We start from the raw sequence: 72,089 nt of genomic DNA on the forward strand, positions 1-72,089 counted from the left end.
TTTCTATGAACAACAACAACAAAAAAATACATATTCTGACACAAAATGTTTTGCTTTATTTAGGTTCCAGACATCTTTAATAAAACAAAACACAACAAATGCAAGAGTATTCTCTCTGTGCACTAACTCAGTGATGAGGACATCAGCTTGCATATGAGAGAGACAGGCTCAAATTTCCTTTCTCAAAAATCAGAACAGAGATTTGCAACAGTTCTCTCTTATCCTTGGAAAAAGCAGCAAGCTTCACATGATAACTTATCCTTTCAATCCCTCCAACAGAAGTTACTCTAATTTAGATAATTTTGTGGTTTTAGAGTTTTTTATACAAGCAGAAAAAAATCATCACTGATACAGAAAGATTGCAAACAATTGTAATTTAATGATTAGGATAACCGCCTGGATTCCAGTTAGTTCTTTAAGAAATCGTAAAAGGCAACAGTTTAACTAATAGTGAAATAACTTAGCTTAATAGCTTAGCTATTGTGAAATAGCTTTTCACTGAAATTATAGCAGAAAACCCCCCAACACATCAGGAGTGGTTTTGCAAAAGAGTGTTTAAAAAAAGCAGTATGACTGATGCATATGAAAGTGAACATAATATGCAGTGTGTTCACATTTGAAATTTGTAAATATTTGGCTGGCTATTAGGCAGTCATGAAAATATATGTGAATCCTAAATATTTAATTCATTTTTCATAAAAAAGCACATATCTGAAAATGTGTATTGCTATACCAAATTTCTTTTTCTTAATATTTGTCCTTTGACTATGAAAAACTTCTACTCATCGAAAAATGAAGTGTTCCCAAAGAAATCATTTAGTTAAATATAAAATAATGCAGCCATAAAAACATAATGAAGTTTAAATCAACCTGTAAAATAGGAATGATAGTGGGCTAATCATCCATTTGAGACCTACTCACAAATATATGCCCATACTAAAGTCCAGAGAACATTGGTACTTAGCAATAATCTTTTACCTGCAGATCTGATCTTGATGGGACTTTTCAGGTAGCAATATGGCAGTCCTAGCCTTATAAACAGAAAATTAGCAAAGCTGTTCACAGTTCCCAAGAATAAATTGATGAAAATCCCCTCAAATACCTCTGGTTCAATCACCTGCCTAAAATATTTTGGTAAATGAAAGCTTGTGACAAATAAAAGAAAACAAATAAGCATCAGTAAGTGGCTGCACCTGTGGGTTCAAAGAAACTTAATTAAGAGTTTAAAATAATAAAAGCCTGAATCAGAAGCTGAACACTTTCTGTATGGATATGAGTCACTGACTCTCAAGTACTCTTGCTTAGATCCTGGAAGCTGCTTTGGTGCCCATCTGTCTCTGCAGGATCATGGTATAGATTGCTGGCCCCAATGCAGTCTCCTGGATACCCGTGTTTCTGCCTATTAGTATGTGCGCAGCCATCCCTTTGCTGCTGCCAGCTCACAGCTAACAGGCTGGTTGGTGCTCTCACTCAAGCCTAAGTCCTGTGTGCCTAAAGTAAGAATCTTTAATAAGGTAGAAAATCATAGCATACTAGTTCTCTAGGTGTACTTAGTCTATTCTTATTCCTGTTGCCTTCCAAGCCCTGCTTCAAATGAGCTGGAAGCAAGTAGCCCAGGTGACAGGGCAACTGCACTAAGGAAAGGCCAGGAAACACAATGGAAGTGTGAGGCTGAACCCAAGCAGGGAAAAGTCATATGGTTCAGTCTAAAGATTTGCCTGTCAGTTTGTCACTTATCCAAATGATCGATGCAGCCATCGCTGACCTCTAGAAGAGCTGAGGTTCCTGGATAGAAACAGTTCCCATCTCTGCCTGACTACTAGGTGCACAAAGCTAAGACTGATCGTCCCTTAGTCCCAGTTTGGGTTGCTTTACCCCTGTACCTCCATCTCTTTCCTTAACACTTCACTCATTGCTCACTCAAGCAGTCCTCTCCACATTAGTTAAGTATCTTATTTGTACATCCAAAAGTCCCCTGAAACATATAGAGAAGCTGATATGCCTGATGCAGAGCTAAAAATTCTGCAAAACAACAATTTTAAGATTTAGGCACTTTAAAAACTTAGGCTACTCACTTTCTTCAAAGACCTTGGCTTTAGCCTTTACTGTACAAGTATCTACACAATAACAGTTTAGAGAGAATTTTTTATTTTTAATTTGTAGGGTAGTTGCTACTTACAATAGTACTGGTTACATTTACCTTTTATAATACTTTAAAAATTACTTTCTGTACTGTGGACTTGCATTATGATAGACTGACATATGCTGAGCATTGACAAAGTCAAGTGGTGTGCCTGCTAAAGCACAGCTTTAAAGGCTAAGCTTTAAATTGCCTATTATGCCAGTAGGACTGGGCTAGAACTGGGCATCTCTATCACAGAAAGAACACTTGTAAATTCACTGATGAAAATCTACAGCATTATTAATATACTCAGGAACAATATAGAAGTCTCAGTAATCAAGCATCCAAGGAATCCTTTCAGGAAAAAAACACAATATGACAGCCTAACAGGAGATAAGAGAAGAATCAGAATATATGTGAATTCTGATTAAAGTGTTTTGGTGCAAGTGTCATCTAGTGGGTTGTTGGGGTAACTACACTGTTAAAGAAACATTTGACCTACTCAACTATGCACATATCAATCAATAGGCAGCCCTAAAGTTCACTTTTTGCACTTAGTCGTATAATTATATTCCTTTGATTATTAGACATGCAGTTCACCTTTCTAGTGAACTTAAAATTTTACAAAAAATATGACAATTGATGGAGTAAGAAGTTACCTGTAAAGCAAGGATATTGGAAGTAATGATTATCTGGCATCACTATCTGCTCCCAGGAGTTCAGGAATTCATAAATCAGTTGCAGTGAGGGTGCCTTTCATTAAAGAACCTGAAAGCTCTGGCAACTACTCTGGTGAGTGTAAGCAAGTATTACAATACCCAATTTACAGGTGAATTAGGACAAAGAAACTCTTCATTTGAAGCCTTAAATGAGAAAGCTATATGTTTTAAGGAGTATATGGCAGGTTTGTCTTTCTAGCAGCTGGAGGAAATTAGCAGAATTAAGTAACTATAGGTGGTTTCTGTAACAACAGAACCACCAGTTTTCATACAAAGAAACCAAGAACTCCTCCACAGCAGCTCCTATCCAGGCGGTTCAGGGGACCCACCTTGCATCCTGTCTTTGTATTTAGAACAGAACCTGGCTAAAATAGTCTGAATTGCACCGTAGGCCTTACTTCTATACCTCTACTTGATAGCTTTCCCCCATCCCCCTTTTTTTTTTAAAAATAGGTGCATTTTCATGTACTTTATTACCAGTACCAAATGAGGAAAAGAGAGAGACAGGGTTAGCTTAATAAATATAACCATAAATATTGCATAAATTGCCTGATTTCTGCAGTGAAATTTAATGATTTACCATTTTTCATACAGAAAGAAACATCCAGTTTGGCTACAAAGAAAGGCACAAACTGAAATGCAAATTTATAGTTCAATAATTCACCAGCTAAACTGCTCTGAACACTAAGCTCACTTTCAAATGAGTCCATTCACAACTGTTTAATAAACAGAAGTAGAACAAGCTACTCACACTTACCATACACTAATAGACTTTGTCTACTCAGAGAACTAATGCAAGTAGCTAGTACTACTGTAAACTCAAACCTTAGCTCACTAAACAGTAACTTTCCCACATATGAAAACCTATAAATCACCCTGCCTGCAATTACAGCCCAGTGGTCTAATGGCCCAAGCAGTGGAGTAGATACTATGGATCTTTTACCTGGACAGGCAGCACTAATTAGAAATAGATTCAGTTTGAGCAGTGCAAGTTGAAAGAATGCAACAGAGAAGTGGATTCACTGGGTTGGATCACGCAAGGTTCTGGACTGTCTTGAAAAATGCAAGTTGGCTCCTAGTCTGTTCCTTAAATTAAGACTTCAACTTCTGATGAAGTCTACTTGTTGTTCAAAAATCCATTTTCTTGTCTAATATTTTCTCCTTGATGTCCATTTAAAATTTCTTTTTAAAACATCCCTAGGTGCAAGTTTAAAACATAGATCTCCATCACAACAGAAAAGTAATAGCCTCAAGTACTGATATTTACAATAAAAATAGCTCTTGTTTTTACCTGGGAACTATCTAATGTTAAAAACAGAGACAAGAAGGTATTTTGATTCTATTGCAATTGAGTTCAATACCTGGCTGACATGACTTTTTTCAAAATTTCTAGAATTTCCCATGCATTACTTCAAAATTTAAAAATATGCAGTTCTTTTTTGTTTTTATTTTTAAGCACTTTGGAGTAAAAGAATCATAAGTTAAAATTACCAGGAACAGATTCTTAAAATTCTTAGCCTGGTTTCACATCTCTGTTGTATGTACCATAATGTTCCGTATATGTGGTATAGAAAGCAGTATTGTTTACAAAGAGTAAGGAAAACCTTATGGATCAAAAATACAAAACAGAGATTCATTTTTAGTCTATACAGACATACTCCTTCTTGAATGAAACATACCTTACTTGTCTCCAAGGTAACAAAGATTTTTGGGGGAAGAAAGAAATACATTCAAACTCATTTGCAAGCTTATTTTGTTTTATTTTTAAATATCAGCCTGACAGCTGCTGATTTCTCTGCTCATTCAGGAACAATTAGGCAGCAGGTTTGAGCAGGAAGACTAGCACGTTTGCTGGAAATGTCAGGCAATGATATTGCTCTAATGACATTTGCCTCAGCTTTCCTTCCTTTCTTTCCTTACTACCTTCCAAGTAGTAGCAGATTAGCAAAAGATTTTTGTGAATCACATAACTGTTTTCAACAGCATAAGCACAGCACAATATGTAGAATGAAAGAAGTTAAAGAGGGATAGGGAGCTGGACTTGCTGGTTGAGATGGGGGCAGGCACTAGTGCAAGGCAAAGAGATGGCTACTGCTTGCTGATGTTGGAAGTATCTGCATCTTTCTGGACAGGTTTCAAGCGTAACGGGCTCCAGTGCCCTTTTGACTAGTCTTCCAGCTCAAACTCTGTTCCTCCCATGGCTTTTTGCCTTGTGCTTGTTGCTGTGTCACAAGGAATGGTGGGACTGGAAGCTCAACTCAACCACTGATGGCATCATTTAAAGGAGGTCAAAATACAGGGCAGGCCCAACAGGCAGACAGCTGGAGAGGCTCAGTCTGAAGCAGTCGATGTTTCCAGCTCCTGTACAAGCACGGCATGCAAACACCACCTCAGAATGAGGCAGCAAAGGCTTCCAGCTCTTCTACAAACACGGCTGTACAAATCCAGGTGTAAACACGGGCACCTTGCTTTGAGGGTCCTTGTCTCCCTTTCCAACTTGCTACAAGTTCCTTAGTCAGCTGGCTTTCTTCACTTGAAAAAACATTCCTGTCTTTCTTTGAAATCTCTACCTTTTGCCAAGATGATCCTTCATGTGTCATTTAGCACCTTAATTTATAATGGCCACAATTAGATTTAACAAGACCATTTCACAGCATTTTAACTCTTCTCAAATAGTTTCTGGTAAACATTTCAGTTTGTATTTATGAGGTTTTACTAAGCAAAACACTCATTAACCTTTTCCGTAAAAGTTATATAGGTGTTACTATCTTTGTAATAAAAAGATATCAGAACAAAAGGAACTACCTTAGCTTATCTTAAGTTCAAAATATAGCTTTTATTCAGCAACTGTTGCACAAAAGCTGTAGTACAAATAGTGTAAGAGTTTTGGCCAAATGTTTTGTCAAGGCATTGGGAAATTATTCTTAATTCAACATCAATTTATACTATCAAAATATAGCAGGTGGTTCAAAAGCAGATAGCCATTTTTAGAAGGATGCAGTAGATAATGACATTATGTACACTGAACAGAATTTCAGATATGTTAATAACCTGCGTTAAGACAAGAGTAAAGTGCTAGTCTTGTTAAGGAACAAAATCTTAATTTAACAATACTTTTTTTTTTGTCCTGAAAATTGGCATTGACAATCTGGTTTCGCAACTCTTAATGAAATTCCCTGATACATCACGGAAAAAATTAGCATAGGACTGATACATCCTGAATACTTTTCTTTATAAACCAGATATGATTGGCTAAATACTGTTCCCCATTGTACATCACCTAATGCATCTGAGCAAGAATTCATGAATGCTGAATTGTCTGTGTGTCTAGTTATTTTAAATAAATAAAATAACAAAAACAACAACAAAAATCTGTGAGGACACTTATTCCAAGATAAGTTTCTGCTTTGAGTTACTCTTTTTATGTTGGTTTTAATAAATTTTGAAGTGCACAAACCTCCCAAAGTTCAGTGGATATGCAGAAAGAAAGAGCATCCAGCTCACACCTTTTCTGGCACTTCAGTATCAGAACAGTGGAGAATAGTTCATTAACTCAGTAAAAAAAAGTGGAACAACAACTTAATTGCATCATGAAAATAAGCATGGAGACATCAACACACCCAGGGATCACATATTTCAAGCAGCACCTTCCAGTTTTTCTAGTCAGCTTTAAATAGGACTGCATTTTAAGGACAAAGTGCTTTGAGCTAGTTTTCTACATACAAGTATGGATTCTCTACACATTGAAGTTACAGTAGCCATAACCTTGGTCTGCTGTCCTTTAAGATAATCCAGCTGTCTTCAGTAATATCTTTGTCTAATCCTGCTTTCAGTCATATTTTAAAACATAGCTTTGTTTCTTCTGAAATTCTTTTGAATTTGGTAGTATCAAGCTTCTTATTTTCCCTGCACAGAAACTAAATATTCAAAGGACTTACTACAAATAATTTTGCTATGCTTAAGAAATCAACAAAAGTATCAAGTCTATTCTTTGCTGGTTTGAAACACCATGCATTAGAGAATGCCGTCCTAACATCCTATACAATAATCTGAAATGAGCTCTTTTTTCATAAGCACACATCTAGCTGAGCAATAATTACACTGTGAAATGTGCTGTCATCTTTCCAAAGCATAGCAATTAGGGATATGAGCCTGAAGGTCTTGTATGCTTATGGAAACATTTTTTCTTTCCAGCTAGTGATCATCTAAATAGTAAATCATTAAAAGGAAAACTGCAAAGGGTATGGGTAGGACTGTCATCAGCGTTGTGAACTAGTTACAAATTCTTTCAGCTTTCTTTGGAAGAGAAAGCATGATGAGGCAAAAGTTCAAATTTCTTCATGCTTCTTCAGAGAAGAAAGCAAGTACAGCTAAGACATCTTGTTCTTTATCATTGGTAATATTTAAAGACAAATCTCTAATTTCTATTCTCTCCTTTTTGTCTGGGAAAACATCTTAATACTAAACTAACCCTATGTGGGGCAAAGAAGTGAAAGATCAGTTTATACAAAGAGTAGCCATATCTCTACATTGTTTCAGAGCTCTTGATATTATTTTTATTATTTTTTGATTAAGTTTGGGGACTTAGGAGAGCCAGCTTCCAGGGGTATAGGAGAGGCCTCTTCAAACCAAGCAGTGTAGATGTAACTTTAATTCTTATCTTCCAAATCCTAGGGATGTAATCTAACCCTAAGGACTTTATGGCAAAGTTTTCTCCTCTCCACCATTTCGATGAAAATCATAACATTAATTTAAATAAGCTTCTATCTTTTTTTAAATCAAGTACAGTGTGCTTCTGTGAACAGTTTTATTTCAATGAGTCAGCAGACTCCAAAGAAAAAACATTTTCTTCCTCTACAGCTAATTTAGAACTTGCTTAGAAAATATTTTTTTAGAACATAGGACACATTGGCACAGAAACAAAGATTGATAAAAATTGTGAGGGAGGAGAAAGCAGAGCAGGATTGAGAGAATACTGTTTAATTAAAACTCCCTTTTCTAAATATTTTGCCTTTTTTTTTTTTTTTTAAGGCAAATACTTGATGTTAAATCTATTCAAAATGATTCCCCATTCCAAGCATTTGTTTTCCCTCCTGCAAGCAATTATATACTTCAGGTTTTGCATTTGTTAACCAGTTTACTACATACAAACCATGGACATGTCAGGACACAAAGTAACACTTATATTTCATCATCCTCACAGTGATGAAGCAGGTTAGTACTTCTTTCTGAAGCATGTTATTGCTTGCTTTGAAGAAATTCCAACACTATGATAGCTGCTACTCCGAGTCATGATACAAAAACTGATAACACTCCACAGCAATATAATTTAAACAAACAAACAAAAAAACAGCTTTGCAACAAAAAAGTTACAAAAGATAGGAAACGATTAGAGTTATAATGTGTCAAGGCATTATGCAAGCTGTACAAACACCTTGGTTAAAACCAGCATCAAGTGCAAGAAGCAGGCTAATAGGCACAGCTCATGGTTTAATCCCAACACAATAACCAGAGACACATATATATATTTTTTTTAATATGTTTGATGTTTGACGTACAAAACTGTAATTATACGGATATTCCTGTTTAGCTGTAGGTAATAGTGAAGACTTTAAAAGCCTCGTGCACAGAAAGGCAAGCCTAGCATCACCTCAGGAGCATATCTACCTAACATTTGTCATTTGCTGTGGTCAACAAATTATTCTTGCAGAACAGGTTACACATTTATACTGAAATGCCATTGCCTTCATGATGACATCAAAGAGCTTCAAATCTAGGAAAACATTAGAGCAAATCTGGATCTGAAAACTGGTTTGTCATCATGACTCTGTGTGTGTGTGTGTGTGTGTGTGTGTGTGTGTGTGTGTGTGTGTAAACCATTTTTATTCCTATGGATAAACACATATCATATATTATGTTTTAGATGTTTTATCATTACCACTAACTTCAAAAAAGTAGCTGAAAATGTGTAGTAATGATAATAACAGCAAATTATCAAACCTTTGAGGTTTTTTTTTCCCATTAGTGGAACCAAGCACAGAGAATAAGCATCAAGAATAGAAAGTTTGATTAAAACAAAAGGACTACTCTAAATGTTTTTATTACCTTTTCAGCAATTCCTAGAGGAAAATCATACACACCTCATGGTCAGACTACTAAAGTATCTAACCTTTATGTATCATAAGCATGATACAGACAAATAAAAGATAAGCAGTAAAACATGATATATGAATAGCATTCAGTGACCTGAGCAGCTGAGATTGTTAGCATCCTTTACATGTGGCCTTCCTCTTTCTTGTGAAGAACCTTGTCTCAAAACCCTTATATACTGCTGTACTGAGTTCTCAGAAAAGAAAATGAAAAGTACAATTGGGAAAGTGGGTACAAAATAAGCAACACTCCATTTTCTTGAAGAATAAAAATACTGTTAGTAGGCAGCTCTAATATTGTTTCATTTTAGTTGTGATATGATTTAAGAGTCCCAGAAATTCAGTTATGTGACAATTACATGATGGATCACATTAGAAATGCTTCTAGAACAGTACAGACTATCTTTACATTAGAAATGTAAGTATTCACAAACTACAGCTGATTTGAGAGCCATAAGGAGAAAGATATTGAAACTAATAGATATCTAAACATAATCCTCTCTATTTTCCTGCCTCATTTGTGCCTATCCTAAAGAGAAACAATTAAAGTGTATACCAGATTGGAGAAAAATAGCATATGAATGGATTAATTAAGAGTAAATACAAATGCATTAATTTACAGTAGTCATACTGACTAAAAAAATTAGGATTGGTTTGCTTTTTTAATTTTTTTTTTTGAAGTGCTATCATCATCATCTTGTAAGCCCACCCAGAACAGCTGAGAAATTTACCTGCAAATTCACCATTTTAGGTATGTTTTAGATATATGTAATCATTACCTGTCTACTGTTAGGTATTTTTTTGGATTACTCAAAAGTCAGTGCAAGAGAATAATCAGAGCGTTTTAAAAAACTTGCCTATAAAAAAAAAAAAAAATTTGCATAACCTGGATCTACAACTAGTATTACAACTTTAACTTAAACCTCTGACAGTTAAACACAGCATACATCAAACTATTTTAGAGGGAAACCAAACCCATGATTCATTGTAGAAATGTATTCTCTCTTTTGATTACTAGATTTTTTTTATTATTTTTTATTTTTTTACTGCCAAACATCTTTCTCTCAAATGTATATGTTAGAATTTTAAACTGCACAGACCAATTATTTTCAAATATAAGGCATTCAAATCCACTTTAGGGTTTTATTAATCGGTTGTAATTTATGAGTTACAAAGCACTTACCATCCAGTGACTGGCTGGGATCATGAGGAATACATGTCAGAACATTAATAGAAAGAATATATTAAAGGAATAAAAGCAAAAATGATTATGTATTCGGAAAAAATCTTTTGGAAAAAAAAATTATGCATTTTTTCCATTGAATTATTTCTAAACATGTAATTATATTTCAAACATTTTCAGTGGTATTGCTCTAAAAGGATTGGATTAGGCTGTTAATTACCATTCCACATTTAACACATTGAGTTAGATTAAGAGACTTGGCATTTACTACTATTACCATATTAAAGGAGAGGCAGTGCTGGAAGATTAAGACTTGAAATCTCAATTAAATTCCATAGTCTGTTTCCACAAGGAACGGTCCAAAATTATCTCAATTTTTATTTTAAATGCATATAGTTACTTTAGAGATGCTTTTTTAATTTTCTGTGGAACTGTAGAGTTTTATATTTCAACAAAGAACTTCACTGTACGGAAACAATAGACCACCCATGGTACTTTAATTCTGTTTGTCAGGGAAGACAATCTATATTTTCCCTGCTAACCTTCCTAGTAATCTAGTAGCATGCTATTAAAAAAATAATTATGCAAACAACTGACAATTGACAGTTATAATTTTTTCCCTTTTATACATCAGTGTTTTTTTCTGATCTCAGGCAACGTAAAGAATGGATAATTAAACAATCCTTTAATCCTTCTTTATGTGTGAATACATGGAACTGAAAAGATATAAATATTAATTCAAAGAAGCATACTTAGTATGGATGTCTAATAATAACAACATGTGACCTATTATTATTAATGGTCATATTATTAATGATAAGAAATTTATATAGAAGTTTTAGATCTTGTCTCTCACTGGGATTCCTAGTTGTAGGAACAGTTTGGTTTCTATATTTACACAGTCTTTACAAAGAAGTTTGAAGGTGACTGTGCAAATACACACTGTCTATAAAATTATAAATGTAGATTATTTACCATTCCAGTAAGTTACTATAGAGCCGCATAAAGGTGCTGAACAACCTGTTAATCAGTGGAACCCAAAAGCATTGACGCATATGTAAGATTACCTTAAAATTTTGTTTCTTATAGCTCATAAGCTATGTTTCAGAGAGTTGACAGTGAGAGTTTATATTGCTTTGAATAATCTGTTCATTGGCATCTATTAAAGAAAATTTTACTTTAGTTTTTCACCTCCAGAGACCGTGGTTCAAATATTCAAATGAACCACAGTTCAAACCTCCGCTATGGTGCTGCTAATACAGGTTAACCCAATTTTGGGGGGGGGGGGGGGGGGGAGGGGAGGGGAGAACTGAGCTATGGCGTAGCCTAAAAAGCACACATTATTTTGGTCACATAAAATCAACTGTTTCAGCTGATTGCAGCAGACACAGATATCAGAAATGGCACTAACTAGCAGTGTTAATGACAAAGCTTTAACAGACACAGGCAAATTAACTTTCAATTCTTATTGTTTTGGGGTTGCATTGTATAATAGAGGCAGTTTGCAGAATCATCATTTTTGCTGTTCCTTTTCTGTAGGCAACACAGAAATTTAGAACTTGCACAACTAGAAGTGTGCTAACAATACCATTGACAAACAATTCACAAAAAAAATCCTGCGAAAAGGTAACACACTAGAGTGGTAGAAAGCTTTGAAGAAACCACAGAGATCTTATAGTTCTGCTCAAGCATGAGCTATTTAGATTAATCTGAAATTATTCTTGTGAATATTACCAAACCACTGTTGAGGTCTAAAACAGGAAAATTTAGATATTTTCATTAGAAGAGTTATCCACATGGATTATCAGTTGTACGGGTCCCACTGGTTTGTTCCTGTGTTGATATTTACATTAATAATAAAAGGGAAGGAGTAAGATGTTTCAATGAATATACCTTGGCTGGATAAGAATCAGAAAGCATAATGACATTCTGAGAAAAGTAAGAATATTAATTATGCTGTTAAAACAGTTTTGCCAAGAGTACAAACATATAAACTGTTCTTTGCCAGTAACCATTGTGTTTTCCACAGACTTTGTGCCATTACATTAAGATGACCCACTTTTGGATCACATTAACATCTGCCACCTCCAGATTTAATTCAGAACTATAAAAACAGAATGAAGGAAGGGAGAAAAGCCCTCTGGAAGAAAAAATAAATTAAAAAAAAACACAAAAGAATGGTTTTTCAATCTGAGAAATATATGCTTTGCATCCATGTTCTAATTAACTTAGACAGCAATGGCTGATCCCAAGATTGTCTATACGATCAACACGAGTAGCAGATAAGTTTGTATCTACAGTATTTTAATCACAGAAATTAATAATTGGTTAGCAGGAAAGAAGTAATTCACTAGAATGTGTTTATGATCTGAGGTCAAGACAAAGTTAATCAGCAATTGCTTATCTTCATGACTTGTATTGAAAGGAGATCTTAAGTTCTTCATTAGCTATAGTAAATATTCTAAAAAGGCCAATCGATAATTCTTTTGTAAATTCTGGTTTTCTAAATCTGGGAGTGAAATGTGACAGCTTCTCAGAGCAAGGTAAAAAAACAAGCCATTTTATGTACTGCATAGAAATATGATAAATCCTGAATCCATAAGGTATAAATTACCTGGAATAAGCTTTACCCACGTTTTAGTGAGAAAATATCCTATTAATTTCATTTCAGCCACTCCAAACTAATAATAATAATAATAGTAATTAATAATAATAAAAAAAAAACACAAAAACAAACAAAACCCCCCACCCTATATAAGATACTGGATTATTCAGCACATTAGATCACTAAGGAAACAACATCATTATCAAATGCAGCCTGAGGCCTGAGTCAAGATTTTTTAACTACAGACTGTTTTGTTATCATCTGTTGTTTTCTGTACGTTTCTGAATGCCAACATAGATGAGGAAATAAAAAGTGAGCAAAGGAGAGGGAAAGAAAGGGGAATCAAAAAGCTTGGAACAGGGAAGGGGAATCTGAGACAACAACAAAAGAGCGAAACAATACAAAAGGAAAAGAGATAATGGAAATTAAAGAAAGGGGAAAAGAAGAGAAATGAAACAAAACCAATAAATGGCCATAGTAGGCAAGTGAATGACTGGTTGAGGCAAGCAGTTTTTTCAGTCAAGAGGAGTGGTCAAGGCTGTCCCTTGAGTCAGCATACATCTCTGACCACTGCTGGTCAAAGGTGTCATTTGCTTTTCTCTCTGGGAACGTGATATATATAGTATTTGGTACTATATCTTAAGAAGTGTTTCTTCAAGGTCATAAACACAATGTTCTCATCTAACTTGGGAAAACTGCTTCCAAAATAAAGCATTGTAGAAGATTTGGGGATTTTTCTTTGACCTTTTCTTACACCAGTTCTTAAATCTATCCATCTTACAAAGCTCTGATTCTGATACAGAAAATTCCACCAAAAAATTTGCAATTGCTACATGCCAGAGTAGTTAGTCTAAACTTCATGCAGTTATCTCTCTTTATATATGAGACATTGATTTCCCTCCTAAAACTCAAGTTTGAAAACTATGTTCCTTTTTGTAATGCAACGCCTGTCTTAGTCATTTGCATAGGTAGTCATGCAAATGCAAAGGATTGCTGAGTTTGGATGCAGACATGAAGCATTCTGAGGTTTTAAATGTACTTGCAGAACTGTAAAGCAGAACTTATCTACAAATGTATAACCCAGTGAGTCATCCTATCACTCTGACAGCGATTGCTCACAGTTACATTTTGAGACGTGCATCCCTCCCACTCTTATCTAGCTACATTCTGTGCAAGGTGCATTTTGCCTAACATGTCAAGACTCAGATTTTTCGACTTCCATTTTAACTGTCTCTTAGCAAGCAGAGGTTAAGATACATTACAACATATCACTGCATTACTGAAAAAGGGACCATGGAATAGCAATCCAGTTTCTTTACTCTTGAGTTTCAGCCAAGTCACCTTTGTTTTCCGAATGAAGCAAGAAAAGAATCAAATGCAGCCAGCATACCATGAAACTAACCCTAAAGTTTTCCCACTCTTCTGCTGCTTCCAAATCCTTGCTCCCATCTCATATTCAAGCATGCTGTACTAGTCAAAAAGTTATTTTCACCTGGATCAGTTTGTTTACCTATTTATGGCACTGCTTTACCAACAGCTTGTGTGGTCACAATTTGAAGGGCAGTGTACAAAGGCATGAGCATAGAAAATCCTTAAGCCAGCACTGTCATTAAAGCTGGAGTATAATGAAACTATGGCCTAAGTAATTTGCCTAAAACTGCACATCACGTCAAAGGAAGATGGCCAGAAACTGAACTTAATACTCCATGGTATGTCTACACTACTAATTTAAACCTGACACGGCAAGTTGTCTGCCCAAAGACAGATCAGCCTACGTCTATGTTTATGAACTCACTGTCCCTAAGACAGAGTGCCCTTGTCCCAGCTTCAGGTCAGCTTGCATGGGTCTGCGCAGAGAAACCCCCACAGGCTTATATGTCTGCTCACCTCCATGGCTCATATATTCTTCCTCTCCTTATGATACACCATCACACCTGCCGTGCTTAAAAAAGTTCCTTTTTCCTATGTCCTCAGCCTGGCAGTCTCATTGAAACTACCCCGAGTAACACACTGCCAAAGCTGAGGCTCCTGAAATCTCTGCTACTGCCACTTTTCATGCTCATATTCATTCCGGCCAATTTCCAATATTTCCTAAAACAATTGTGGCTACCCACTCTTTTGCAATCAAGGCTGATAAAGCCACTACTCACCAGAGGCACCATGCTGTGCATTTAGGCTCCTGGTTCTGGCAAATGACTTGGAGAAAGAAACTGGTGGTGGAGTCCAACCACAGTAGTTCACACCAAGGATCTGCACTGTGACAATTCTTCTAAAAAGAAGATATGAACAGAACTGACACTGTTACGGAAACTTTTCACTTTTTATTACTAACATGGTACATAATACCCCAATATAACTTCAGGCTTATAAGCGCTTTTAAGAAGACTGGCACAACAGATTAATGTATTATTTGCATGTGAATGTTACAGGTTTCATTATTTTATCACACGCTTCTGTTATAACTCTTTCCAGTCCCACTGTGTTTTAATACAAGAAATATTGTTTCTTTAGATCATCATGCAGTTATTCCTCATTGTGAACTTCATGTCTGAGACTTGCTACATATTTCTAGCTAAGATCACACCTTCTGCATGTGACAGCTATGGATGTCACTAAGAAAAATTTCCTCCTGTCTCAACCACTAGTTAGAATATTGGAAGAAGGTCTGCCACTTGTTTATTAGGATTAAGCTACACATAATCATTCTCCATTAGCTAACAAACAACACTTACATTTGATTAGCTTTCTATATGTGGTCAGAACCTTTGCAAAGCTAGGTGAGCAGCTGGAGGTCTTACGTCTAGTATGTCTTAGCATTTACATTTCTGACAACTGTCATGCCACCAAGCTCTCCACTGACAAGCTGACAGACAATTATGGCCCACTGAAAGAATACCGTGCTCCTGCCTAAGACTTGAATTCCAGCTGCTCAGAGAAAACTAAAACAGTAAATGGTTTCACTTGAATGCACTGACAGCTCTCCTCTTGACAACCACTTAAATTATAACAAAAAGCATGATGCAAAGTGTAAAAATATAAATATACTATGCTCAGGTCAAGATTCATATCTGCATTTAAAATCTTCTCTAAAATTCAAGTATTACTTGCTCTCACTCTCCTAGAAATTCTCTTATTTTAAATCATGACAATACTGTATGAGAAGCTCCCAGCTTCATAAAGATCCATTCCACAGTGTATTTTTCAAGTTGTGGTACCTCAGAGGCACAGAACAATGCTTTTGTTTACCTTGGAGAAAATACTTCTTCAATCCACTTTGAAAGCTTCTTGATACTTCCTACTTCACAAAACATCTCCCAGGATCAGAGAAAAGTTCAAAAGGTTAACACTGCGATATACTGCATTATCTCTTGTAACTTGTGCCATTTGGAATGTAACTGAAGTATTTTGGAATTTCATAAGTAAGCCATGAAAAATAAAAGTATGCATTCCTTCTGCACAGGTTTTAAAAAAATATGTATTGTTAAAGAGTAAAAAAGTGGGAAGATAGGCACCATAGTATTGCCATCTCAAGATTTAATTCATTTCTCAGGTGTTTTTCCTTGCATGAAGTGTAATTTTGCATGAAGGCACAGCACAATTTGTAACCATTTTCTCCACTGAAACTCAGATATAGCTCTTTAGTGATTATCTGATGAAGGTGATCAGTCTTTCTCCAGCTCAGGAACAACTAATGCATTGCCAGGAACTGTCTGGGCCAATAAATATTTCTCCCATCATCTTCTGTAATCTGAAAGTATCCAAAAACATAGATTTTGTAGTAACTGAGGAGGAGGAAGCGCTAGCTTTCTCCCACCATAGATAAAAAGAAATCTCTTACTCCAGCAAGGATTTCTTTTCCTGAAAACTCTAGGTTTCTATACAGATCATCTACATATCTTCCCCTACCTGAGATGGAGTCTAACACAGAACCACCTTTTTTCTACAGTCTGCCCCTCTACCAAATGATCTGTTTTGCAACAATGTTTGGTACTTTGAGGGACAGACAAGGTACTCTGAGACTGTAAGATAAGTGCTGTTGACAAAAAAAAAAAAAAAAAAAAAACTTCAAAAATGTCTCATACACACACTGATATTTCGACAGATTCTAAATAATATCTTCTATTTAGTGCAGAGTCTGCTTTTAGAAAATCTTCTCTCAGTATTTTTAACACTGACCAGAGAAAAACAGCCTATAAGGGAGCAAAGTCAGTGATCCTACAAGAACTGGCAGGTAAAGGCTGAAGTGGTTGGATGTGTAAAGGCAAGAAGATTGAAAGAGACAGATATTTTAAGAAAACAGTGAGGAAATAATGAAACTGAATTAGCCAGTGGCCATGTAAAACACTGTAATTTGCATTTCAATTTTTTCTTCTACTGTACTATCAACATGTTCAGAAAAGTCCTTTTAGAGAAATGTACTGTTTAAAGAAAGAAAGAAGAAAAAAAAAACTATCCAAAAATTAAAGTTGGTTCTAGGCCAAAAATGACTAATTGTTAAAAGGGGGGAAAAAATGGGAGTGGATTACACAAATAATTTGACTTTAGTATCTAAAGTTTTAATCCACTTGCAAAGCATTTGTTTCATTTAAAATTGAGTCACTTAAAGTTATTATAATCTATCAAGAGTACATTTTCTGCTTTGGATTGACAGTTAACATTTACTGCTTAGATAATAAGAATGAAATTGCAGTGACTGTTGCAACTATGGTTGGTTTTTGTTTGTTTGTTAAAAAAAAAAAGAAATTATTCAAGGTGCAAATACAAATTCCACACTACTGATTAGATTCCTAATTCCTGAAAAGCATTAGGACTTCAAGTTGCCACCTTTACCAGACATGATATTTAAACATACTCTAGAGTTATCATTCCCTTAAATTGGTGCAGCAAGCAAGGATGAAACAGAGGAGTTGATTTCCCCCCCCCCCCCCCAGTGAAGTGTAGAACACTAAGATATGTTCTTGTGAGTGATCTGTAGTAATTTTCTTTGCTGAGAAACTGCCTATATTAAAATAAAAAAATAAATATAATCTGTAAGTATGAATCTGTAAGTATGAAATTGGGTAGTAATGCTACTCATCCTACACCAGGTGAACTTACTCAGCCAAAGGCTTTCTGTCAGGTAAATGGAGATAGAGGATTTCTTCCAAAGGGCAATGCAAATGACTTAAGCTCCTACTGGCTTTGCAGATAATCAATCTGTTAAGCATAACTCTGTTGTATCAAAGCATAAAACACAAGTAGGAGAACAGGTAGCTCTACTCCATTCCCTTCCTTCCCATTTCTTCTGCCTACACATTTTCATTCCCTTTGTGTGTCAGCCTTACTGCTTACAGAGCTTTCAATGAACTCTTAACTCGAGACAGCAGAAAACAACACACCATTCTGGTCTGGTCAGTCATTAACACAGCCAAAGCCCATGTCAGCCTAGCAACAGGGGCTGCTGAGTACCTGAACTGATGCAAAAAAAGTGAAGCGACAGAAGGACACACCAGAGAAGTAACACTCAGTTTTCATCACAAATGAGCTGTCAAATCATACACTTAAGTCAGTGATGTAAATAATTTTCTATCTCCTCCAATCTAAACTTGAAGGAAATTCAGTCAGAAGGCAAGACCATGCTGTCATTAGTAATCTCCTTAAAGGTTTCTTTGCTACCTGTTAAAAAGTTCTTCCAGATTTTTTTTAGGTTTTATTAAAAGCAACAGTATTCTATTCAAAAATGCCCCTCACATGTAAAATAGTTTTAGACAATTTATCCTTGCTAAACAACTAGAAATATTCCTGCGCTCTTTGGTGTATTAGCAGAATGAAATTTGCCAGCAACAGGACTGTTCACATCACCCGCTAAAGTGGTGCCGTATCTCAGTAAATCAAAATATAGGAAAGTAGCAATAAAGCAAGAAAAGGTTCTAATTTCAGAAAGCAGATAATGAACATTGTTTTGGGAATGCCTACACTGAATTGGGAGACTACAAAAACCTTGCGATTTTAAGAATTCAACAAAGCGTTCCAGCAGAAGATCGTCAGAAATGTCTCCATTGGTTACGCTGATATAACGTGACAGTTTGAAACATTTCAATCTGCTGGTAATGCATTCAGTGATTAGAACAGAAAAGCAGAAAGCTGCTACGCTCTTTCAAAACATTTAAGAGATGAAACCAGTCTGTCGCAGTATCAGACAGCCTAAAATGTCTGTAGTCTCATGAGATTTTAATAAAGTTTTGGGGAAGCACTTTCTGGTTTTGCACTCTGTGCACTGACTCGAGCTGTTGATTGTCATCGAAAGAACTCTGAACTCTCCAACCCCTCCAAGTAAAACTACTTTTCTTCAAACACATTGGCAGAAGAGGAACCGGTTAAATTGGTTTTGGACCAAAAGAGAGCAAGCAAATCATTTTATCTAAGCATTTCATGAAAATTAAGCACTTCTTTGATGTCTTCAATACATCAGATCTATCATAATGTAAGCATTCCATACTTTAAGCAGCGAGCACCACTGTGTGGACAGTATCTGTTAAAACATCCTAGACAAATACTGAAGCAATAAGAGATTATATATGTGCAACAGTCAAGACCACCCCAAATTAAGTTCTTTCAAAAGGAAGTATACTTACCCTCAGGTTCTCTTAGCTATAGAAACCCCTGCAGAAATCTAAGGGAATGTTAAGGGAAAGAACTGGTATTTTAAATTTCTTTTTCAGAAACATATTCTTTTTAATACTGTTAGGACACTTGCTAAATAATTTAATTATTAACTCTAACATCTAGAGAGTATTTTCAATATATCGAAGACGAGTATCAGATGGGATGAACTCTTTTTAGAGGTTACCAGCTACCTAACTGTAATGAGTTATTGTGGGTCTAAAGTATGTTTATAAGGAAAGTGCCAGGAAATATTGCCTCCTACAAAATAGGTTATATCCAAACTCGACACAGAATAAACTGAACAATGGAAACAAGTGCTTTTCAATTTTTTTATTATAGAAAAAAAATGGCTTACACTTGACTCCAAAAAGCAGCATTATTTCATGAACTCAAAGAATTTATTACAGTGAAGTTGCTTTAAGAAACCTTTAGAGATTCAAGAAAAAATAAAATGCCACATCCCCCTCAGATAGCATTCTAAATTATTTGCATAATCAAAGTAAATCCCTTAAGTTCTTACCACTTTTCTGACCCAGCATAAGACTTGCATGATTTTCTTCTCCCCTATTCCTTGATAAACATAGCTGGGAGAAAGATTTGGTGAAAATGACAGTACATTTCAAGCTTGATTTTCAATCATTGTATGCATCTAATTGATACTAAAATTCAGAAGTGACAAGACATACTTTTCTCATAAGATTATCAGTTAAAGATTACAGTTGTAGCAGATCCCAGTGTGATCTGTGTCTCACAGAGCATTTATCATTTTCAGGTCCATACCTCAGATGATTTCTCAGCAACGTATTTGGCGCTTTTGACTTTATAGTCAAAAGACAAACAAAAATAACCACAAAAATGGAGGCTTGCAGTTGAAACAGTTCTTTGCAGTGCAGCAGAATTCAGAATTTAAGTCTTTTTTTATTAAAACATGATAGAATGAATAGCAGCGTTCCAGAGACCACTTCAGTTTTATAGAAAGTCAAAAGCTGCAGGTTTAGACTGACCCAAAATTAAATGTGAAACTGATCTGTACTTGAGACCTCATTAAAAGAGACAAATCACAGCTAAAATAACATCTTACTTCCTTAATAGCTCTACATGTTGACTATTCACACTGAATTGCGCTGAAGTCCAAAGAAATTTACAGGCTTGTCATTAAGTGATTTTTTCTTACAACATAACTCAAGAGCACCTAGGCAATGTTAAAAGAAGTTTCTAAGCACATTTAAGCTTCTCACTTTTCAAAGGTATGCTAAAACTACACCTCAAAGTATTCTGCAGATTTAAAAGTTTTAAAAAGCAAGAAAACTCAAGTTCCTATTTACAACCAACTAAGAAAATTTACTATGACAAAAAATGAAAAAAGGTATATCATAGAAGGAAGAAAGGAGAAAACAAAGAAGAAGAAAAGCCACATCAGACACCTGATATTTGACATTCTGTTAACTCATTCTTTCCTCTCCTCCTCCAAGGAAAAAAGTTGGACTCTAACTCAGACATGGAGTTTTTCTGAAAATAATTTCCTAATCTCCTCAGACTTAGTTTACACTATTTCATAACAAATATCTTTGAAGTGAGGCATCTACTAATTGTACTATGCATTGCAACATGAAGCCAGCTCTTACCAAACTACTTAAACAAAATAAAATTTTCTAATCTTTCCTAAAAAGAAAAGGTACCTTTTCCCCGGTTAGGACTTATATCATCATAAGGTTTACACCAACATAAAAGCTATTTAAGCTTACCCATAGTCATATTTAACATTCTTTAATTTTGTGCTACAGCATGTAATTTCTTATGTGATCAAGCTGCCATATACAGATGACAGAAAAATCTGTATATTATAACCAAAAAAAAAAAAAAATCCCCATGGATACAAAGAAGAGAAGCAACATAAGCTTTTTTTCTTCTCTCCCCTCCTATGGTACTCTCCATGGCATCAACACTAAAGGCTGCCTTATAGCTTATCCTTGAAGATTTTAACCCTGGAGAGAAGTCAGTCCTTTTCACAGTCACAGGGTTGTATTAAAAATGACTTTTATGACTAAATAGGTAGTGAAAATGCATTACACTGACAAATACCCCCCTTTCTATGAATGTTAAGGTTACGCTCCATTAACTCTCTTCTTCAGAATAGGTAGCAGTCTCAAAAGTATCAACATCAACAACCTCAAAGATATGTAACAATCTGACTTTAACATTGTAAACAAGTTTACACCATTCAAAACAGTTTGTCATTAGAGAGTTATGCAAAACAGTCAAAGGGTACTTATATTTAAGTCTTCATTCATCAAATTACACTGTGGACTCAGAAAATTTTAAGATAAGATGATCTGCATTAAAAATGTGTGTAATTACTCATACAAAACAATTTAACAGGAAATCCTGTTCTAAAGAGAGGCATATGACATAGCTCTCCAATAACTTTTAGCTGCATAAAGCTCTAATAAAGACTTATTTTAACATAAAACTCCCACATCCTCTCTCAAGCAGACATTCTTAACTCCCAGTAAATATATTATTACGTGATAAAACAGTCCTCTAATTCATAATTTACTTTTAACTTTATATAATTTTTTTTTAAAAAAAGTATTTCTTCCAAAATAATGTGCAACCAGTAAAATAAGTGACTTTTTGGAAAACTTCTAAGCTGTCTTTAGCTATCAGTCTCTGAAAGACTTCGCAGATCTCTTAATCTTTCTTGGTTTTGAGCCTTAATTTTATATAAATGAGTGTTTAGCAAGGCTATATTATTAGTAGTTCATCACATACACTAAAGTCAAGTAATATCATCTTCATTTCACTGTTCTAATGTACAGTTCAAAAAATTCTTAAAAAAATAGCATAGAGTCATACCTGCAAATTCCCTCTGTTTACACTGCTCTTTGATAATCTATTAAGGACATTAAGAGAACTTCTGATTTTTTTTTTTCCCTGTCAGTATCTGAAAAGAGTTGAATACATGCTAGTCAAAACTACCATAATGCAGATAAAAAGGTCCTCTTTCATGAAGATCATCAATAAATGACTACCTTCAATAAATAAGTCTATGTGGAAATTCTAGAGAATTCTTTTGCTAAACAATTTAGTCTTTTTTCTTTTCCAATATGCTCTTCTGTTTAAGCTCTCCATCTGAAAGTTCTGCATATTTTTCTTTCTTTTCCTCTTCTCGTTCTTCCTCGCTGCCTTCATCTGTGAGCTCCCGATTGCCATTCTCCTTTTTAGTGGCCTCATTTTCATCTATCCCTCCATCTGTATCAGCTGTGTAGATTCCATAGCACATAATGCTGATGACCCCCAGGGGCAACCCAAAGAGAAAGCATCCCAGAAGCGGTGAACTCTTGAACACAGACTGTTGGAAGAAAAATTTGAAGTCAAAAGCCCTTCTAGTGAATACACAAAGTTGCTGCATAAAATCTCTCATGACTATTTTTTCAGAAGGAGGGAGTAGGAATCATCATATCATTCCCATGTTAAGTTTATAAAAAGTTTCAAAACTTCTAATATTAAAGTGTTCCACTGGGATGGTGAACGTGCTGTAAGTTTGAGAAACAATTGTTCTAACAGCATTAAAGTAATAATAATTTCAGTTCTTATTTGTGTAGATCAAAATTTTATTAGTTTGAGTCATCATAATGCATGAAAACCATTCTGTTATAGAGCTCTGTATTAAATTGTAATGTATAGCTTTTATAGCAGATATGGAGGGACTTTTGGTTTTTAGAAATTGATGGCTGAATGTAGCACATCCACAAAAGTTTGGAAGTCATGTATACAGAAACATGAAAGTTTCAACTTAAACTCACTGCGGAAGTTTTTTGTTTGTCTAGAACAAGTGAAGAAATGGATTTATTTAAGTCTTCCAAATAAAATTCTGTTAAGCATAGTTAAACTATAAGGATGACGATAAAAATCTATTTAAAACTGCACTAAGTAATTCGCATATGCCCCAACTGGACTGAAACCATAACATTTCTCAGAATGCAGAAGTGTTATCAGTTTCAGTTAAAAGACACCAAAAGTGTCAAGGAAAAGATCTTGAATTCTCCCTGTTCTATCACTTAAAAGACATGCCAAGTTTTAAAACAGGAAAGGAGTAAAAATGAGGAAGAGATTGACTGTGGTTTTGACTATATGTATATTGAACAGTTAGCACACTGGAAAATATTATTTAAAGCTTTAATCAAGATAGGTTTACTAGGCTTAAACCTACTATATTTATGTATACATACATGCGTATGTATAAAAACAGAAAACAGAAGTCAAAACCTTGTATAAAAGTGCTTCTAAATCCTCTGAAAAGGTTTGCAATTTGACTGGCAAGGCTACTATCTTATTTAAAAAAAGAAAAAAAAAAGGAAAAGAAAACTTACAACAACAGTGGACTTGGCATCATAGATTATTCTCTTGATTCGTTGCAGAACTCCATCACCACCCTGTGCCTGAAATTTCAAATGGAACTATGTCAAAACTGTTGACACTTTTCAGTTATGATGCCAAAAGTTCATTCTTCAGACCTTGCAATCTTAAGTCCCTTTAGAAGGAAATGAAAAGTAATTATTCTTGCATCTCATGATGCCCAGACACTCCAACTTCTCAAGAATGGACAAGCATTTCAATAGCAGACTGAAAAAACCTCTCACAACTGTTTAAAACAATCAATGCCAACTTTAACAGTGAACTGGCACTCTTTACGATCTCTTACCATAGAGAAACACTAACAGAGTACCACATGTCCGGCTGCAAAAATTCTAAAATTGTGAAGAGGTCTCCTGAATTTTCCTTTAGCTGATGGATATCTATTTAAAAACTATGACTGCAGCTGTTAGGAAAATTTAAGAACTGAATAACAAGAGGATACATAGGTATAATAAACAAAGCTTGTGTTGAACAACTACAATCTATACCTATGCTACCACCTAATTTAGAAAAACCTTCGAAATATTATGGGAATCCAAAGGCAATTTTTCTGTTGAATAGGCCCAGTCTTCACTGGTCTGAGTTGCCAGAGGAACAAATGGACTGAAAAGCTACACTTTGGAGGAAGTCAACTTATGAAAGCTTGACCCTGACCAAAATCCCCCAAATTGCCAAAAAAGTTCATAAAGATGAGACAGACTTGAAGAAAGCTACCTTGAATCACAAAGAAAACAAGAAAGTCAAGATGAATAATCCAAAATGTATCAAGGAAGAATGGGGGAGGAAAAAAAAAAAGTTAAACTCCACAGAAATTTCATTATGATTCAGAAAGTCTATATTCCCTTCCTTCTTTACCTGGATATTTAAAAGACTGCCATTCCTTAACAGCTACACGATTTCTTGGGCCTGAATGTAGCCAAAGTAACATCATTTTATATATATAGGCTTCATTTAGCTTAAATGACTTCACATACTATATTTTGTATTTATGTGAGAGGGCTAAGATAGAGAGAGGTGTGCATCCAGACAGACCTTTAATCATTCTAGCTGAAATACTGCAATCAAAAAGTACAAAGGGATGAGTGATACTATAACAAAATGCAAAGCATCACAAAAACAGAATTTCTTAAAGTTAAAAAGCAGACAGAAATCAATTTTACTTGGTGATTCAGTGAGGATATTTAAATACAGATGAGTAGATATTAATAACAATTCAGAATTTTAAAATACAATAAAAGAAATGACCATCAAAGAAGAGAGAATTGAAGAACAAAGAATCACCAAGTTACAGAAACACCTCTTATCTTTCAACTGGAAGCATGGCCAGTAAAGTCATGAACAATAAGCAGATAAATCTATATTATGTTATGCTACATAAATTTGTCAGATTAAATAAAGTATCCCATATGACTGAAATGATCCAGAGTCTTACTTATTGCCATCAGACCACCTAAAATCGCTGCTGGAATGTAACCTGTGATTCAGCTAACACTGTAAACATTCAGTATAAAGTAATTTGGGGCTCAATCCAAACATTCCACACAGGCTTCTCCCAGAAGGCTGCCGGAGTGATTTGTTGCCTCCCTTAGCTGCAAAGCCCTCTCACCCCCTAAGCACAAAGGAAATCCATGGCGTCGTTCCTCATCCACACAATACAGCTCTCTGCCCATCTTACAGTACACTGAGGGCATAAATGAACATGTGTTTGTTTTGACAAGGTTAAAAAAGGTGTCCAAGCCATCAGTTCCAGGTGGATTTATTAGGTTTGTTGCGTTGTAACAAAAGACAGCTCGTTTTCAGGTTTAGAGCAGAAAGAGAGGTAACCTCATTTCTGTCTGAAACATGCAATGTAAATATGCCATTGGTTTTTGAATCTGAACTTACCATTCATCAAGCCACTGGATTTATTAATTCACCACCAAAAGAAAGAGGAGAGTTAAAAGAAAGAGTGGAGTTACTCTAAGTAAGAGATTAAATTGCAATTTTAAACAATTGCATTTAAAGCAAACCAGGAAAAGGATAGAAAAACCTCTCCATTTACCAGCTAACATTAAGCTACATGTAGAAAAACAGAGCTACTTTCTGTCAGAGGTTCTGAAATCAGAGCTGTGAGCAAAGGCGCACCTCAAGAATCACAACATTCACCAACAACACATCCTAGAGAGACAGAAAGATAATGCACACTGGACAGAAATTCAGGGTAACCAAATTATTTTTTCACTACTTTAATATCCAAGGAAATAAACAACAACCAACATATTCCAAGTCACATTGAAGACTTACTTCAGCTGTACCATCCAAGATATTGTTAATAAATTTAACCATGTCTTCTGTGTTCTCAATGTGCCTATCTGGTAAAAAATACTGCTGATTGGAGGTATTCAATACCACAATAGTGGGGATTGTCAAGTCACTGAAAACATAAAACAAGTGTTAGATATTTAGAGAAATACTGCAAAAAACATTGCAATTCAAATGTCTCCTACATTGTTTAAAAGTGTATCCAGTAACCTTCTCTTCATAAGTGTTCCTAAAAAGGCCGTTGTGGCAGAAGCGAAGCGGAGAGAGAATCACCTTAATGGTGCAAGCATGTTTCTCATCAACATTTTTTCCTTCACATCTGTGTCAGTGAAGTCACTAAAGCTTATTGCATTTTACATACCTATACTGAGCGCAAATCAGGTACCTTGTGATTTGACAATTAGTAAAACATCTCAGATAGTAGCTGTCTATTTGAAATGTACTATTAGTATAGACATGAAGTGCGTTAGTGCACAAAGGCAAAACTGTGATCCCAAAATTCAATCCCATACAGCCATGGTCCAATTGATCAACTCTATCAATTAACCTCTACCTATCAAGCCAAAAGAAAAGATATACCAAAGTTTTATTAAATTCCTTTTAGACGTAGCAGATAAGCTACAGGTCATTTTTAAACTACTATTTGTTAGCTGAACTTCACATACATAAGCATTGTTTAGGGTCACAGAAACAAGAAAATTTAGGTTGGATATGACTCTTGAGATAAACTAGCCCAATCTATGGCTGCAAGTTGAACCAACTTCAAATTTAGAGCCAGTTCAGAAAAATTTAATACTGCACAAATACATTGGTCAACAAACAAGATCTAAAATACATTTTAAAAAGTCTTCTGCACCCTTTGCCAGTTTTCTACAGCACTATCAATAATGTATTTAGACATTAAGTGTCTTTCCTTCACAGTAAAAGCATTGCAAACTTCATTTTTCTAATTTCCACTCTTGTCTAGTAGTGACACATTCATGCATGCTTTACATATCTAATATTGATTACTTCAACCTTAACTGTGGCAATCAGAGCCCATAATCACTTATTTAATTAAAATATTTTTAGTAAGTAATTATTCAAGATTCCCATTTTTCTTAAAGCCATAGAAATGATTCAAAATTTTCTTATATATTTCAGGCTTTTAAAATTTCAATTCCAAACCTGTAAATACAAATTTTTAATATTTCTTAAAGTATTCAGCTTCTTAGGAGTTTAGAAAACCTTTGTGTAGATCTACTGTGCAGACCAAGTTCTTAAGTCTCAAGTTGAAAGCATGGTGCATCTCAAAAAAGGTAAGACCAACTACAGAAATAACAAAATAATTTATTCCTTTCAAATGGATTTTTTCTTAAAACTTTGTCAGCAGTGAAAGCTTTCAAGATCAAAAAAAAAACAAAACTTAATACAACTTTTCTCTAGACATTTATATTCTCTACTTATTAGGAACAAACAAGACATACAGGCAGAAGTCAAACCAAGTCAGGTGTTTGTGCAAGTGCCTGCTAACAATTTATCAACATTGGCCAAAATATCTCATCCTGGCCAAAACAGAACAAGTTTTATCACTTGCTCTCTATCAAGCGTATGAAAAGGAAATTAATGCTAGGCAGTTTAACCTCTACCCCCCCACCCCTCACCCCCCACACACGCCAAAAAGTATTCCGATTGCATTTAGCAGTATGGTAACTGAGCTTCTTGGAGTCTTCTCAACTTTCTGTAGAGCTACCAAAAGATGAACTCCACTTAAAAATTTTATATGCCATACAAAGATTCACAAAAATACTTTCTTAATTTGTTTCCTCCAAGAGCTGAGGAGGTAACAGTCCAGAGAGACCTACAGTTCAAATTCCAATGATGCTAAATACCCTAGCTTCCACAAAAATATAACTTTGCTTTCAGTAATATACAGAATATGCTGCTTGCTTCTTTTACACATAGCTTTAGGTAATACCATTTTTAAACCAACAAAGGCATGTTCCTCCACTGCTGAAGAGACAGTTAAATGATAACTTCTATTAGTTACAGGCAAGTCCATAAGTGTACTTCTACCAAGAACTAATACAACCATCCCCATGAATTATATACCATTTTATCCTGTAAGAAGTAGAATCCGTTCTCATGTGTATTTACTATACTTAAAACATATACACACACACACACTCTGCAACAGATTTCTTACTTTTCAAGAGGCTGTTTTGCTCGTTTCTAGTTGCTGCCATCTAGTGGAAAGCCGAAGCACTGACAATACAGTTTTACTCAAATTATTCAGGTAACCAAAAGAACTCCTACCTATATTACTGACATATTTTGCCGATTTCCACTTATCCTGGAAATGCAAATAAACCTGAAGCCTGTGAATAGCTTAACAGAAATTGCAATATATTACAAATTATAAAATCGGGCATTTTGGAGAGTGAAGTTAAACAAACAAGCTGAACAGATGTAGTAATTGCTACCAGATCACTACTGCTGTAAATGCCAGTTTTGTCTTCTTCCCTTTCTCTTCCTCCCTTCTAGGGAACTCATCTTCCTGTCCCCCTTCTTCGCACATCAGTTCTTGTACTCAGTAGAATACACAGGAAGACATTTAGCTTTCTGCTAGATCAGCAAAGTAACTCCCCTACTCTCCTAGCCAAAAAAGGCAACATTTCTGCCAGATAAATAGGCTCAAACAGCTCCGCATACAGTCAGACAACTATAAGAGCCTGCACAAAACAGGCGATAATGAAGGGAGGAGGGTCCCACTTTTGGCAGCTATAAAATCATTAGCTCAATCACACTGTCTAACTTCAATTGCAATAGTCATTTTCAAATTACTTGTATTCAGCTACTAATCTACAGACATTGCACAGAAATACAGACCTAGTGTCTCCAGCACCTCCATGAAGTTCCCAGAACTTCTAGCAGCACAAACACACTCGCACAGTTTTACAGTGTAGTATTTGCAAATCCACCTGAATTTGTTAGGTTGACCTTGTAGTCTTCCCGTGGTCTTAGATTTAGCAAGTGTGACAGCTGCAAGGCCAAATATAAGGGAACAGATACTAACACAGATACTGCATACTAGTGCAGAGTCTCAGGATTCCCAGCAGAGGGGTTTGATCAACTTTCCCCTTACAGAGCTGGCATACTTATTCCCCTTTCTCCCTTCCATGACACAAAAAGCCAGAAGAGAACTAGTCAACTGTAAATGCCAAGCAACCTAAACCTCTAATTATGTATTTTTTAAACAAGGATCACAGTAAGGGCAGATGTGAGGCATCTTGTTAAACAACTTACATATTTCAAAATTTTCAAAAATGTACTACATTTTTTGCATCAAGTACAGACAACATCTTCTATGCATTTCATACTTCTACGCAGAAGCATACTTCTGGGTATTTTAACATTCAAATTCGTGGTGAAATCAGGAATTTAAGGCATTTGTTAATTAATTTATCCCGTCCTCTCCAAAAAACACTTTTTAAAATACTAATTGATAACTATCTCTATTCTTAGAAAGACCTCTTATAAAATCTTAGGTAATCACTGTACTTTGCTGTTCAGCTGCTTTCCTGAAAAAACATAGCTAATGAAGTAACAGCCACTTGCAAGGAGCATCAGTCTTAAATATCTGTCAATAAGAATAAAACATGTCTCTCCAGAAATAAATAAAAACACAGATGATACATAAACATTATTTATATTTTGTTACGAACTGAAGCAATTTCTAATTTTTTCCATGCCTTGTGTAAACATAACCGAGAAAAAAAATAAGTTACATTAACAAAGAAAACTTAAAAGACTAGCCTTGTCAGTCAGCACTAACAGTAAGCCAAACTTCTAACATTAAATTATGCAGTTTTAGTTTAATAAACGCTACATTACACACTGACTTTCAAGAACAGCAATCTTTTTTTCTTTTTTTAATTCCATGAAAAGCAGGAATTCTTCAGAAGGTTGTTTTTAATTAAATATAATCAGAGACAAGTACAGGAAAAGAAATACTCAAATAAGAATTTACTTACTCCATTAGTAAGCTATTAATGTAATCATTTCCATCCATGTGGCCAAATTGGAAATCCCTGGCAGAGATGCAGTGAAAAGCATAATCATGAAACAAAACAAAAAAACAGAATAATGGGTTTCAGTATCGAAAGTTCTTTCTTAAATAATTTTTCTTACAAGTGAAGATGACAGCATATGCTGAATACACAATATATTTTGAAAAACTGACTAGACTACAGAACAGGAAGCCTTCCAAAACACAACTGATGAAATTGTCTTATGAATGAATGAAATATTAATATGCTAATGTTAATAATACTAACAAGGCAAACACCGTAACATTATTTTTATGTCAAAAGTGACTGCTGTCTTAGAAAGGTTGCTGAAGTTCAGTTTAAGATGCTGTAGTACCACATACAAATACCTGTGAAAATGGTCCCGATAATCTCTAGCAACTTCCTGAATAATAGATTTTAGTCTGGAGGGGAAGAAGAAAAAAGGTCACACGGATATGCAGGGTATAATCCACCAAAATCCAAACAAAAGACATTTAGATTTCTCTCATAAGCATCAATTAGCACCTCATCAGCAATTTCCCAATTCCACTAACACAAAACACCTTGTTCACCTTGCTTGATTTCCTGGCACTGAAAGGTTATCTAACTATGTAGTTTCAATATGAGAGAAAGAGAAAGGCAGACAGGCTGCGTTGATCTATCTATTTCTTTCTGAAGATACAGCATTGTGCTCTTGAATAAAAAACAGAACTGGAAAAATAATATAGATGGAACTTGAACAATATGTTCTTAGCTGACTGATGTATGCAACCAGAAAGGGAGCTGAAAGAGTGTTGTTCCTCCCAATCTCTTTAGCAAATTCTGACCCAGCTGAAAATAACCTCTCCGAATACAAGTTCCACAGACAACTAACAGCTAAGTATCACCAAATTAATTTTAACACAACTGAGCTGAAGAACAATCTTTTGTTTAAGCCTGTTAAGTTTATCTCAGTTGTCTGAACTCAAGTACTCTTTTCTGTATTAAAAAGGTAACACAATAGCTTTAAAAAAGCTATTCAATGACTGTCACAAGGATCAAAGATGCTTATTTCCTCCTGTGATCTTACAAGTGACAAGAGTGAGAAAAGTGATACAGAAATTCCAATCAAACAAACTCTCACTGAAAACTCATGTGGACTTCAATACAGCCATACACTGAGTAAAGTCAGTAGGTTGAAGTCATAATTTGGAGCCCTCTCACAAGTTAAAGCCTTTTATTTAACCTGTCATTTCTGAATAGTTACAAAGTTTCAGGAAATGTCCAAAATTCTATAAGCCAATAAAGTTTTCTGCCAAACCAATATACTTCTCTCATAGCGTCACCAATACTCATTCCTGTACCTGGTATGTTCCACTGAAGAGTTTTTATCATCAATGACTGCAATAGCCACAAGTTTTCCTAAAATAAGGAATAAAATACTTTAAAACCATTTAAAAAAGAAAAAAATACACACACATTCTCTTATGGAAAATACTTCCTACCTGGAAGAGCAAACAGGAATTAGTTTCAAGTATTAACCAACCTGGATGGCAAGTAACCTCTTTTAGGTGACCAAGTTCCAATTTTCTTAAACTACTGAAAATAAATTAAAATGTGGCTTAATGCAACACCTTTAGCATTCTATGAGAAGCATAGAAGGAAGAAGTAAAAGGGGAAAAGTATGGACAAATACGTAGTTCTCTATTCAAACTGTATATTTGCATATACATAAATATGATGCTATGAAAAACTATTATATAATGGCAATTACAAACTGGTTCAAAGTGATCAAAATATAATTGTGTTGATTCAACACCCCCTATTTTCATTCAATATTCTTAAAAATTTGGAGTAGTATCCTTACAGGAAGAAAAGGTAAGAATTTAGTGGCAGAGACAAGAATTCATTAAATCAGAAAGACAGCTTCTTAGTTCAGCCCTTTGTCAGAGGAGCTTAGCTTTTACAAGACACTGCACACAGATTTATCAAATAATCCCAAAGTATGTAAAGACCAAACATCGGAATATACTGATCTTTTCAGGATTCAATTCTTGAAGTTTAGGTCATGAAAAAAACAAGTGCTTTCTAAGGTGAACCAGATCAAAATATGTTACGAATGCTGACCAAATGCTCTCCAAGTCAGGCAGCTTTGGTTAGATAAGCAGACCTTTCCACTATGTAGCGGGAAGCTGCATTAAGTAATGCCTCTGCAGTGCAGAGGAGCGTTTTGATAAGTCTCCCTAGATTCCATGATTCACTTGACCCCCTTCCCACCAAGCCAATCCATTGCTCAAAGCCTACCTATCACCTTGCCAGAGGGAGCATTCCACTCGAAAAAGAGAAGCTCACAAATTATATAACGTTGACTGCATTAATATTGCCTTGCTCAAGTAAAACTTAAAAGTTTTGAGGACAAGAACACTGATTCACTCCTAGACCTTCTTTAAGCATGAGATAGCAACAGCTTTTGTCTTCTTCCATACTTCGAGCCTCTCTTTTTCTGTTTCTTTCCAGGCCCTAAAACACTACATAGTAAATACACCAGGAGACAACACCACTTTTTACAACTACTTTTTAGACTGAGAAGGAAAAAGCTGATGAATTCCAGGTACTTTGTAATTACAAATAAGGATATTGAAAAGAAATGGTAGCATCTCCATTGTATTACTAAAGTCATCATTTCTGATTTTTTTTTGTAATTCAAGGAACTGAGACAAAAATGGAACAGCAAGAGATCAGCTACATTTAAACAATTTGTAACAGCACTTCTGTAAATATCCTTTTAAAATATATGTATAAAAATATTACTTTCACAGAGATGTAAGACTCTAGACATTTCATAATCCTTAATACCTGAAAGAAGTCAATGTTGCATTGACTAAAACACTCAGGCCCCTTTCTTTTTAAAAGGAAGGTAGATTATAAGGTGCTTTGCTCTGGAAAACCCAACACTTCAGCATTTTTTAAGTCATGAGCTTCCGCTACTTTGGTGAACATACACCTCAGAAGCAGAATAAGTCATTTGCCAGAAATCACTTGGCTGTGAAGTTTTCATCTGACTTGCAAAATTTTATTAGAGAAAAGCTAAAGCAAGGGGTTCACTTTGTCACATGTTCTTCTCCTTTCCTCACCACACCCATTCTAAATATATCTGAAACTATTAGACACATCTAAGTCCCATATTTAAACCCCTAAAACCAGTCATAAAATTCCTTAAGTCCTTCAAGGACTTAATTTAAGGTAGCAAAATTAAGTGTTAAAAGTTTCACTCAGTTTTTGACTCTTACAGGACTAGACAAAGTTGTATGTTGCAAAGAAAGGACTACTGTAGGCTTTGGATGACACCAGAAATCAATAAAAAAGGTTCCACCAACTTCAAACAACAGTAGACACTATCAACCCGACCAGATTAATTAACTTTGAGGTTTAAAAACATGTTTTTAATGATCTTTAATTTTGGTTAGTGTTTAAAAGATGTGGAAGAGTTCAATGGTAGCAGCTGCTCACCTGTATCTCCAAGTTCATACAATGTAAAGCCATCCACATTAAGATAACCTTGAAATCTTTCTCTGTTTATCCAGGATGACAGATCACCATCTTCATACTCTAAAAAAAAAATAAAGAATGCTGAAGATTAAACATACATCTTGTATTTAAAGACAAGCAAGCAAACAGAACACCCCCCTTCTTTTTTGTAAATACTTCCAGTACTTTAGATAAAAACGCTAGTTTTTCAACTTTTTTACCTTTTGTTGTTTTTAGACATGATCGCATGAACACATTTCTCTTCAGCTTTAGAATTTTTTGACAGTATTTTCAATTGTTAAATTAAAAGCAAGAATATTATAGCAGTTGGATAGGAAAAGCTGGTTTGATTTTTTTTTTCCACACAAATCAAGGGTAAACATAATACTGTTCTAAGAGACGACCGTGACCCAGTGCAGAATGGAACAGTTTTAATCCCTATGTTTAAAGTGAGTTCAAGTTTAAGAAGTGAAGAGATGCAAAAATACAGAAAGCAATACTTCTGAAAGCTCTTAAATGGAACAAAAGGAAATCAAGAAAAGTAGATGCATCAACATCAGTGTGAATACAAATGAACAAGTACTTGCATATATCATTCCGAATCAGTTATACTGAAGGCAATGATTTCAACTGCTAGTTGTTACAAGCTGAAAAGAACCTAATTCTAACCCATACCATTAGATCTTAATCACAAGTAAACAGGAAAAACATGTATATATAACTTATACACACACATGTGTGTGTTTCTATAGATAGATATCTTAAATAAACTTGTTTTAGGCCCAACTGTTGCACAGAGTGAATTATCAATAACTTTAGGTTCAGAACATTGTTACAGTTAATTGTAATAAGACTGTAGCAAACAAACTCAAAGTTAAACTTAGGTCTGCATTCCATTCCCTTACTGTGGCAAAACACCAGATAAAGACAGTTTTGAAATATATTTGGCTAAACCTTTTACTTCTAGTGAGTTTTTGAAAGACTAGAAAGATTTCATTTAAAAAAGGGAAGGGGTGAAAGGGTGTTTTATGTTCTTTTTTAAATATCAGGTGGAATATTTAACTTAATTTTACTTTACATGAGGTAAGTAAATTTTCTCACTTAAAGTGAGAAAACTCAAAGCAACTGGCAAGACAGGATAGGAGCCCAGAACAGAACACTGACTGGAGCAAAAAACAATCCAGTTGAAGACCAGAGTATATAAAGAGCATGCACAGGCCGTGGTAGGGTAGCTAAGTAAGTTCTTTGCATTGATATTGGGAGGGGGACAAAGGGAAAGAAGACGTGAAAAATTTCTCACATCAGAACCCTTCTTTTCAGGAAGGCTTTCAAACACGCTTCAAAGAAAACACAAGCATAATTATTAAATTCAAGCCATCAAATGAAATAAAGATACTGTTCAAGACAGGAGGGCACAAAAAATATAATAATAATAATAATAAAAAGTAAATGGAGATTCTGAAGAGGATTCATTTTAGTTTTCCCTGAAGTAAGCATCAAAAGACGATCATGGTCTCTTACAAAAAACTTGTTTTCATGAAGAAAAATGAAAAGTGAACATTTTTTGTTTTATCAGAGAAATTTTTCAACAGCTGCCAAAAGCACTACATTCTTCCATGGCTGAAAACAAGCCTGAAATAACTCATAAAAACGGTAAAAGATATTGATAAGCAGCCAAAAAAAAAAAAAGTAAAATGAAGTAAAATGAAGTTAGTTCTGAGAAAAGAAGAGGTGCAAATGAAGGTCTGAGTGGTGGAAAACTAAAATCCCTTTGAAAAGGGAAGGCCTGATTAGTCTCTTCCACTAGGAACATTCAAATGTTTCGAAAGTTTATCCGAAAGAAGACTACACAAACAATAACTGGAACACTCTGCTGGGTAAATCCATGAAAGTCCAAACTAAGTCTTGGGTTTAGAATTTTATAAGACTAAGTTACATGTACAGAATATAACCTACTCTACCTGCCTGTACTTTGGGAAACTTTTCTTCCTTCAAACAGAGAATGCTGGATCAATTATTTGCAAATGTTTAGAGTACTCAGTCCTCTAGATTTTATAGCGTGAATTGTAAGATAATTTTTTTTTAGAGAAAAACTCAATTTAATGTTTAATTTCTACCCAATGATGGCAGTTAAACATACCTCATTCAGTCTTTCATACTCTGCTTGCATAACTTGTTTATTTACCATAATGTTGTTACTATGTTATAAAAGAGAAACTTTTACAAACTAATTAGAAGCCAGAATTTTCAAGTGGGTCACCCAGCATGAAGCAATTTCAAATTGTTTCTTTGACATGCCCTCCCTCTCCATTCACTCCCCCCGCCCCCCCCTTTTTTTTTTTTCTTTTAAAGACCAAAAACAAATCAAGGAGGCTGCTGAGAAAACTTCTTGGAGGATGAGACTGGGAAAACAGCAGACTGAAGAGGAAGAAAAGGGTAGCCATTCTGTTGAACCACACCTTGATGGCCCATCTAGAGTATTTTGCTGTAGTGCTGCTGATCCTCAGAAATGAAAAAAGCAGAATAGTTTTCTGAGTGATACATTTTCAAATTCAAGTTTCAAATCAGAAATAAAAACCTTTATTTAAAACATGTATGTCAAAGACTAGATGAATTTGTAAGCAGACTAAATCAAGACTAGATGTATTTGTAAGTAAGTGCTGTACCTATAAACCAACCCATGGTATGTATACTTATAGATATAAGTATGTGTGTGTATGCATATAATACAGTATACAGCACATAAGTACTATATTCCACTCAGATACACTTTTTATAAATGGCAGGTGTACTGCTTTACAGCAATATTAAGAAATGCTACTACTCTCAGGTGGCCATTCTATAGTCTACAAGCTAAACACAGCCACTCAAAATAGTTTATCCAGCTTCAAATTGTGCATGCACTGTTCCAGTGTCTATAGGCCTTGTCCCTTTTACCTTTTTTTTTTTTTTGAGGGATACTTTTTGGAAGGAAAAAGAATGGACTGAAAGATCAACTGTTTGATGTATGCATGGTATACGCCATCAGTTACCTATGGAGATGTCATGCTGTCTGATCCTTTCCCATTACCAAAATACATGTAACACAAGTGGGAAAGTCACATATGCTCAATTCTGCTACTTCTGTCCCTCTAAATTTTAATACTGGGAATGGAGGACGATCAGTTTCCTTTTCCTTAAGGTTTTTGAAGGAAGATTTGCTGTACTAAGAAAGTATTTCCAATACAACCTGTATTGCCAAAGCACAAATAGCTCAAACTGGACACATCTGAAAAAGTCCAGTTAACTTCAAGAGAGAGATGTCATGTTTAGGTAGAAAAATTGTTAGAAAAAGTCTAATTTAACATTTGGAACTGTAAACTCATCTATTAGATGGGAAAAGTTGTTCATTGTAACTGGATTTCTGCAGAGCTGATTTTGATGTGTGACTCCCCTTCAGCAAAAGTTTTCATCCATTTTTCGTATCAAGGACTGTATTTGGGTAGCAGGTGAAGGAGCACTTTTATAGGTACATTAATGGCAGTGAAGCAGTAATATGAAAAGCTGCATTTTACTGAATGACAAAGAGTAAGCTCCATCAATTCTATTTCATTATTGCTAAGAAACGATTCTTTCTCAAGTGCATTTTTTTGTTCCATAAGAAAATGCAGAATGGCATTAAATACCTAAAGCCTAATTCAATTTTTCTCCATTCCTTAAGACGCTGTTACTTATCACAAAACTTGGGAATTTCCCACCACCCCCAACTCGACCTTCAAAGAATCCTACACGTTCTGGTTTTGGTTTATCTTATATGCTTTCAGTATCTTGTCCGAAGGTAATGTATACTTTTACATACCATCATATACAAAGTAAGTTCCATCCTTGAAGACCACAACAGCAGGCAATTCAGGCAATGTCACATACTGAAAGAGAGGTGTTTTTCAATTAAACCATGGATGATTAGGAAATTTTAGACAAAGAAAGAAATCTTAAAGTGTGCATAGCTAGTCCACAGGGAAATATCTTGAAGTACATTTAAACATTTTTGGTCTCCTTTTATAAAAATAGATTTCTCAGCCTCTGCAATATTAAGAAGTAACACAACACACAATCTATCTTTTGATAGGTAAGTCTCACACACTGTATAAATCGAGCAGAATTTTTACTTGTATCTGCAGTAACATGAAGAATTTATCAAAGTTTGACATAAACTCTAAACAGAAGACAGACGAGAATTTGAAGGTTTCGTCAGTCTTGTACTATTCTCTACTCCCAATTTGTGCTGTTGTCAGTGTACCTGTAATACATATGCAGTTATTTCTGCTAAACGAACACTCAATAATATTGCAGAATACGAGAGTAATATTGATAATGCATCCCACTGAAAATCTGGGCTATTTCCTGTGGTTCAGGCTGATGAAAATATAAAGACACTCTCATTCAGCACAGGGCTGCAAACAGCCCTAATTTAGGTAAACAGAACAATGGACGCCTGTATTATCATCCTAAACACAATATTTAGGATTTGTTATCAACATACTCATATAAAAAATATATATATAAGATGTAGAAACCTTTGCTTTGCAACTTAAAAGAAACTTAGCCATCTCATGGTTTCAGTAAGCCACTGAAAAAAGCACAACCCTGTCATTTATGACTTCTGGCATCTACTCCTTACTGCTTGCTGACACTCTTGGTTAAAATTTTAATAAACTATGTGGTTAATAAAAGAACATGTGGGAAGCTTAGTCTTGTTGACACTGTTGGATGAATTCTCTAATTTATTGATGTGTTGGGGAAAACATAAGAGCAGTATTGTGAGTATTTTTCCAACTGACATGCCTTCTGTAATCATTCTGTATTATCCTTCTCAGCGATAAATGTGAAAGCAATAGGTTCACAATGTAAAAGTTCATATTAATGAGGAAGAAGTAGGTAATTCTGGATGATGCTTTCATTCTTGTATTTCCCCTAAGAGCAGTCTAGTGTCTTTAAAGGGCAGATCAGTCTATGCAGAGCATAGTTTGCAAAAGATGCCTGAAACCTGGGACAAGATTATCTAAGATGGCAAAACAGATCCTACACTCTGCACCTTGCCATGTGAAGCTTCATTACAACTACCAACCAGTGTTTTCATAATATCTTTCTGCTATTCTCCACAGAATGTTGCAAACCACCACTATCTGAGTTATAGCAACATTATATTTTGTGGGGAAAAACCTAACAACTCACTTCTTGTATCACTATGATCACAGAATCTCAAACAGCTCCAGGCTTTTACACTTTCCAATGTGCAAGTGAATGTTACTTTTCTTGCTCAGCTGGGGCTAAGGCAAAAATAGGAGTATTCAAATCAAGCTAGTTTTTGATATCAGGCTTTTGGAAATCTAATAATACACTATTTATAGTGAGGTCAGTTCTACTTGTCAGGACATAGGAAAATCACAGAAACACAGAATGGTTGAGGTTGGAAGGGACCTCTGGAGATCATCTAGTCCAAGCCCCCTGATCAAGCAGGATCACCTACAGCACATTGCCCAGGACCCTGTCCAGATGGCTTTTGAATATCTCCAAGGACTGAGACTCCACAACCTCTCTGGGCAATGTGTTCCAGTGCTCCGTTACCTCCACAGTAAAGAAATGTTTCCTATGTTCAGACACAGACAGGAACTTCCTGTGTGTCAGTTTGTGCCTGTTGCCTCTCATTCTATCACTGGGCACCATTGGGAAGAGTCCGGCCACATCCAAAAAATGCAAGTGCATCACAAAAAAAATTATGCTAGCTCTCACTCCACTAACCCCAAATGAGCATTTTCAAAGTCATGTGGTAGCAGACTCAGGTCCCACTTGGAGGTAACAAGAAATTAGAAAGCCTCTTTACTTTACTTCAGTACTTAGGCAACAATGGTTAGGCTTAAAAATAGCATTGGCAACTTTGCTCACCCTTGTGATTTACTGTGAATGGTTTCCTTGTTACAGAATCCCCGAAAGAGAGAGTGTGGGATTCTGCAGCTAGTAGGCTTGGTTAGCTGATCCCAGGGCAGACTAGTGCTTTGATCAGCTGAATTGCACAAGGTACAAAGAGCTAACCTTTCCACTGACTTCCCTGATTAGTAGGATAAGTCCTGCATATCTTCTGTTTAAGTTTCTACCATTTTATTCATTTGACCGAACAAAACATTTGGCCAAAGTAATAACAGACTAACAATTTAAACTCATAGCAAATGCGCATTACAAACAAGTTACTCATTTCACTTTTAAAGGCTTATATACTAACAGTTATGAAAAGTTTGATGAAACTAGACAGCAAAAGACTATACCATAACCTAAACTCAGTTTGTACTCTTTACCCATTATAGACACAAATATCAAAGATTTCAATGTAATTAGTTCGGGATTTGTCAATGTTCTTTTCAAAGATAGATATCTATCTATACATAGAGATATAGATATGGAGAATTATACCATGTCAGTAGAAACAGTAGGAGCTGAAACATCTTACCTCAGGTAGTACGTCTTCTGAGGCAGAAAAAAAGTATGTATAAACAATTAGTTCTGAAGCAACTTCAATGTATTTTTCCTGCAAAAATACAAACTTTTTTTAAACTTCTCAACTTTTAGCACGAGTCAAAGGAAACTTTTAAACTTCTCTACTTTTAGTATGAGTCAAAGGAAACCTTATCTTGAAAGAGTAATTAGAAAATATGGTTACAACAAAAGACTGTAAAAGCACTTCAGTAATTATAAAGACAAGAATTTATTACAATACGTGCGCTTTCTTCAGTCTTTCAACTATTACTTTCTCACCTGTTTTAGAAGATATATTTTAAACTACATCTGTGAAGAGCCAAAAGAAATAACTTTATTTAATCAAGTTTCAAACCTTCAAAGGAGATTCCCCACCAACATACACGAAAAGTACACGATGCCTCTTTTGCACATGCTCAAACAAAAGCTGGCTAGGAAGCGGCCTGATTAGAGGTCTGGGAGGGTGCGAAAGAAAAAGAAAAAAAAAGAAGAAAGTCTCAGTTTCTACAAGCTGCAAAAATCCAAACAAATAAAGATCCCCAGGAACAGACCATACAGGTTTCTTACAAAATTCCCCAAAGTATATTCATTTGATTTTTCAATTTATTATTTAAGTTTCAATTAAAAAAACAACCCCTCACCCAAAACAAACTCAAGAATTTTTCCTCAAGTAGCATCTTTAAATAAAACTGATATCTTAGTACAAAATGCTGCTATGGTACTAAAAAATATGCAAGCCATTTACCCACTGTACAATCATTTGAGAGAGAAATTTATGAATGTAGGCACAGCACTTGGGGAATGTGGTTCTAGAACGAAATATTCTTATAAATTTTTGGTAAATTATTAGAGATCAGTGATATTCCTAGACTACAGAGTTATGAACAGTAATTCATCTTATGCATCTAAATGAATGCTTCTTAAGGATGAGAAAAAGAAATCTGAACTTTTTTCCTCCTCCAAGATTATTGTCTATAAATTCTGAGGCCATGGGCCACTGTAAGAAAGGAAGAAAAAGTAAACGAAAATTGCTGTGAACAATTCCGTACAAACAATTTTCTTGTGTTGCAAATTGCCACATCCTTCCAGTTTCAAGGGTATATTAAACAATTTTTTCAGAAAACTTGGATTGTTAAACAGACTCCACTTAGTATTGATTTTTGCACATTTTGCAACATTTAGGTCAGTATCCTTTTCTTCTGGCTCCAATGAGTTTCCAATGTCATTTGAAAATCCCTAGTTCTTGCACTGGAAAGAAGAGTTTCTGACTAGTCACTCTCTATATGCCTTCTGCATGCCAATTAAGCATCACTCTCACATGAAACTGCATGAATAATACGTATCTTCTTTAACTTAATGTCAATGTCTTGGAATTTATTTAAATAAATTCCACTTTCAGCCCACCTTTAAAAAAACCTACGAAGTTTTAAGTTACCAGAAATAGTCTCATGTAAGTATATACTTACCCTGCTACTCTATTAGCAAATTCAATTATATCATCTTTGGTTCTAGGTCCTCTATAGTTGTATGCCAAGTCACCTTTTAAGCTGGACAGAGGGAATAGGCAAAAAAAGAGGAAGAAACAAAAAAATAAGAACATTTCAAGAAGCCAAAGATTTTAAAGAACAGAAGTGCAACAAACTAAAAATATATCTGCACGCGTAGAATTACAAAACCTCCACACCTGTATTACAGTCATCTATTAGCAAATGACAAGCAAGATCATTTGTCAAATAATCGGCCAAAAGAACTGATCTCTGGTCTGCAGAACATAAAACTCAGTAATACAATAAAACACAATCGTGGAATTATTTATACAATACCTAATTTATTTTCTTCTGAAAATAATTAACATTCTTAATAATTAACACTGTTAACTACTAATGATTTTTTCTAGTAAACAGCAGTCATTTACTTTGCAAACAAATAGGCTTTCTTTTTGAATATATGCTTAGGACCAAATTATTAAAAAAAAAAAAAATTCAACACCCAAACCTTCAGCATTTCAAACAGATTAGTCCTTATATAGAAACTCCATTAATGATTTTTCATAATTGAAAAATATCAAATGATCTGCAAAACCTCCTGAATTTATGTACTAAATTAAGCTTCCACGAAGTTCTGGTCAGTTTACCGTACTTCACTGACAGGGGATACAACATGCTTGTGCTGTAAGAATAGTCAAGTAAGATTCAATGTCTTGTAAATTTGTAAATTTGAACAGGCTTCCTTGGAATCCAAATAACTTTAGGAAAGCTACATGAAGAAAGCAATCATAAAAAACAATTCTACGCCTTTGTATGCCAAAAAAGCGTTTCCTCCCTAAAGATTACCATGCTAAAAATCTTTACCACATTTTGAGAAACTTAACTAGAGAAAATCTATTACATATTATGAATACTATTTGCTAAAACAATAATCCGCTGACAAAACAATATATTCATAGTAAGAAGTGGTCAAAATTACTAGCATTTTATTTAACGTGAGCTTAGATTGAACTATGCACAAAACATTATGAGCAAGTCCATACAAAACTGTTACCTATTTGTGTTTTCCTAAGAATTTTATCCTCCATTGATTTTTATAGTTAGTGAAATAAGAAACAAAAAGCCATGTACATCCCTTGCCAAACAACTGCTCTCGCAATTTACCCTGCACAGTAATCATTAGTGTCATTTACACAAGATTTTCAGGAACAGGGAAGAGAAAAGAGAGGTAATTAAAAACAATAAAATGCGATCAGCAACTCCCTAAACTTAGCTCAAAGACTCAGGTATGCATTTAGTGCCTGAACTGCCCTTAAGGCATCAAATCAATTTGTACACAAAATTCCTTTTAACCATAAATATATATACACGTATACTTAACAAAGTTGCATAAAAATCAGAAGTTTAATTCTAAACTTGCTAACCTGCCTTTGTTTAAAATTTCAGTATTATCAAGCATCTTAATTAGAAACAAAGGATTCCAAAGCAAAAAAGATAGTCCAGCAGAAATCAAAGACATTGTCAAAAAAAAAAAAAAAAAAAGCTTTTTACAGACATCAACTATACTTTTTTTTAATCCACATGAGATCACTGGTAGGAAAGGAAATAATTCAACAAGAAGTATCAACTTACAGCTTAATTGTTGGATAGCCTCGCACTCCGAATTCAGATGCAATACCTGAAAGACATTTATTAATGCCAAAGTGAACCAAGTCTCTCTTGCTCTTCCAGTCTAAGGTTTAAAGACAGTTTAGTATTCAAGTCACGTAAATTAATGAAAATCCCACCACTTAGTTCAGTATGAATTATTTCACTTCCTTTCAGAAGTTACTGTTATTAAGACACACCATTAAACCTTGGGCTTCTTTCTGCATACTACAGTTTCCCAAATTGAATGGCAAAAGTTAAACAGCATAAGAGTCTATTAAACAGACATGTTTGGTCAGTTTTCACCAAAAGGTAGTATGCATGTAATAGGCACAGTACATGCATCAGATATTTCCAGACAGTAGTAAGAAAAGCATAATGGATGTAGAGTTTGTAATACTAATGCTTAAGAGATAGATAAATAAGAGACAATTTAATAAACATATGCTACTGTGTAATGGTTAAGAACGCAGAAGTGCAATATTATACCACAGCAGTTACAGAAAAGTCAGTCTGGCAACTGTATTCTGCAGAGGTCAACTCCCACAGATAGACTTTTCCTAGGCAATCAGTTACTTACCTGCTGCTTACTGAAGTGGTAAAGAGTGAGACAATTATAGAACTCTCCCTCCCCAACACACACACAGGGCCATTGATTTATCCACAATTCTATGGCCCATGCGATGTTTGTTTAAAAGCTTCTGTCTTATTCCTGTCATTTACAGGAGTGCGATTTGCAATCTTCCCTCTCATTGTCAGCACAACAACCTCCACCTTAGAATATACTTTAAAGTCAATTCATTGTTATCCAAAAGTTAAAATAATTGAATTTTTTTAAAAAGCTAAAACTTTCCAGTTTTAAATTGAGACAATGCCTGTGCAATTCCCTGACGAAAATCAACTCCTACACTCACAACCCACCAGGGTTCAATACTTTTAAGATAAACATTTTGAAGCTATTGACTACATTCCAGAGCAGCAGACGTGGGAGGACTTGTATGCAGGGCTCTGCCCAAGTCAAAAACCTAACTGCACAGAACTACATACACAAATTAAACTCACCTACCAGTATCTTATTCAAATGATATTGATCTAAAATACATGAACCAAGTTCAATTTGATTCTGATCCTGTCCTCTCATATCTGTATTTAAAAAAACTAGAATGTATTAAAACACATATTAGAACATTCAATCACAAGAGCTGTTGACAGGCAGTTTATTTCTACTTGTACAGCCTTTAAGCAGAGTCAGGAATGCCTTGACAACTGCAGACTATGCAGATACCAATTTTTTACATTCCATCTACCGAGATTACTAAAATCCTCTCAACATCATGGAAGTGGACTTATTTACATCACTGCCTTAGCTTGTTTCTATATTGTGTTCTTCATATCAACAAAACAGCAATTATACTAGCCCCAAGTGTAATGCATTTCTGTTCTGATCACATTCAGTGAATTTCTAAGGCAAACCCACCTGAAAATTCAACTGATACCACAACTTTAGCAAGTAAGTGTCTTCAAGATGAAACACACAAGGTAAAATTTATGTGTTTTTAAAGAATAGGTTACATACACTAAAGTGACAGTCGAGACAAGCATTTTGATCTCAAAAGACCAAACTTCATGCACAGACCTGGAGAAGCTCACTTAGGCCCCACTGCTCCCTATGTCTTGCCCTTTTAAATACCCTCCTGGTCCAAGACAGGTTAAAGTGAAATGACAATAAGCAAGCACATTAGTACTACAACAGTAGTATTAGGCATACAACTATTTTATGTCTACCCAAACCGCTTCTTTGAATACATGAAGCTTTTTTCTTAAAATATCCTTGAAGATCAATAAATATGAAAAAGGCTTCATCAAAAATGAACCTCGAAGTGTTAAAATGTCTGAGACTGGTTCTTCAAGAAGACATGAAGAGAAAATTGGGAGAAACTGGCTTAACACTGATGTAATGACTTCAGTGATTTCAGCAGCCTTTTGGTAACATCTTAAGGACTGACTACCTGAAAAAAGTAACAGCAAAAACACAAATACTTGTCCAACGGTAATACAAGGAACCTAAAATGCAGTTGTTAAAGTAGATGCTGTCAATAGAAGCACTATGTAAAGATGCTTGTAGAGAAGTATTCTAAGGAGCATACCAAAAGTTGTATCTTTGAAAAGCTTTTATCTTCCATGTGTCAGAAAGAATTCCCGACACAAAAGCAGGAACAAGCAAGATAAAAATGCACACTATAGTATGCTATAACTTTTAAAGGGAACATAAACCTCAAGAGATTGTTCCCCAGTGACTGAGTGCATTTGTTTATATGATAAAGAACAGAAGAGTAACTACAAAAAAAGTTTTAAAACAGGATATCATTAAATTTCCCCAATCAAACCACACTTACTAGAAAAGGAAGTTGCATCCATCTTCCCAACTTTTACGGGAGAGCCCATGTTTTTCATTTCTATACCAACTTCATTCCACACAGGCTCCAATTTCTTGCAGTGGCCACACCAAGGGGCATAAAACTGAGCAGCAGATATATTTGATTAAAAAAAAAAAAAAAAAAAGTTAATTTGAACTCTTAAACACATTAACAAGATATTTTCCAAGTGTGTTTATGTTACAAGACTTAATAAAAACCCAAGTTACTTAGAAAGCTGGAGTGGCAAACTGAGCTTTTATGATTTGATGCTATTTTTAATAATGAAAACAGAAGTCTAAAATGAATACATTTAATTTCTGTACTAATATACCATTTCTTATTTAAAAATAGACTATGTAGCAACAATAAAAAACTCTCTTTTGGAACACTTCCCTTTATTATGGGAAGTTAAAAGATCACATAAACAATCTTAGGAAAAAATCCATATTCAGGAATATGAACTTCTTTGCTATTAGAAGAACTCTATTCTTTGAAAAGAAGTGGAATATACATATATTCCTCCAAGCTGCTCACTGGATTTCAGTTTTTCAGACATTATTCTTATACAGGCACACTGTGAAATCCCACCAATCCCATTTTCTCAGAAACCAAACAGGTGGAAGACTCCATTCCATTCCATCTTTCTGCCTATCAAAGGTCTTCCTGCAACACATCAGCAACATTAACAAGGAAGATATCAATGTTTTGGCATAACAAGATCAGGTCATAACCTGGCAAAATTGGATTCTGTCTTCCTATACGTTATCGATTAATTCTGAAACAGTATATGTCAAATTCCTCACTAAAAAAACACAAGTCTTAATTATACTACTTGGGAACTACAGTTCAGATTTGGGTGAGCTGAGAAGAATTTTCTCATTCCTAAACAAGCTCAATCATTTTAGGAATGCTTTGCTTCTGAACTAAGCAGCACTGAATCTCCCCAACTGTGTTAGAAAAGTAAAAGAAGCCTAGATATTTAGCACTTCAATATCAAATAATATATAAGAGCACACAAGTTAGTAGATATAACTAGAGAATTAAAAAAAAAAAAATCTGAATGCAGGTTACCACCCCCTCAATTTAAGTGTTAGGGGATCTCCTCTTTAAGGGATTTAAAACATAGAGTGAAGCTTGCATTCAGTACTAAATCTGATTCCTGGTTCATCCTGAACAATACGGACAGATTGCTTATCCATATTGTCAACAGAACTAACATCATGTAATTTTTCTGCACCATGCACAAAAGACTTTCCAAATGTAAGCAGCCTTACTACAGTGTAGTATATAGTACATTTTGTGTTTTGATTTCTGCTAGCTTGATTTGGAATCAAGTGAAAAATCTTCACATTTTTCTCACATACTCACATCTACAAGCCAAATATCATCTTTACGGTTTTCTTTAAACCTAGGAGGGGAAAAAAAATATATGATACATCTGAAAATACATAAATGAAGTTTACTTGTGAAAAAGTAAAACTATTTCTGCAATTAAGTTGGTATAAAACTATAGTATTAGATTTCTCTGTTTTGTTTCTTTTTTTTGGGGGGGAGAAGAGAGAGAAAAGATACTAATTTTAATTACTAATTGTACTAATTACTAATATGTACCATATTAGGTTTCTATAACCACCTACATGAAAAAAAAACAAAACCACACCCACAAATGCATAGAACTGTTTGATCAAGATAAGTAAACTAAGGGGAAAAGGTTTTTCTTTTTTTTTTAAGCTATTTTAGTTACATTAATATCATATGCTGAGGACCATTTAGAAAACCTAGCATTTTTATAGATCAACTAATACATTCTCCTACAGCATGGATTTACATTACTGTTAAGCTTAGCACTTTACTGAATGTACACTAAGTGTGAATTATCTTTAAGGTTAACATTAATTTTAGTTCAACTTCCTTCAGGATTTGACTACTATAGGTGTTTTAGTTTATGCTTTTTATAAAAATAACACAGAAAACTACTGGTAAGTAAGTGTTGAAGTTATTAATAAAAAACAGAAATACACTAGTACTACTGACTACTCTTAATGCTAGAGCAATGGCAACTTAATGAACTGGCTAGATTTACTAACTGCAAATCTGTCAGTAGATGCTAAAACCGCTATATTCTAAAATAAAAATAAAGAGTGAAATATGAATGTTCCTTGGTACCTCTTGGAATGCTGGTTAAACACTGAATTGTTTTAAGTACCACAAGATCATATATATTATTTCATTAACTAGTTCTAAATTGTGAATTAAATAAAACAGAATTTTTATGCAAGGTTTGTTTCTTTCTGAAAAAGATAAACATTAATAAAAATGACTAGAACTGGGAGCAATGTCACTTACTATATAATACATTATACAAAATTCTTATTGTGACACCTTTGCAGAGGGTTTGCCAAGTCTTTAATGGAAAGAGAGGATTATATATAATTACTTATACAGTAAGTATGTAGTCTACATTATAGAGTTAAGATCCAATTAATAGAAGTGATAACCTGACTCATCATTTCCCAATATGCAGCATGACTATAAATGGCTCATAGACAGTCAGCAAAATCACAGAACACTTATTACATTTTATTTAAAATTGAACAGATTCATAATGGTATATAATAGTCCTGAAATGATACTGAAGCTGATGCTAGTTCACTGCCTGGAAGAAAAAAAAAAATCACTAATATAATAATCTAATCACAAAGCTGAGTGTTTGAAACTTAAAATTGCTGCATTTCACTGGAAAATTCAATTCCCTTCCCCCTTTTTTTGTCTTTTTGATAGCACACTGAAGTTGTAATACTTGTAAAATGGAAAAGGTATTTGCAATGACTAATACCAAACAGCTACTAGAAAGCAGCATTTTTAAGGCAAACAACTGCTTGGTTGCACACTCACTAAAAGACAAATTTACCACCCTAGCACTGCAGAGCTAATGAAAGAACTAGTTAGAGTCTATCATCTCTTGTGAATTCTAATAAAGCTCCAGTTCATTTCCAATTATAAAGACAAATAATTAGTTATGATGCAACAGGTAAAAAGCAGCTATTGAATCATCAGATCTTGGGCTGTATTTGAATTTACAATATCATCTTTGGTTCATACAATAAGAATTTACAAGGAAATGCTGTATCACCTCTGCCCCAGCATTACTAGGGGACTGTAAAGAACATTAAAGCACTGAAGGGCAGACTAAAATCTTGTTTAGAAAACTAGCAGACAGCAAGAAAAAACAGAGAAGGAAAGGAAACATTTGGATATAATGCATTCTAATGGAATCCAGTAACTTTGTCAACACATTCATTGGACCAAACATTTTATAAAAGATACAACATAAGTTGTACAACAGACTTAAGAGCATCTATTTCGCTAAAAGATCAACTTCCACAGAGACTAAAATATGAAGTCTGACAAAAACAAAACTACCTCAACTCAGTCTAGAAAGAGGAGTACTATACAGTTATTATGAAGTTACAATTTGCCAGTTAAATCTTTCTCATGAAAGCCTTACTGATTTATATCAGCACTTCCATGGCTGCAATATCTGTAGTTTGATAACATAAACATGACAAAATTATTAGACAATACTAAAGAAGCTAACCATACCATTGAAGAAAAATAGAAATCTCTGTATAAATAGGTACCTCAAGATTTCCCAAAGGTGCTGTTTCTAGGTCTGTAAATATATTTTTAAGTGTAAAATCTCAATGTTTCCCATTAACTGCCCTCTGCAATCCTCTCTCTGTCAGCAAAAGCAGACACAAGAACAATCATACTGGAGGAAAGATGAGGCAGGTGTTATATATCCTTGAATCAAAACCATTTATGTCAAAAACATACACCTCCCAACATGTAGCATTATGTGATCAAACACTGCCCCAGCCTCCACTTTATCTATGTACTCCACTTAATCCTTAACTGTTAAAAGAAACCAGCATGAAGCAGAACTAAAGACCTTGGTCACAACTCCAAGGAAACCTAAGCCAACCCAACTGCTGCTTCCATTCTTCTCTGCTCATTCCCCTTCCACCAGCTCTGATGCTTCTCCAACCCTGTGTTGAGCCACTACAGCACCTTCACCAGACAGAGAAATATTTACTTTTTTTGGTTAAATTACTCTTCTGCTTGGTTAGCACATTGCCACAGCTCAGCAAAGATGGCAGGACAAGTACAGATTTCAGGCAGCAAGCAGTTATACCAGTGTAAGCCAATAAAAACCATAGCTCTCATTTTGCCTCTCTTCTATGGCCGAATTGGGTGATGCAGGGTAATTCTCATCTCTGTTACTTTTTCTCAGCTACTTGTTTTCTTCTATCCTGTAAGGTTGGTACAGGAACCTTCAATTTGTCCTAGCAGGCACTGTTTGTAACTAACATAATTCAAATAAAACTCAAAGCTTTCAGCAACAGTAAAAACTCCATGAAATTACAATATCTGTCCAGTAGATAAAAACAGAAGATTGTTAGGAACAATTCACCACTTAATCTATATTCCCAAATGCAAATACGGGCATCTGTAGTTTAGGAGCTAAAAAGCAAAGCATTCTAGAACAGGATTTTCTTCTAGCAGCTATTTCACAAAAGTTCTGTGACTACAGAATTATGCTTCTTCATTCCAAGCAACAATTACATTCAAACTTACAACTGTGGAAACGTGACGTGGGAGCAGAAATGTATTTTATTTTATTCATTTGGTCTTTACATCTTCAGTCTTTGAAAATATGAAGCATGGATCAAAAACAACCTTTGCAAAGTCAACGCCAAGCAGTTCTGTGCTTCAGCTTCTCATTCACAACAGTTTAAACACAAGTCAGAGATGCTGAGGTTTCTCCCTTCAATATCCCTGATATGTTCCCTCCCCTTGTACTTTCACTGCCCCTCAAATTGATCCTAGCATTATTTGCTCTTGCTGAGTAAGCAGAATGTCAAAAAAAAGCGATGCTTTTCTGACTCTTCAGCTCTATGAAGCAATTTATCATGGACTGAACCCTTATAAAAACACAGACTTCAGCTGGCTTAAATGTATCATGAAATAGCAATTGAATGCCTTCTCCTCACCTCCCATGCAAATATTTTCTACACCTTCCATTTCAGTTCTAATAATCCTGCTGCTTTGTGGCAGCAGTTTGCTTTAGATCAGCTTGCTGCTCTGACTGAAAAAATTATCTTCGTTTGTGGAAAGTTACGTTTTGTGGGAATAGCAAATACATATCCACACAATTGTTAAAGCAAAGACAGAACACAACCAGGTTCAGGGCAGAACTACCCATTTCAACAGCTCGATAGTCTTAGGCTTAAATCTGTCAGGATTTTCATGCAGTCGTGCATGTTCATGGCTTCAAGCGGCCATGCACTAGCCCTGCTGCTGGAAAGAAAAAGCCACTCTTTTTCTCTTCTGTTCCTGGCCACATGTGAATGCATTTTAACTCTCCTTCCCCTGTGGCAGCTTAGCAGCAAACACAAATAAAGAACTGGATTGAACACAGTCACCTTTATTTTGGATCAGGATCAATCCACAAATATATTTATTCTACCAAGAAGAAAAGAAGTGCAAGGGAGCCCGCAAAATTTTTGGCAACAGAGCCGGTGACAATAGCTTTAAAAAACTGCAAAATTAAGGTGTTTCTTGGCTTAACTCATGACAGCTACTTAACACATATCACAGTCTTTCTACCACTTCTGCTAAGAAAAAGTAAAACTTTTTTAGCCTCGTTTTCTGGACAACTACAGATTGCGCAAAGCTTTTGGTTTGGGCTGTTCCCTCCCTCCCTCCCAAAGAAAAACAGTATGAAAGCAGCAAAGCAGGAGACAGCCCTCCCCCCCCCCCCACAGTACTTACGATTCGTCTAGATCCTCCACAAAAACTGCATCGGAAGCCAGAACAAGCGCAAGCACTACTGAGTGGAGGAAAACGAAGCAGTGAGCAACGTCCCGGGCGCGGCAAGGGTGCTTCCCCAAAACGAGCTGCCCAGCCCCGGGCAAGCGCGCCCGCCCCACCGCTCCCGGGGGCCGCCAGGCCTCCGCGCCCCCCAACCAACCCCCGCCCGCCGCGCCGCGCCGCTCCCCACAGCGCCTCCCCCTCCTCCGCGCCCCGCCGCTTTCCCACCGCCCCGCTCCCCGCGCGGCCGCCGCCGCCTGGCCGCTACCTGCCGCCCCGAGGAGCTGCCGCCGCTCGCCCGCCGCTGCCATGTTGACAGGAGCCCCGGCGCGGCCGGAAGGGGAAGGGCAAGCGGCAGCGGCAGCGGCGCCGGCCTCTCCCCACTGCGCACGCGCGGAGGGCCCCGCCCGTCGCCAGGGGCGGTGGCGGGTGCCGGTGGCCGTGGGGTTCCGTGCGCTCCTCCTGCCGCGGCGCCCGCCCCGTTGGCCTGCTGCCTCGGGCGCAGTGCCGGTGCCGGCTTCCTGCCGGCTTCCGAGCACGGAAGGGATGGTGCCCGTCGGATCAAAGCGGGCGGGAAGGGAGCGGGACGGGGAGCGGGAGGAAGGGGTTGGCGCCCCAGCCTGAGGGCAGTAACGGCCGCGGCGGCCTCCTCGCCGCGGTGTCCGTGCGCGAACCGGGGCTGCGGAGGAGGCGGGAGGGAGCGGTGCCCCCGGCGTAGAGTGAGCGCCCAGGCTCGCGCTGGGCCCCGCGGGCTAGAGGGGGCTGTCTGTTTCTGCGTTTCCGGAGGAAAAATCTGTACCATCCACCATGTTGCCAGCTGTCTTTGATGGGTACACTCTCATCACCTACCGCTTACTGATATGTTCTTCATCACATTCACGAAAAAACGCTTACAGGCTCCCTTTCTCCTCAATGCCAGTATCATTCTCACTTATTTTTCTCTTTCTGTCAAACCTTTCCTATCCTCGTCTTTCCTGTCTTCAGCTAGCTTTTGTCTTTCTTTCACTACAGATTTGCATATTTTGGAAGGGTGAGTAATTCTGCTAAGAAAACCTATTGAACAGTCATTAGAACTAATTTTTCATCTGTTCCTTCTCAGTGTTGCCTCGTTCTATGTGACTTCTTACATGTGGCTTTCTCCCCCATACAGGAGTTACTTTCCTCAGCTGTATATGCAAATCTTTCCCATCTTTGTGACAAAGGACACGTAAAAAGTGGAGGTACTGACTCATTTCGCTGTGTGGGTCTTTACTGAAGACCAGCCTTCAGGAATCCCAAGCCCCTGAGAGCAGAGGGGAAGTCTAGAGCAAAGAAGACTTACCCTCAGTGGAGGAGGATCACGTTAGGGGACACTTAAACAAATGGGACATACACAAGTCCATGGGCCCTGATGGGATGCCCCCATCAGTGCTGAGGGAGCCAGCCAGTGTCACTGCAGGGCCACTCTTGATTATCTTTGAAAGCTCAGGGTGATTGGGAGAGGTTCCAGAGGACTGGAAGAGAGCAAATGTCACCTCTGTCTTCAAGAAGGGCAAGAAGGAGGCTCCAGGGAATTACAGGCTGGTCAGCCTCACCTTGATTCCTGGGAACCTGGTGGAGCAGCTAATTCTGGAAACCATTTCCAGACACGTAAAGGACAGGAGGGTGATCGGGAGTAGTAAACACAGATTTATAAAGGGAAAATTTTACTTGACCAACCTGATAGCCTTCTTTGATGAGATGACTGGCTGGGTAGATGAGGGGAGAGCAGTGGATGTTGTTTACCTTGACTTTAGTAAGGGCTTATTGAACCATCCACAGATTTGTCCAGCCCTTTTGAAAGGCCAGTTATCATGTCATAGGTTTACTGCCTGAGAAATAGGTCAAGACCGGAGAGGGTATGTTACAGCTCACATTAGAATTCCAAAGTTTCTGACTGACCTATGTCAGGCATATCTTATCCAAGTTTGTTTGAAAGATTATGCAGCATTACACATTTTAATAAGACTCTTTCATAAAAAAACAAAAAAAAAACCCACAAGCATCTGTGTTGGATAAACCATGAAAATTACTCTGAATACATAGAATTTCTGTGCTATTACATTTCATTTTCTGTGTATCATTGTTAGCTAAGCAGTGTCAGTGCATGCCTGGCCAAATGAGAACTGGCATTTGTTTTGATCCTAATCTAGCTGCTGTCTAGACTGAGTCAATGGAAAGAATTTACCCCATCAATCTTTTAGTGGAAAATCCATGCAGAAGAAAATGGGAATAGTGAAATAACTGCTAAATTAATATAATTCTGGTCTTTTATACAGACAATTCAATTTGCTTTAAATAATTTTTAAGATGAAAGGAACATTTGATATTGTTTTACTATAGATTTGATGAAAGACGTTTGAACATGCTTTAAGTCCCATTTGTCACCTTTAAGTTTATTATTCTGACTGCAAATGATGCAATATGATTTTTCTAACTTGCATTTTGAGAGCCAAATTCTTCTTCTGCAAGCATGTACACTATTCTTGAACTAGATTATTTTGAAATTAAAGGAGTCACTGTAGATTTGCTTCTCTCTAAATAGTTATGTACACGCACATACAAAACACTACACTATATATTTTTTACACAATTTATAGTTCAGGTTTACCGCTCAAAATGTGATATGCAAATAAAAGGAAGATAGTCCTTATACTGAAGACAAGTAACAAAGTATCATGGGAAAAGTATGCAACATGCAAAAGAAATAAATAGGATGGGAGATGGGAGCTCTAGAGAAATTTCACTTTTTTATGTTTGTATTATTTTTACTATGAACATTTCATTTGACAAAGTAGAGGATTAATAGATTCCTGTTGGTCACTGGAGTTCAGTGTGAGGAAGAGGAGTAGAGAAGAAAAGGGATGACTAGTAAATTAAGGAACTGAGCAGGAGGTATAAAAAAAGATGATAGAAAAGGATGAGAAGCAAAAAGCACAAAGGGAATGATATTGAAATCTCAGGAGTTGCTGCAGGAAAAAAAGAAGTATAAGGAGCAGTCAATGAGAATTTAAACAGCATGTTAATATGAGGTTACAAAGGCTCCCTGCGATATGGAAGTGTAGGAAGATTTAATGGTCCTGCTGTCCCACATATAGTTCTGTTTTGAATCTGGTGGATAGGAAGGTTCATCAAAGACAAGATATAACCTTTTCCTCTTTGCCGCTGAAGGCTGCTTTACAGTGCTCTTTTGCTGCAGAGATTTTCAATCTGTGCAGGCTGTCCGCTCTAGTTGCCCTGTCTGACGTGCAGGTAAAGGGACTTGTCTGTAACTCTCTTGGACATTAAGTATTTAATTAAATAATACAATGTGAACTTATTTTTACTGGAATGTGTGGACTTCATCAAAGTTGTAAACAGAATATCAGCATCTCTTTCAATACATCCAGGCATAAATGAAATAATTAGGATACTAGAGTTCTTTCTGCACATCCATATTATCACACTGTGAACACACATACTGAGGTACCAGTAGAGCAGTGACACAATGCTAAAGAAGGCTTTCTAGAACTGCTCAGCTAGTCAGGAAAGGTCGTGGCGAAGGATCAGACTAAAAGTGTAGAGGGAGGGAGGAAAATGGCAAAGAGGGCAAAATGAAGAGAGTTTAGACAAGAAGAAAGGCATAAAAATATCAAAGAGCATTTTGAGATGGATAAAATTTTTGAGCTACGTTAGATAATAGAAGAAGACGGCAAACCAAGAAATTCACGTGTCTTCTAACTTTGATACCAGTAGAGTCTTTAGATAATGCTGCTATATTTGTGTATATTATTACTTGTATTATATAGATTTTACTGTATATTTTGACTTTATTTACTACATATATTTACTATATTACAATTATAATAGTATTATATTACTATTATTAATTATTAGTATGTATATATTACAATTATACTATATTTGCACATGAAACGTGTAAAAATCAAAATGAAGTTTACAGAAAGCCATTTCTGAGCATTTATACAAAGCTTTTACACAAAATGTTTTCCAGCTATTCATGTTTTCACAGTAGTTACATAAAATCAGAATGTTTAGAAAAATAAGTATTTTAATTTTAATAGGAATATTCCCAGAATTAATTTAGTAATTGTAAAGTGAAAAGTTATTCTTTGTGAAAGTATAAAAAAAATCATTTTTGTTCCTCAATAATGTACAGATGTTTTGTACTTTGAGAATATTCACCTACTTGGTATTTCCTTTTTATCAAACAATTAAGAATATGTTCCTCACAGTTAAGAACTGCTGTCAAAAAGACATGGTATGTAAAACAAAAATCTAAATAAGTACTACTCAGGTAGCTTTTGACATAAACCTAATTGACCATAGTGACAAAGCGGAAGGTAGGCTATGTACTATAATTTGGAAGTGATAAGTGCACATTTGTGAACAAACAGGAGGGTATTATGTTCGTGTTTCATGTTGTTACAGTTTGGAAAACGTATACATTCTCATAACTACATTCTTATAGCTATAGAAAGTGTTTGTCTTCATGTGTAGTGAAAGCACTATTATAACAAAAGGATTGCAATAATTGTATCATTCAGTATTGAATTTTATAATAGATAATATGCAAAATTTTGCCACTATAAAGAGTTTATATTACCATTGTTTATTTCTCTTCTATTACAGGAATCAGCTGTACTGATATGAAATATCTTTTTACTATAATAACTACATCTGTGATGGTGGGCTTGTACCACTATAACTGTGTCAATACTTTCCCATACAGATATGGCCTTAGTCTGTTTCATAAAATAAACTAATTCACTAATCTGGTTGTTACTAATCTGAGTTCAATTCATAGTGAGAGCCTTGTAATCAAATGCTTCCTGTCTAATAAGGAAGACTAGACAGTTACACATGTTTTGAACTTTGCATTTTTGGCCTGCTTCGCATGAGAACATTGTGCAGATTTTGTGCAGTGCAACATGAAGTAGAATCTGACTTAAAACCTTGATTTTGATGGCATTAATGCTATTGATGCTGGCAGCAGAATTTGGCTGATTTTGTATTAACATTTCACCTTTATGTGTAACTTTAGTTTTTTGTGACAGTTTGAACTGTGCCTGAGGGGTTTTTTTGTGGCGGGGAAGGAGATTTAAAAAAAAAAAATTACATTTTTACATTCCTTTTATTCGAGAGACATCTGGTGGTATTTGAGTATATTTGCGGAAATAGCATTTTCCTTTTTTTTGGTCTGGGTTTACCTTAAAGTTTACTTTATCATTTATAATATATAACTTATATTTAGTCCTTCCTAGATTCTGCTACTGTATTATCTGAAAAATACATTGAGAATATTTACATACTAACCAGTGTATACTGGATATTGATTCTCATTGTTGATCATGAGTATTTCTCTTGGGTCTTCTCTATCCCTTCCATATATATATGAAGGAGAGATTTGGACACATTAAAGGCTAATGAAGTAAAAACATATTTGCTCCAAAATTTCATGCTAAATAATTAGTATTCTGTTTTCATATTTTGTTTCCAATTTCTCTGTTTTAAGAGACTAAAATCATGACCAAAAAGTTATGCTAAAGCCAGTTTAGTCCATGTCTACATGTGAGTACATAATTAAAAAAAGAGGAAGTGATTTTTACACCAGAAAGACTGAAAAAATCACCACTGCAGAACAAAAAGTTCTGCTACCATAGAAGAATTTTAATAATACTGCATGTATAGGAGATTTTTGTAAATATTAGGTAATTACAGTGTAATTACACAGTATACTAGTGTTGGATCCCTTCTCACACCATGCCCAAACCAACAGGCTGAAAGAGAGCATGAATCAGATCCTGGAGCAACATCTCTGGCATTACAGCAGCTTCTTCCAGAATCACGGGGTCACCCTCCTCTAACGGCAGAGTTTGCCCACAATAACAACACTGCAGATCCCTTTCTTCAGTACCTATAGTTTCCATCCCCATAGTAACCCTGCCACACTAGCTGCTTGACACCCACAGCTAGGGATGTATTCGCACAGCTCCAGCAGGTTCATGACTCCTCACAATGTACGTAGACACAGCTGTCAGCAGCTACAAGCAGATGGACAGGCAGTATTGCCCAACCACAGTCTTCAGGTTTTTAGGTAAAAGACAGAAAATTCCTATCAACTCTTGTAATATGGACAGATACTTGAAATGCTTCAGTTTTAAATGCTATTTATACTTTACTCCAGAGGGGAAAAAGGATGATTTTTCCAGCAAAAATGAGCATTTTTCCCTTCAAAAAAAATTAGGAGAAAATAGAATCATTCTAATTTAAATTTAAAATGTTTTACAGCTTTAGCTTAACAAAGCAAAATTTGCATTGTAGAGGGGTTTTTTTAAGTATGTTTCTAATTTTTTTTAATTTGGCAATTATCAGACCCATGCCCATGATATCATTTTACAGTCTTTAAGAGTTAATTAATGCATTCTTTTTTTAAAAAATTGTTTACAGACACTTTGAAGTGACTCATGCAATACTAACAATTGCTACACTTCAGCTGAGGAGTGGTTTTCACATCTGAATTTGTTTTGCTTGCAGTGATTTTCTGTGTGTTACAACATGAATTTTATATAGTTTGAAACTCCAAGGAAGTATTTCATGCAAAAGAAATGTATATGGTTTGCACTTCTGAAAATCCAGGGAGCTGTTTCATGCAAGATTTGTATTTAACTTTATTATACTTTAATTTTCACTCTCCTTCTGGCAGCCAGGAAACTTGCCAGTCACTCTGACTGTAGGAGCAAGAACAAATTCATGGTATTTTTGGAGATATACAGCAAATGTGAAGAATTATTCAATGCTGTTTTCTCCCCAAGTTAGCCACATTTTTTAGCAAAAACATTCATAATGTAAGAGGAAGGAACAAGAAAACAAAAGAAAATATGCTCTGAATTAATGGTAATTAACATAGTTGATGATGTAATTTAAGTAAAAACATACTAGTAATAGTGTGGTCAGAAAAATTTAAAGCTATTCTTAAGAGTGCAGCAGATGCTGCCTGGCAAATAGAAACCTCATAGTTTGGGTCAGCAGACAGGCAAAAGCTTGAAATAATATGCAGAACAAATTATTATTGAAACTTTAAGGACCTGATTCAGAGTAACTAGCACAAAGATTCCTAATACTTTTTGATGATTTTTAGAGCTGCTCTAGAAAATTGAATATGTGTATTTGTAGGTTTTGGTGTTCTTTAGCAGAGCTAAGGCAGCTGCAGCCAAAAAATAATGCTTTTGGAATTTACATGCACTCATTTGTCAAGAAGTTTCTTTAACTTGACAGAACTGTGCATGTTCCACGATCAGGGAGTAAGCTTATATTATTGCTATTCAGGAATGGCTCCAAGTGGTATGGAATCAATGACTTACATACTCCATTCCCTCTAAACCCACACCGGATAGAAAGTTAAACTAAGATACGCTTTCCCATTAGGTTGTATCTCACTCACAAAAAGTGTCGTTGTTAGCATCAGTAAGTAGAGGTATAATCTTTCATTTCAGGATTTTCAGTTACGTTGACATAATGGAGTTACTAAAGCTGTGATTCCTGTTAAAGAACAATATTACAAGCTTTACCTGGTCATCCTGATGACTGCCTCATTGGCTAAATCTCACATAAGTGATGAGGGCAGTATTGTAAGAAATACAAAATAAAAATAAAAAACTGCCAAGCTGCAAGAACATCACGCCTCTCTTCTCTTCCTTTAATTCTAATACCCAAATGTAATCCTGACAGATCCTGAAACAGCTGTAACAGAATAGTGTTCTATAACTTTTACCTATATTAACGTACTTTCAAGGATAAATTGCATCTACTGAATGGGCATATTTCTCTTTACAAAGTAGCATGTGGTTGGAGATGACTAAAATTTCTTGGTCAATTTATTTTAAAGACAGTGCTAGCTCAAGAGAGAAAGCAGGGCCTACAGGTATACTGGGATCCCTAGTCTTTAATCCAGGAAAGAGAGATACTATCCTAATCCCGCCTGCTAAAGTTTCAAGCTGACCTTCAAGGGTTACCAACACTGATCCATTTGGTTTCAAAAAAAAATTGCAGAATATTTTATTCAGAGAATACACAGAATATATTATCCTTCATGATGCTATGTTTGAGGCAACACCCCTCATTCATCCTCCCCCTCACACTTAAAAAAAAAAACAAAATCTTTTTGCCAATCAGCCTTTTGGGGGAAAACTTATTCCTGATAACTGCTAGTGTTGCTGATCATAGAACATAGTGTCACAGAGTCATTCTGGTTGGAAGGGACCTCTGGAAATCATCTTGTCTAATCCCTCTGCTAAGAGCAGGATCAACTACAGCAGGTTGCTCAGGACTGTGTCCAGGCGGGTTTTGAATGTCTCCAAAGATGGAAACTCCACAACCTCTTGGGCAACCCGTTCCAGTGTTCGGTCACCCTCACAGTCAGAGTTTCTTCTGTTTAAATGAAATTTCCTGTATTTTAGCTAGTGCCCATTGCCTCTCGTCCTGTCACTGGACACCACTGGGAAAAGTCTGGCTCTGTCTTATTTGCTCCCTCCCATCAGGCATTTATACATATTAATAAGTTCCCTCTCACCCTTCTCCCCCCCCCCCCAGCATTCTCTGCTTGAGGCAGAACAGTCCCAGTTCTCTCATGCTCTCCTTGTATGACAGCTGCTCCAGTCCCTTAACCATCTTTATGGCCTTTTGCTGGTCTCACTCCAGCACGTCCGCGCCTCTCTTGTCCTGGGGAGCCCAGAACTGGCCTCAGCACTCCAGATGTAGCCTCACCAGTGCTGAGTACCTCCCTTGATCTACTGGCAGCACTCTTCCTAGTGCTGTTGGCCTTCCTTGCTGCAAGGGCACATTATTAACTCATGGCCAACTTGTTGTCTGCCAGGACCCCCACATCCTTCTCCGCAAAGCTTCTTTCCAGCTGGTCAGCCCCCAGCCTGTACTGGCACATGGGATTGTTTCTTTCCAGGTGAAGGACTTGGCACTTCCTTTTGTTTCATCAGGTTCCTCTCTGCCTATTTTTCCTGTACAGGTCACTCTGAATGGCAGCACTGCCACCTGGTCTGTCAACCACTCCCCCCAATTTTGTATCATCTGCATACTTGCTGAGAATGCTCTCTGTCCCATGAACCAGGTCATTAATGACGAGGTTAAACAGTATTGGACCTGCTATAGACCCCTGGGAACACCACTGTTGACTTGCCCCCAGTTGGACTTTATGCTGCTGATCACAACTTTTCAAGCCTAGCAGTTCAGCCATTCTCAGTCCTCCTCACCATCTGCTCATCTAGCCCATACTTCATCAGTTTGGCAGTGAGGACACTGTAGGAGACAGCATCAAAAGCCTTACTAAAGTCAAGGTAAACAACATCCACTGCTTTTCCTTTGTCCACTGAGCCAGTCATTTCATCATGAAGGCTATCCATTTGGTCAGGCATGATTTCTCCTTCATAAATCCATGCTGATTACTCCCAATCACCTTCTTGTGCTTCATATATTTGGAAATCATTTCCAGGGTTAGTTATTCCATCACCTTTCTGGGGAAGGAGATGAATGTCACAGAGTAGTAAGGGCCAGATGCTCCCTAGGACGGGGTGCCAGGAGCCAAGCACAGTAACACAGCCAGCATAGCAAGGACCTCACCAGCCAGGGCCCCATCCCACCATAATCAAGAAAGGCAGGCCTGGGCATGGCAGCCAGGGTCAACTAAGAATCCAGATCACCAGGCAAATTTGTGTTGATGAGTCAGGGCTGAGGTTCAGCCAGGAAGCTGGCTTGTAGATCAGAGTCCAGATCAACAGGCTGAAGGCCCAAGGCCCAGCATTCAAACAGCGTAGCTAAGACCAAGCATGAAGGCCAAGGGCTGAGCTTAAATGGAGCCCTGGGCCCATGGACAGAGTTTGTGGGTGGAGACCCCAGATGAGGCTAGTCAGGGCCACTAAGTCCTCTGAGGGTCCTGCCAATAGCCTCACCCTGCAGCAAGGCGTGTCCTTGCACCTCACAGAGATCTGGCCTCAAAAGGAACATGTAGAGTAATTTAATTTTTGTGGTCTGTCTGTGGGCTGTTTCTGGGGACAGAGAGCCAGGTCAGGGACCGTGACCTGGAAAAGGGACATGGCAGGGGGGAACTTGGGTTGAGGGCTTCAGTCTGCCTATGGGGAGCCCTAGAAGCTGGGTGGGCTTGGGGTGAAGATAGGGATGTTCAAGCCACCCCTTGATCAACCCTGGAGGTTGGGCAGGCTCGGAGAGAAGGGTCCAAGCAACACTGGGGGAGCCCTCGAGATGAGGCAGGCCTAGTGGGGGGTTCTCAGGAGCCTGGGCCTGGAGAGATGGTGGGCTCTGTGGGGAGATCAGAGCTCAGGGCCAGGATGGTCCCTCAGGAGTTGTAGGGGCAAGGCCCTGCACAGCTTTGGGCCAGGCTCCATGGTGCTCAGCTCAGGATTCAAGACAGCCCAAGCTAACTGTCAGGGAATGTCCTGCATGGGCCAGGGCTCCCCGTGGTGGCAGGGCAGGGCCTTACGAGCCAAGGCCCATCCCACCACTCCCGGAAGGAAGCAGGGCAGCCCAGGGAGCAGGCCCAGTCCCAGGCATTGGGCACCTCTGTGGTGATAGGGCCGGGACAAGGCCGGGCCAGGCACTCAGCCCACGACTGGGGTCTGGATCAGTGGGGCCCATGGCCAGGCAGGGACGCAGCTGCTGCGGAGCTGAAGACAAGTACACCTATGACAAAGCTCAGGCAGGGACTGAAGGCCAGGGCTGAGCTGAAATGAGGCTCCTAGGCCCATGGGCAGTGGGTGGTCTGAACAGACAGCAGTGTCTGAACAGACAGAAATTTGTTCTCCTGAAGCCCAGGGTTGTGATCTTGCTATTTGCCTTGTTCCCTTTTCTTGGGATGCTGAACTCCACCATCTCAGTCACAGCAGCCAAGATTGCCCCCGAACTTCGCATCCCTGACTAGTTCTTCTGTGTTTGTAAGAATGAAGTCCAGGAGAGCCCCTCTCCTCATCAGCTACTTGACTATCTGCATCATAAAGTTGTCATTGGTACTCTCCAGAAACCTCCTGGATTGCTTATGCCCTGCTGTGTTGCCCCTCCACAGGTATCAGTGTGGTTAAAGTCCACCAGGAGAACCAGGGCCTGCAAACATGAAGCTTCTTCCATTTGCCTGAAGCAGGTCTCATCTGCTTCTTTTTTCTGACAGGTGGTCAGTAGCAGACATCATCCATATTGGTCTGCCCTCTAATCCTGACCCATAAGCTCTCAGATGGCTCATCATCCATCCTCAGACAGAGCTCCAAGCATTCCTGCTGCTCTCTCACATAAAGGGAAACTCCCCCTCCATGCTGTCCTGGCCTGTCCTTTCTAAAGAGCCTGTATCCATCTGTTGCAGCACTCCAGTCCTGTGAGCTATCCCACCACAGCTCTGTGATCCCAATGACACCTTAGTCCCGCAACTGCACCCAGAGCTCTGATTCCTCCTGCCTGTTCCCCATGCTGCATGTGTCAGTGTGCAGACACTTCATATGGGCATCCAGCCATGCTGAGTTTCCAGAAAAGGTATGAGAGCTTCACCCACAATGCTGTCCTCACGACATTTCCTTATTTGCGTACACATGCTTGAGATGACCCTGTTTGCAAAACTGCTGTGTCTGTTGGATGCCTCTGTTAATTTTACCCTGTAGGTGTGTGTGTCCCTCACAACTCCCATCATTGTGGGTCTGAATCTGCTGATCATTAGGTAAAGAAACAAATAGACTACATTTGGTGCAGTACAAAGTACTTAGAAAGAGTCTAGTCATGGCCTAGGAACAAATAAGGTAACTGGACAGGGTTATCTTGATTAACCCCATTGGGGAACTAAGAATTCCCTCCGGGCTAAACCATGGTCTTTTACTAGTCAACACATGGTAGTACAATAACAAGCAAGTCCTGTTGAGATTCAGCCTTTAAACATGTCTATATCTAGACATTCTGCAAACCATCCCACTTCATTGCTTGTTTATTTTTAGGATCTGTGTAAAACACAGTTTCATTATTCAAAACATAGCTGCCATGATATTTTAAAGGTTCAGGCAATAAAAAACAGTTTACTTGTTTACCCAATTCTATACTTCCAGAAGGTGTTTCAGATTTTCAATTTTTTTTGTTTGTTTTCATATAAGTAACAAAATGTAGCAAACTTTTCATCAGAAAACTTTTCATCAGAAATCTTAAAGCATTTCACCATTTTGAAGATGGGGAGACCGAGACACAAAAGAAGAATATGGCTTGTCTACACACTGCAACTTTAATAGACAGCCCCAGGTCCTGTTATAAAGCAGTGATAAAGTCAAAACTAGCATCTGGGACCCTGATTCCCTAATGCTAACAAGTACCGTTCAGCTAAACCTTCGGGAAATATGTTGCAATGGACAAGAAAAGATAAACACAAATGAGCCAATGGTACTTCCCTTGAAAGGGAATACTCTGCAAAAAGATGCTAGTGATTCTTTGTCTCCTGTGATAAGCACACTGCCTTTGTAATAGTCACAGCATCTGTGTTTAGGACTTACTTGTAGCTATGGTATCTCAAAATTAGTGACAAATACATTTGAAGTAATAATACTGCATTTTTGAGTTTGAATAAATGTGAAAAACCTTTGCATGAAATATTGTATTTTACTATTTATCACTTCATTTTTATTGCATCTATTGTCTACCAAAGGCATTTTGATTATGAGGAGTCAAGGTAATAATAATCTTTTATATAATTTACTTCTGAAGAAATTATTTATGTCTTTAAAAATGAACAGTTAGCTTTAGTAGCTAAATTATTTTTTTAATTATCCAACTATTAAAGACTGTAATAGGGTGAATAATGCAATACTACTGCTTTTAATTTTTAATCAATTTGCTTAGAATATATTTATACCAATTTTCAATTATTTTATGTGACCAGTTTAATTTTCAAAATTAGTCATCAGTAAGTGAAACTAAATGCATATCACAGCTATTGACATAAAACAAATTTAAAATTTAACAAAGAAGCATTCATTTTAGAACTCAGATTTTCATATTACTTGATCCTACTGGGCAAAGTAATCAATTACTATTCATAATTAACTGTCTGATTGTAATGCAGAGACTAGAAATTGCATAGATATAATTTGCCAATTATAAAAAGGATAAACGGACAGAAATATTTTGCTGGAAATAAGAATTTTTCAAATTTAATTTATTTAAACTTACTAATTTATTATCCTGATACTCTGAAAAATGTGATTTTTCCTCCTGCTTGTCTGTATTTCATATATATAGAAAACATATTTGCAACCAATCACTATGAAACAGCTGCAGAAGGAATTAGGTTAAATTGTGATTACAGCTGTTATATAACTTGTTTATTCTTTCTATGGCAACTCCATGGTTGGAATTTTCTGTGGTTTAAAATAGAAAATTGTTTGGCAATTTCAGGGTAAAATGCCATCTCAGATTAAATAATGGTAAAATAATTTCTTAATTATGACCATTACAATTTTAATATCTATAGATCTCATTAGCCACACAAGAATAACCTAATTTAATTTATGCAAGTTATGCATCACTATATATATGATGGCCACTGCCCTTCTTGAATTTGAATGGGTCAGTTTCCTACTTTGGGGTTGCACAGGTCCGTGCATCACTGGGTGCTTAACTATTTTCTTTCTCCTCCTTTTAAATGAGTAAGGGCCCAAAGAGGATTTTAAAGTCAAACTATAGCATGGGTTCTAATTTGCTTGCATGGTTTAAAAAAAAAAAAAAGCCTTTCTTGTGTTTAATAAGAACAATGTTATATTGTTTTAGACGGACATGTAAGCAGATTTTGATTTGTTGCAATGATGCTGACATTCTTGCTTCTTCAAGGACCCTTTGACAAAGAGAGTGATTATTTCCCAGGATTTTTTTTTCTTTGGTGAACTAGTTTCTAAATTATGGATAATAGCAAACATCTGCAGAAACTGCTATTTGTAGAGCCCACAGGATGCAAGTAGATTGTGGGGTGCTAATGTAATTGCCACCCTGCTGTGATAAAAAACAGACAGTGTATTAAAAAAGAAAAAAGAAAGAAAAGAAATCTTTAGCTGGTAACTATTATGATTTCTATATTGTATCTCTCTGTCTACTTTCTGCATAAGAAAAGTTGCCTTCTTCTGAAAGATATTTACTGTACTGTGTTATACAGAACTCAGACAGTGTTACATTCATAATGTTGCACCAGGCATAGACAGTAACTTTGATGCCTTTGATATCTTTCATGGCTGCAGGTGGACAGAATAGCCCAGGATCAGCAGGGCCCTCAGGGCTGCCCGGGACCCTCAGATCCAGCAGGCTGGGGGGGCCCGTGGGGGCTGACAGCAATTTGGATAGTTCCCAGAAGATTTGGACTCAATACTTACCAGTGCATGTGCAGTAATTTTGATAAAGCCTAAGCGTGTCTAGAAATCCAGCTGTGGTCACGCCCAAGATTTCTGAATGTGTCCCCACTGCATCAAGAGCATCTGGTCTGCTGCGGCTTCTGGACAACATGCAGTTCCAGGGAAATTTATGAAGCCTTTGATATTCACCACAACATTATTTCTGGGGTGAAAAAAAAGAAAAAAAAATCATCCCATATACTGTGGACACCAAGACGCACATACACACACGCTAGCTTTATACACCCTGTATTCTTTGTCTTGGAGAGTTGGTGTTTTTTCTCACTTTGTAGTAGTATAAAAGATTACTAATTCAAAAGTTTAAGCTTAATGTGAAGTTAGATCCTGAATTTACTTATGGAATTTTTCCAACAGAAGAAAAGTAAAGGGAGAATTCTAGAAGTAACTACCCTCAGACAGCTGTCCAGGAAAGAACTAACCTGCCCCTTGACAAAATTATCCTCTTATGGCTTAGGATGAATTTCCTGGGCTAAGAAAGGTTAACTAAAGGGGTTATGTCATGTTGTAATAGTTTGTCTTCTTTTTCTTTTCTGGAATTTTTCCAGTTATCTTGCATGCTTAAACAATATTAATAATAGTAGTAATAATAATAATAAGGATCAGTGATATATAATTTTAAATTAGCTTGTAAAAGTAAGTAGATTTATTTTAAGGATAATAGCATTTTTCTTTCTTCAAGTATTGATGGTTTTGAAAGGATTTAAACTGGAGCAGCTCTCCAGTATAGATTAGGCTGCAGAGTGCAAATTTGATTGTTCTTCTGTTTGAATTGAAGGATGTAACAGAACCTACAAAGATCTTTCTTGATATTTTAAACATCCAAGTGCACTTAAGAGTATTGTGAGTTTAATTTAAGAGTCAGACACTTTCTGTAGTAGGCATCGAGTACTGCACTATGATGACCTGTGCTCCTTCCTAAGTTTGTAGTCTCCCATTGCTCCGAGGTCAGAGGCTTGTTCTCCCATGGTTCAAACTTAAAATTTATTTTTCTCGAATAACATCTAAAAGTGATAAAATATCTACCTTTTTTTGTCATATGAGACACAATTACACATGTACACATTCAGCATTTCTCAGACAAGAGTTTTAATAGCAACTTGAGGTTTTTTTGTTTGTTTGTTTGTTTTTTAAGATTAGAACCTCGGCTAATTTAAAGGAGTATAATTACCAAAGAACGTTGTAAATGCTGCCCAAAATACCAGAATTTCAAAAGGAGACATTCATTTTGACAGTAAAATACCTGCACAAAATACAGAAATTAGATAAATAATACAGTATATATGAACCAAATATTATTGTTTCACATAACTGTTACTGCACAAAAATGACAGACAGCTGGATGCCAGGCTGAGGCCCTAATAAAAACTTTCTCAGCCTATTTTTTGCAGCCTTTGTAAAAAAACAACCTTGTTGCCAGATGTTTTGTTGAAGTTAGTTCTGTGATATCCCCTCTGGAATGATGGCCAGCATCTTTGTAGCTAACAGCTTAACTTACACCTCAGCTTTCCAGCATCCCACTGATTTTCACAGAACTCTAAGTCCTCCTTTGGGGCTTTGAAACTGCAAAAGAAAGTAATGTTTTGTTGGCTTGTGAACCAGTCTGTCAACATCTTGAGACTGTAAATTACAACATGCTTACTACAGTTTGCTTGGATTGGCACAAACTAGTGTAGACGTGTCAGTATCCTGTGAGTACTATTAGCAGCAGTAACTGGAGGAGCTAACGTAATAAGGGACTTCATGAGATATCTAGTAAAAATATTTTTGAGGAGTCATCTTCTTGTGTGCTTCTCTCCGCCATCCATGTGAGAAAGTATTCTGCTTTTATTCATTTGCAAACATTATGTTCTGGTAGGCAGGCATTTAATATTGTCTAAATTTATATATATATATATATATATATATAAATTCCCAGTATTTTTATTTATATTCTCTCAGAATTACTTGCTTGTTTTGGCACTCTTTCTCCTATATGTAAGAATTGGGTTTCTGCACATTTTTTCAAAGATCCTAATCTGACAGTGACTAGGAGTCTGAATTCCTACCATCTATGTCATTTAATTCCTCTTTAACATTCATTTAATGACTTAGCTTTGTATGCATTTACTTGGTCAGCAAAGACACATAGTATATGTCATTATCACGTGGGTGTTGTGAAATCTAATTAATGTTCCCTTTTATTCAGAAGTCTCACGAGTGAACATTTGTATTGTTCAGAATATTACCACAAAAGTTAAATAAACTAATATTATGTATGATTCATGGACATTTCCTGTATTATACTAATATGAGAGCGCAGCGAACAGAGGCAGCGAACAGACGCAGCAGTTTGCGCAGCAGTGGTTGGGCTCTGACTAGAACTTGAGGATCTTGTGGAAGTTGTGGGCTTTCTGAGGACCCCCGAGGACCTAGAAGGTGATCGCTGTGAACAGGAAAGGGGAAGCTAGGCAAGGACAACTGCAGGAGGCCTTGACTTCTCCTGGGAAAAGCTCGTGGGAAAAGCTCCAGCTAGGAGTGGCTGCTGCTAACGAGCTCTCTGGGTTGCCCCTGACCAGAGGGGGTTGGGGCCTTTGATCCCAGTGGCCCTTGATTGGGCGGTCAAGCACCCTGTGAGTCAGTGCTAGGGAGAGGCCTATATAAGAGCCAGGCCTAGAGCGCAGCTCCCAGAGGCAGCGAACAGACGCAGCAGTTCGCGCAGAAGGGTGCGCGAAGGGACGTGCGAAGGGACCTTCATTTCTGTTCCCTGTGGTGTACACTTCCTCAAGTATGGTCGTGACACGCCGCACAGCGCGTTCCCCAGCGGCTGCTGGAGTTGCTGTGTCAGAGGCTTGGACCCAGACTGGCCCTCTGACAGTAGATGCAGCTCTACAGGTCTCAGGCTGCAGGGAGTGCTTGGGGCCTCTCCGGGAGGCTGGGCTGGCAGCCAGCTCTCCTGCAGGAGGTGTGCTGCTGTTGACGAGTTGTGTCGTCAGGTAAGGGAGTTACAGGAGGAGGTCAGTAGGCTGCGCAGCATCCGGGAAGCAGAGCAGGAGATAGACAGGGTATTCTCGGAGACTGTACAGCTCCAGGAGTCCCAACCCCCTGCAGCAGTGGAGTTGCCAGAGGGCTCTGTGCCGTGTGAAACGGTACAACATAACATCATAGAAGAAGGCTGGAAACTGGTCACTGCTCGTGGGAGGAGAAAGGCTCCTACTCCTCCTGAAGACCTGAAGCTGAAGAACAGGTTTAGTGCCCTCCAGGATGAGGAGGAGATGGGCATGGCTGCCAGGGAAGTAACCGGGACAACAGACCCTGTGCCCTGCCGGAACACCCGGAAAAAGCGGCAGGTGATTGTTGTGGGGGACTCCCTGCTACAGGGGACGGAGGCATCTATCTGCCGACCTGACCTCTTGTCTAGAGAGGTTTGTGGCCTGCTGGGGGCTCGTGTGAGAGATGTCATGCAAAGACTGCCAAGGCTCGTCCATGTTTCGGACTATTACCCACTGCTGCTCTTCCATGTGGGCGCCAATGACACCAAGGGAAAACTGCAGACCATCAAGCAGGATTTCAGAGCTCTGGGGATGGTGGTCAAGGGTCTGGGAGCCCAGGTCATCTTCTCCTCAATCCTGCCAGTGAGGGGGATGGATGAGAGGAGGAGGAGACGGACTTTCCAGGTTAACGACTGGCTGCGCCGCTGGTGTTGGCAACAGGGTTTTGGTTTCTACGACCATGGGACCCTGTTTGAAGATCGACAACTGCTGGGGAGAGATGGGATCCACCTCACGAGGCGGGGCACGCGGGTCTTTGCCAACAGGTTGGCCAACCTGGTAAGGAGGGCTTTAAACTAGGAAAGATGGGGGAAGGGGAGAGTTATAGTGCCAGGGTAGCTGGCAAAAGACTGCTCAAGTCGGGATGCCTCCAGCAGGTGAATGCAGCCAGGGAAGTGCGTGTGGGATGTGGCTATGGAGGACCCTCTTGTATCCCTCCTGGGAAACCTGCATGCTCGATCACCTCCCTGAAATGCCTGTACACCAATGCACGCAGCTTGGGGAACAAACAGGAAGAACTAGAGATGTGTGTGCGGTCGCAGGGCCATGATCTCATTGCCATTACAGAGACATGGTGGGATAGCTCGCATGACTGGAGTGCTGTCATGGATGGCTACGTGCTTTTTAGGAAAGACAGGCCAGGAAAGCGAGGTGGTGGAGTTGCTCTTTATGTGAGAGAGCAACTGGAATGTATTGAGCTGTGCCTAGGGGTGGATGAAGAGCGAGTCGAGAGCTTATGGGTAAGGATCAAAGGGCAGGCTAATAGAGGTGACACTGTTGTGGGTGTTTACTACAGGCCACCTGATCAGGAAGAGGAAGTCGATGAGGCCTTCTACAGACAGCTGGAAGTAGCCTCACGATCCCAGGCCCTGGTTCTCATGGGGGACTTCAACCACCCCGATATCTGCTGGAAAGACAACACAGCTAGGCACAAACAGTCCCGGAGGTTCCTGCAGAGCATTGGTGACAACTTCTTGACCCAGGTGGTGGAGGAGCCAACAAGGAGAGGTGTGCTGCTGGACCTCGTACTAACAAACAAAGAAGGACTGGTGGAAGATGTGAAGGTTGGGGGCTGCCTTGGCTGCAGTGACCATGAGATGGTGGAGTTCAGGATCCTGCGAGGAGGCAGCAGGGCACCAAGTAGGATCGCAACTCTGGACTTCAGGAGAGCAAACTTTGGCCTCTTCAGGGACCTACTTGGAGGAATCCCTTGGGTGAGGGCCCTGGAAGGAAGGAGTGTTCAAGAGAGCTGGTTAATATTCAAACATCACTTCCTCCAGGCTCAAGATCAGTGCATCCCTATGAGTAGGAAGTCAAGCAAAGGAGGTAGGAGACCTGCATGGATGAGCAAGGAGCTCCTGGCAAAACTCAGCCAGAAGAAGGAAGTATACAGAAAGTGGAAAGGGAGACAGGCCACTTGGGAGGAATATAGGAATGTTGTCAGAGTATGCAGGGATGCGACGAGGAAGGCTAAGGCCCGTTTGGAATTAAATCTGGCTAGAGATGTCAAGGACAACAAGAAGGGCTTCTTCAAATACATCAGCAGCAAGAGGAAGACTAGGGAAAATGTGGGGCCTTTGCTGAATGGAGTGGGTGCCCTGGTGACGAAGGATGCAGAGAAGGCAGAGTTACTGAATGCCTTCTTTGCTTCAGTCTTTACTGGTCAGGCCAGCCCTCAGGAACCCCAGACCCTGGAGGCAAGAGAGAAAGTCTGGAGAGAGGAAGACTTTCCCTTGGTGGAGGAGGAGTGGGTTAGAGATCATTTAAGCAAACTTGACACCCACAAATCCATGGGCCCTGATGGGATGCACCCACGAGTGCTGAGGGAGCTGGCGGATGTTATTGCTAAGCCACTCTCCATCATCTTTGAAAGGTCATGGAGAACAGGAGAGGTGCCTGAGGACTGGAAGAAAGCCAATGTCACTCCAGTCTTCAAAAAGGGCAAGAAGGAGGACCCAGGGAACTACAGGCCAGTCAGCCTCACCTGCATCCCTGGAAAGGTGATGGAGCAGCTCATCCTGGAAGCCATCTCCATGCATGTGGAGGAAAAGAAGGTGATCAGGAGTAGTCAGCATGGCTTCACCAAGGGGAAATCATGCCTAACCAATCTGATAGCCTTCTCTGATGGAATGACTGGCTGGGTAGATGAGGGGAGAGCAGTGGATGTTGTCTACCTAGACTTCAGCAAGGCTTTTGACACTGTCTCCCATAGCATCCTCATAGACAAGCTCAGGAAGTGTGGGTTAGATGAGTGGACAGTGAGGTGGATTGAGACCTGGCTGAATGGCAGAGCTCAGAGAGTTGTGATCAGTGGCACAGAGTCTAGTTGGAGGCCTGTAGCTAGCGGTGTCCCCCAGGGGTCAGTACTGGGTCCAGTCTTGTTCAACTTCTTCATCAATGACCTGGATGAAGGCACAGAGTGCACCCTCAGCAAGTTTGCTGATGATACGAAACTGGGAGGAG

General features: G+C 37.3%; 1 protein-coding gene across 3 annotated transcripts; it reads right to left on the minus strand.

Annotated features, from left to right (window-relative positions):
- Positions 1–19,738: 19,738 nt before the first annotated feature.
- On the minus strand, positions 19,739–51,972 carry TMX3 (thioredoxin related transmembrane protein 3). Of its 3 annotated transcripts, none has more exons than XM_067290750.1 (16): positions 51,903–51,972; positions 51,596–51,650; positions 47,129–47,168; positions 45,740–45,863; positions 43,329–43,374; positions 41,676–41,756; positions 40,565–40,664; positions 40,184–40,261; positions 37,538–37,604; positions 33,682–33,780; positions 31,536–31,593; positions 30,561–30,614; positions 30,157–30,213; positions 26,126–26,255; positions 23,797–23,865; positions 19,739–22,775 (listed from the first exon to the last, which is right to left on the minus strand). In XM_067290750.1, exons 1-16 carry the CDS (start codon positions 51,943–51,945, stop codon positions 22,509–22,511), a joined length of 1,368 nt encoding a protein of 455 aa, XP_067146851.1. In that variant the 5' UTR covers positions 51,946–51,972; the 3' UTR covers positions 19,739–22,508. The 3 variants fall into 3 exon arrangements, with proteins under 3 accessions (XP_067146851.1, XP_067146850.1, XP_067146849.1); XM_067290749.1 differs by having other exon boundaries at positions 51,596–51,653; XM_067290748.1 differs by lacking the exons at positions 19,739–22,775; positions 23,797–23,865 and adding an exon at positions 23,872–23,957 and having other exon boundaries at positions 51,596–51,653; positions 51,903–51,956.
- Positions 51,973–72,089: the final 20,117 nt, after the last annotated feature.

Source organism: Apteryx mantelli, chromosome 2 (genome assembly GCF_036417845.1).
Source record: "Apteryx mantelli isolate bAptMan1 chromosome 2, bAptMan1.hap1, whole genome shotgun sequence".
Taxonomy (NCBI): domain Eukaryota; kingdom Metazoa; phylum Chordata; class Aves; order Apterygiformes; family Apterygidae; genus Apteryx; species Apteryx mantelli.

Excerpts from the sequence above, each read along its gene's own strand:
- TMX3 (XM_067290749.1), bottom strand. The coding sequence starts at position 51,945 with ATGGCAGCGGCGGGCGAGCGGCGGCAGCTCCTCGGGGCGGCAG. Across the intron at positions 40,665-41,675 it reads TTTGCTAATAGAGTAGCAGG|ACCTCTAATCAGGCCGCTTC; the intron begins GTAAGTATATAC and ends GCACCCTCCCAG. Across the intron at positions 30,615-31,535 it reads TCTTCAGTGGAACATACCAG|ACTAAAATCTATTATTCAGG; the intron begins GTACAGGAATGA and ends CTTCCCCTCCAG.